General features: G+C 42.2%; 2 protein-coding genes and 1 long non-coding RNA gene across 4 annotated transcripts; 2 read left to right on the top strand and 1 right to left on the bottom strand.

Annotated features, from left to right (window-relative positions):
- Nucleotides 1–12,340: 12,340 nt before the first annotated feature.
- Nucleotides 12,341–25,949, top strand: LOC118380048 (glutathione S-transferase P-like). Its single transcript, XM_035767054.2, has 7 exons — nucleotides 12,341–12,465; nucleotides 15,018–15,053; nucleotides 20,185–20,291; nucleotides 20,582–20,669; nucleotides 20,871–20,974; nucleotides 24,903–25,004; nucleotides 25,214–25,949. Coding segments are annotated over exons 1-7 (627 nt in total). The 5' UTR covers nucleotides 12,341–12,464; the 3' UTR covers nucleotides 25,403–25,949.
- Nucleotides 20,918–21,435, bottom strand: LOC127926472 (uncharacterized). The gene is made up of 2 exons (XR_008124215.1): nucleotides 21,285–21,435; nucleotides 20,918–21,183 (listed from the first exon to the last, which is right to left on the bottom strand). It is a non-coding gene; the product is annotated as an uncharacterized LOC127926472 (long non-coding RNA).
- A 2,270-nt stretch (nucleotides 25,950–28,219) lies between the features above and the next one.
- Nucleotides 28,220–45,173, top strand: LOC118380032 (protein farnesyltransferase/geranylgeranyltransferase type-1 subunit alpha-like). Of its 2 annotated transcripts, XM_035767046.2 has the most exons (10): nucleotides 28,220–28,379; nucleotides 29,060–29,147; nucleotides 29,605–29,690; nucleotides 29,896–30,010; nucleotides 30,161–30,265; nucleotides 30,592–30,718; nucleotides 31,978–32,126; nucleotides 34,570–34,632; nucleotides 35,581–35,752; nucleotides 44,406–45,173. In XM_035767046.2, exons 2-10 carry the CDS (start codon nucleotides 29,137–29,139, stop codon nucleotides 44,583–44,585), a joined length of 1,008 nt encoding a protein of 335 aa, XP_035622939.1. In that variant the 5' UTR covers nucleotides 28,220–28,379; nucleotides 29,060–29,136; the 3' UTR covers nucleotides 44,586–45,173. The 2 variants fall into 2 exon arrangements, with proteins under 2 accessions (XP_035622939.1, XP_035622930.1); XM_035767037.2 differs by lacking the exon at nucleotides 28,220–28,379 and having other exon boundaries at nucleotides 28,503–29,147.
- The last annotated feature ends 6,590 nt before the right edge of the window (nucleotides 45,174–51,763 follow it).

Below are 51,763 nucleotides of genomic sequence, written 5' to 3'. Positions count from 1 at the left end.
GCAGTAGTTTATGTGTCGGGGGGCTAGGGTCAGTTTGTTATATCTGGAGTACTTCTCCTGTCCTATTCGGTGTCCTGTGTGAATCTAAGTGTGCGTTCTCTAATTCACTCCTTCTCTCTTTCTTTCTCTCTCTCGGAGGACCTGAGCCCTAGGACCATGCCCCAGGACTACCTGACATGATGACTCCTTGCTGTCCCCAGTCCACCTGGCCATGCTGCAGCTCCAGTTTCAACTGGCCTGGGCCCTAGGACCATGTCCCAGGACTACCTGACATGATGACTCTTTGCTGTCCCCAGTCCACCTGGCCATGCTGCTGCTCCAGTTTCAACTGTTCTGCCTTACTATTATTCAACCATGCTGGTCATTTATGAACATTTGAACATCTTGGTCATGTTCTGTTATAATCTCTACCCGGCACAGCCAGAAGAGGACTGGCCACCCCACATAGCCCGGTTCCTCTCTAGGTTTCTTCCTAGGTTTTGGCCTTTCTAGGGAGTTTTTCCTAGCCACCGTGCTTTTACACCTGCATTGTTTGCTGTTTGGGGTTTTAGGCTGGGTTTCTGTACAGCACTTTGAGATATCAGCTGATGTACGAAGGGCTATATAAATAAATTTGATTTGATTTGATTGAATTGTGGCCTAACACTCGCTTATTGTACGTAATTGACATAATTGCTCAACCAATGTATTACCGTGTCACGCCCTGACCTTAGAGATCCTTTTTATGTCTCTATTTTGGTTTGGTCAGGGCGTGAGTTGGGGTGGGCATTCTATGTTTTTGTGTTCTAAGTCAGGATTCAGACCTAAGCCAACTCCCCGTGCTTACCGTAAGGACCCAAGGATGGAACTGAAGCCAGTCGGGGTGAAATTGGAGGTGAGCGAAGGGAGCGAAGCAGAGACAGTGAAGGAGTTGATGGGGAGATTGGAGGAGAGAGTAATGAGAGAGTTGCTGTGTTGGTGCATGAGGCACGACATCTGCCCGACGGAGCGTGTCCTCGATTTGATGTCACCTGAGTCAGCTCTCCATACTCATCCTGAGGTGCGTGCAAGCCATCTGGTGAAGACTGTGCCAGCCCCACGCACCAGGCCTCCTGTGTGCCTCCCTCGCCCTGCACGTCTTGTGCCAGCTTGGCGCTCCAGACCTCCAGTGCGCCTCCACAGCCCGGTGAGTCCTGCGCCGGCTCTAGGCACGGTTTCCCCAGTTCGCCAGGAGGACCCAGTGCAGCCTGTTCCAGCGCCCCGCTAGAGTGGGCATTCAGCCTGGAAGAGTGGTGCCAAGGCTACGCACCAGATCTCCAGTGCTCCCCCACAGCCCGGTCTACCCTGTGCCTCCTCCACGGACCAGGCCTCCAGTAGGTCTCCCCAGCCTGGTGAGTCTTGTGTCTGTGTCCTGTCCGGAGCTGCCAGAGTCGCCCTCCTCTCCGGAGCTGCCATAGTCGCCCTCCTGTCCGGAGCTGCCAGAGTCGCCCTCCTGTCCGGAGCTGCCAGAGTCGCCCTCCTGTCGGGGGGCCGCTGCGAGGGTCCCCAGTCTGGGGTTGGCGGCGAGGGTCCCCGCTCCAGAGGCGCCACCTAAGTGGGCCAAGCCTAAGGTGAAGTGGGGTCCACGTCCCGCACCAAAGCCGCCACCGCGGATAGATGCCCACCCAGACCCTCCCATATAGGGTTAGGTTTTGCGTCCGGAGTCCATTCCTTTGGGGGGGTACTGTCACGCCCTGACCTTAGAGTTCCTTTTTATGTCTCTATTTTGGTTTGGTCAGGGCGTGAGTTGGGGTGGGCATTCTATGTTTTTGTATTCTATGTTTTCTATTTCTGTGTGTTTGGCCGGGTGTGGTTCTCAATCAGAGGCAGCTGTCTATCGTTGTCTCTGATTGAGAACCATACTTATGTAACCTTTTCCCACCTGTGTTTTGTGGGTAGTTGTTTTCTGTTTTTGTGTCTGCACCAGAAAGAACTGTTTCGTTCGTTCTATTTGTTGTTTTTGTTATTCAGTGTTCAGTTCAAATAAGAAAGATGAACACGTACTACGCTGCGCTTTGGTCCACACCTTCTTCATACGACGACCTTTCACCAAAGTATTACTGACCTTTCACCAAAGTAATTGAAAAAGCTGTATGTCAGTAAATGTCACTTGCATTCCAGAATATCATCAGATACCTGTACATACAGTACCAGTCAAAAGTTTAGACACACCTAACAAAAACATGACTTGTCCTTGCATTGGATGCACGTGATGTTGAACTGGATCCTCTGACCTACGCCTGCCATAAAGCAACTGCAGTTATAGTCGTCAACTGTATTACTATTTTGGCTGAGTCATTCACAGGTCGGCTAGGGATATCTTGTATCTGATGATATACAGTACGAGTCAAAAGTTTGGACACACCTACTCATTCAAGGGTTTTTCTTTATTTTTACTATTTTCTACATTGTAGAATAATAGTGAAGACATAAACTGTGAAACAACACATTATATGGAATCATGAAGTAAGCAAAAAAAGTGTTAAACAAATCTAAATGTATTTTATATTTGAGATTCTTTAAAGAATCTGTGGAAAGAACTGAAAACTGCTGTTCACAAATGCTCTCCATCCAACCTCACTGAGCTCGAGCTGTTTTGCAAGGAGGAATGGGAAAAAATGTCAGTCTCTCGATGTACAAAACTGATAGAGACATACCCCAAGCGACTTACAGCTGTAATCGCAGCAAAAGGTGGCGCTACAAAGTATTAACTTAAGGGGGCTGAATAATTTTGCACGCCCAATTTTTCAGTTTTTGATTTGTTAAAAAAGTTTGAAATATCCAAGAAATGTCGTTCCACTTCATAATTGTGTCCCACTTGTTGTTGATTCTTCACAAAAAAATACAGTTTTATATCTTTATGTTTGAAGCCTGAAATGTGGCAAAAGGTCGAAAAGTTCAAGGGGGCCGAATACTTTCGCAAGGCACTGTATTTGTGCTGTAAAGACAATGCCTATGGTCCTTGTCAATCCAGTTTGGCAAGACAGCACAAACATATCTGGCACTAAGCAAAGCACTCTATGAAGTGAAGCGAACATAGCACTGTACAAAATGACACCGTCTATTTTAATACATAACCAACTCTCCAGGATTTTCACAATCTGAACGTGCATGTCAAAATAACAAACCAACAAGTTAAAAAATCTCGCCCTAACTATACAGAGAGTAAGTGAATGCGCAGAAACACTTAATCTACTGGTCTTGCCACTTTAGTTATAGATTATTGTTGATTTGTATATAAAGGGTAAAATACATACACATTCCATAGATTTCTGCAATTGCTGCTGGATATGCTGTAGGCAACTGACAATAAAGAAAATAGACTTTGTACTGTGGACCACTATATGTAGTGTGAAGAGACTTTAAAAAATATATATATTCCTCATAATTACTGGGGGGGTTTGTTTTCTTTTTAGTGTCTTTCACGCTCACATATCTTCCGGTTCGAGGTATGTTGACCTGATCAATGTTCCACTATAATTTAATGAACTTTTAAGTTATGAAAATGGACAGCTATTGAAGTCAAAAATACTGTAGTCAAGCTTTAACCTGGTTGCCAGTCTGTTTCTGCTCTCTTGCCAACTCCTTATGGAAGTGTCATGTCAAACTTTTTAACCTTTTCTTTGAAACAACACAGAAACAATTATTGATGTGCCTAAGCAGAACATAAACAGAACCTTTTATTTTGCCCTAAACTCTATTTGTAACCTTGTTGTAAGAACTAGACATCCTGGTGTCACCAGGAACGTTGTCACCATGGAGATGTGAATGGAGGGCACTCTCAAAGCCAGCTGTGTGAGTCTCTGACTACTACCAAGGTAACCAGTGTACCCTAGTCAAGTCATGTTATTGCATTTCACCTCACTTTTACAGTACATGCAAACAAAAATGTCTTCATTAATGCAGTTTTATCTGGGAAGGGAGTAACCTTCGAAAAAGATGAACCTTCAAGCATTTTATAAATGTGTATCCTGATGATGTGTGCTCTTAATATCAATCAATTGAAATTAATGCTGCTGTTTTACACAAGGTCTCTAGGACCAGCTTATAATAAAAACATTTTTTATTGGAAAACAGTCATTTTGACAGTGAGTTTTATTAGCACTATGGGTTCACTACTCACTGTAAAAATTCTGCAAAGCTACTTGCGAAAATGCTGCAACACCTCCGAGGGCTTGTTCAACTTGCCCTGATCCGGGCATTGGCTGAATGTTTACTGAAACATCCTTGACAATGTCCTCCTAACAAGGCAGTTTAGATAGCAACTTAGCAAACATGACACTGGCATCCCAGGCTTCTAAGCAACAACACCCATGTGGGCCTTACTGAGACAAAGAGAGCCCTTAACAAGCTCCATAGGGGGAAGAAGATGGATGCAAGATCAGCCAGACGGATCCTGACAAACATATCAATACAAAATACAGCAACAACAAATACTGTCTCATAGCTCATGCACATAAGGCATTGTGAATGCTCTTATGTATTCATAGAAGGTGTTCTCAGAATCATGAATTTGAACTTTTAGATGCTAGGTGATTGAGGAAGTGACTTATCACAATTTAGATTTTTGAATTGGGATTAGAAGTGAAGTGCCCAATGCAGTCGTTTTTTCATATATCAATATCAAATCATTTCTGGGTAACATTTTTAAAGTACCTTACTGTAATAATTTTCCATCAATAGCTTTTTTATTAAAAAACTATTTCTCAAGTGAGAATTTTGCTGAGACTGTCTAGGTCTTGTCTGTGTGGGGAGGGGAAAACTTAAAACTATCTGTTATTGGCAGAGGTTTGGAACTCTCTTTGTTATTAGTCTATTAACCAATTTACCACCTGGTGTTGTCACCAGGCAAACTGAAACTCCCGCCCATGCAAACAGGCTGATTAGAAAGTCCTTTGTAGATTGCATTTTCAACCAGCATCAATCAGGAAATAACCCAATAAAAAATGATCACACTTTAAGTGTTAGTTTCATCAGCTGTTGTATAATATGATACAGAACACAGGAAAACATCATTTTGGCTGCACTGGGACTTCAGTTCTTTGGTCAGCTCCCTAAATTTGAAGACTGTGGCCTCACTCTGTACCAGATCAATGTGGTAAGTAGACATCTCGCACAGAAACTTGCTCGGTGGAGGAATAACATAAAAGCCTGCTTGCAACATAATGAGATTCCTATTGACTCACCCATTATGTGTAATATGTCTTGCTCAATATCTGTTTCATAGTATAGTGAATTAAAGTAATAGTACAGAAGTAGTAGAGTAGGACTAAAGTATTGACTATAGGAAACATAGCTACTTACCTACTGTAACCACAATGCAGATTTGATTGAATTGAGCCCTAAATTGATGAAAAATGATATTTGGTTCCCTAGGACTCCGGTAAAGAGGGGTACCTTAAGGCACTGCCAACAGATCTCATGCCCTTTGAGAAAACCCTGTCCAGAAATAAAAGAAGCTTTCTGGTTGACAACAAAATACATGTATTTCTGTTATCAAATTACCATCAAAGACGTCAACTGGCATAGACTTCTGATAGACTGTACATGGTGGTAGGAGGTAGGGAGGGACTAGGGGTTGTTTCATAGACTTCTGATAGACTGTACATGGTGGTAGTGGGTAGGGAGGGACTAGGGGTTGTTTCATAGACTTCTGATAGACTGTACATGGTGGTAGTGGGTAGGGAGGGACTAGGGGTTGTTTTATAGACTTCTGATAGACTGCACATGGTGGTAGTGGGTAGGGAGCGACTAGGGGTTGTTTCATAGACTTCTGATAGACTGTACATGGTGGTAGTGGGTATGGAGGGACGAGGGGTTGTTTCATAGACTTCTGATAGACTGTACATGGTGGTAGTGAGTAGGGAGGGACTAGGGGTTGTTTCATAGACTTCTGATAGACTGTACATGGTGGTAGTGGGTAGGGAGGGACTAGGGGTTGTTTTATAGACTTATGATAGACTGTACATGGTGGTAGTGGGTAGGGAGGGACTAGGGGTTGTTTTGGACTGGGACTTCTCATGTTCTCATGGTCTCTTCCTCTTTCTTGAAGATGTCCTTAGCCGACTAAGCCCTCATGCTCCTGCTGATCCACCACCAAGTCCTCAGCCCCCCCTGCTTTGATGCCTTCCCCTCCTTCCAGAAGTACACGAGGAGGTTGTGTGCCCGACCCAATCTGCATGCTTACCTCGAAAGTGAGGACTTCAAGAACAGACCCATCATTCCTGGGAAGAGAGCCTAAAGTGGATTAGTTGGTTGGATTAGTTAACGTGTGACGACTGTTGCTCATCGAATGATTAAAGGTTTCCAATTGCGTGATAAACTGAATCAAGCAATTATTAACTCATTAACCTGGGGCACCATGGGAAAATTAGTTTTATTGAGTTTCTATTTCCCAAATTAACTCAAAGAATATCAGAATATCGATTTTACAACAGCAACTAATTAACCAGTTACCTCTACAGTCTCATTCTGAACGTCGCATAATCCGGGGATCTGCACGGACCCGGGTCTCACCAATGAGTTCGTACCACACCAATCCTAGTTGAGTATTTATTTACTAGAAAGCTAAAATGATGATAAAAGATATACATACACAAGATATACAAACACCTTCTAGGCTATTGATTAGAACTTAGTATAACGGGCCAACACACTATGGCGCGTGTTACCCAAAATGGGGATTTAAAAGAGAGAGAAAAAGAGAAAGTACATGAGAGAAATATACATTTGGATGAATGTGTCAGCTATGCTTATTCTAACCCTAGCCTTGCCACAAACTGCCGCTCTTATGGGTCAGAATATAATGATGTAATTACGTGGGGAAGGTCTCCGTGAGTTCTCCGCGTGGACTGTTCAGGCTGCTCAATGACGCACTTCTCCAGTGCAACTCTTTGGTTGTCCTCACAATGTCAGTGTCCTTTTGGCTTAGGAGTCTGTTCCCTCGCCCTTGCTCAGGAAGGGCTCTTATGAGGACAGACAGCTCTGTAGCCTCCTGTTTGGCCCTGTCCGGGGGTGTCCTCAGATGGGGCCACAGTGTCTCCTGACCCCTCCTGTCTCAGCCTCCAGTATTTATGCTGCAGTAGTTTACGTGTCGGGGGGCTAGGGTCAGTTTGTTATATCTGGAGTACCTCTCCTGTCCTATTCAGTGTCCTGTGTGAATCTAAGTGTGCGTTCTCTAATTCTCTCCTTCTCTCTTTCCTTCTCTCTCTCGGAGGACCTGAGCCCTAGGGCCATGCTCCAGGACTACCTGACATGATGACTCCTTGCTGTCCCCAGTCCACCTGGCCATGCTGCTTCTCCAGTTTCAACTGTTCTGCCTTACTATTATTCGACCATGCTGGTCATTTATGACCATTTGAACATCTTGGCCATGTTCTGTTATAATCTCCACCCGGCACAGCCAGAAGAGGACTGGCCACCCCACATATGCTCTCTCTAATTCTCTCTTTCTTTCTCTCTCTCGGAGGACCTGAGCCCTAGGACCGTGCCCCAGGACTACCTGACATGATGACTCCTTGCTGTCCCCAGTCCACCTGACTGTGCTGCTGCTCCAGTTTCAACTGTTCTGCCTTATTATTATTCGACCATGCTGGTCATTTATGACCATTTGAACATCTTGGCCATGTTCTGTTATAATCTCCACCCGGCACAGCCAGAAGAGGACTGGCCACCCCACATATGCTCTCTCTAATTCTCTCTTTCTTTCGCTCTGAGGAGGACCTGAGCCCTAGGACCGTGCCCCAGGACTACCTGACATGATGACTCCTTGCTGTCCCCAGTCCACCTGACTGTGCTGCTGCTCCAGTTTCAACTGTTCTGCCTTATTATTATTCGACCATGCTGGTCATTTATGACCATTTGAACATCTTGGCCATGTTCTGTTATAATCTCCACCCGGCACAGCCAGAAGAGGACTGGCCACCCCACATATGCTCTCTCTAATTCTCTCTTTCTTTCTCTCTCTCGGAGGACCTGAGCCCTAGGACCGTGCCCCAGGACTACCTGACATGATGACTCCTTGCTGTCCCCAGTCCACCTGACTGTGCCGCTGCTCCAGTTTCAACTGTTCTGCCTTATTATTATTCGACCATGCTGGTTATTTATGAACATTTGAACATCTTGGCCATGTTCTGTTATAATCTCCACCCGGCAGTTCGACTTGAATTTATCCGCTTAGACACAGCCATTCATCCGTAGCTTGGGTAGAAAAAGATTTATTTGTCTTCAAACTTGTGTTGCGTTTTGGGTTCGTTGACTTTTTTAGACCTCGGCTGCAGCTTGGGTCACGTAGTCTTATCTGTAAATTCTTCACTCACAGGTTTTATACCCTCGGGTCAGAGGTGGGCGCAACCGCCTTTAGGGCAATTCTCTGGGAGTACCAAGTTAGAAGGCAAGGTCTAGATTTGACTCAAATCCAATTTTAGACAACTAACTTCACCTTTCATCTTTACCAAAGCATTCTCTTTGATTTGAACATTTTCCACACAACGTACAATGTATAAACATCAAACTAGGTAAACTGTTGACGTTACAATGTTTTCGTAATAACGTCATCTATTAACCTTTAATAACAAAACAAAAATGACATACATTTTCATATTCCATCTATCGTCATGACCACCATTGTGGCTGAAGGAAACCATTGTTCCAAAGTCCCTTTATTTCATGTTTAATGTTCTGAGGCTGGTTCTCCATAGTAACAGGACAAAAGGAATTTGTCTGTGGCCTAAGATTTACCAGGGGTGTGAGGGGTCATAAAAAACCCACATCTTCAGACCCCTAAATCTCTCCTCCTCTGTTGGGGTTGAGAGATAATCTGTAGGGTTGTGGTCTCCTGTAACCTGACCTGATCAGGACAGTCATGACAAAGTGATGCTGAAACCTATTGGCACTTGTAGAGAAAATTGACTGAAACGTTGTCTCAAGTATTGCATTACAAACACCAGCTCAACTTACATACTGTAAGAGCCAGTTATGGTTGTTGTCAAGTGTCAAATGAAAAAAGAGCGTGAGAGATTGTACACGGAGGAGGATCAGGTGTGGTATTTGCAGTCCTATATGGTGAGCATTTACTTTACTACAATATGAATATACAGTTGAAGTCGGAAGTTTACATACACTTAGGTTGGAGTCATTAAAACTCATTTTTCAACCATTCCACAAATTTCTTGTTAACAAACTATAGTTTGGCAAGTCGGTTAGGACATCTACTTTGTGTGTGACACAAGTAATTTTTCCAACAATTGTTTACACACAGATTATTTCACTTATAATTCACGGTATCACAATTCAAATGGGTCAGATATTTACATACACTAAATTTACTGTGCCTTCAAACAGCTTGGAAAATTCCATAAAAATGTCATGGTTTTAGAGGCTTTTGATGCTTCTGAGGCTAATTGACATCATTTGAGTCAATTGGAGGTTTACCTGTGGATGTATTTCAAGGCCAACCTTCAAACTCACTGCTTCTTTGCTTGACATCATGGGAAAATCCAAAGAAATCAGCCAAGACCTCAGAAGAAAAATTATAGACCTCCACAAGTCTGGTTCGTCCTTGGGAGCAATTTCCAAATGCCTGAAGGTACCACGTTCATATGTACAAGAAACAGTATGCAAGTATAAAAACCATGGGACCACACATCCGTCATACCGCTCAGGAAGGAGACGCGTTCTGTCTCCTAGAGATGAATGTACTTTGGTGCGAAAAGTGCAAATCAATCGCAGAACAACAGCAAAGGACATTATGAAGATGCTGGAGGAAACAGGTACAAAAGTATCTATATTCACAGTAAAACGAGTATTATATCGACATAACCTGAAAGGCCGCTCAGCAAGGAAGAAGCCACAGCTCCAAAACCGCCATAAAAAAGCTAGACTACGGTTTGCATCTGCACATGGGGACAAACATTGTACTTTTTGGAGAATTGTCCTCTGGTCTGATGAAACAAAAATAGAACTCTTTGGCCATAATGACCATTGTTATATTTGGAGGAAAAAGGGGGATGCTTGTGTAACTGTATAGACTTTACGTCCATCCCCTCGCCCCGACCTGGGCGCGAACCAGGGACGTTCTGCACACGTCAACAGTCACCCTCAAAGCATCGTTACCCATCGCTCCACAAAAGCTGCGACTCTTGCAGAGCAAGGGGAACCACTACTTCAAGGTCTCAAAGCGAGTGATGTCACCGATTGAAACGCTATTGGCGTGCACCACCGCTAACATGCTAGCCATTTCACATCAGTTACACTCACCCCCCTTTTGACCTCATCCTTTTCCGCAGCAACCAGTGATCCGGGTCACGGCACCAATGTAACAGTATAGACTTTACGTCCATCAGCTCGCCCCGACCTGGGCGTGAACCAGGGACGCTCTGCACACGTCAATAGTCACCCTCGAAGCATCGTTACCCATCGCTCCACAAAAGCCACGGCTCTTGCAGAGCAAGGGGAACCACTACTTCAAGGTCTCAAAGCGAGTGATGTCACCGATTGAAACACTATTAGCGCACACCACCACTAACTAGCTAGCCATTTCACACCGGTTACACTTGCAAGCCGAAGAATACCATCCCAACCGTGAAGCACGGGAGTGGCAGCACCATGTTGTGTGGGTGCTTTGCTGCAGGAGGGACTGGTGCACGTCACAAAATAGATGGCATCATGAGACAGGAAAATTATGTGGATATATTGAAGCAACATCTCAAGACATCAGTGAGGAAGTTAAAGCTTGGTCGTAAATGGACAATGACGCCAAGCATACTTACAAAGTTGTGGCAAAATGGCTTAAGGACGACAAAGTCAAGGTATTGGAGTGGCCATCACAAAGCCCTGACCTCATGTAACAGTATAATTTTAAACTCCCCTCTGGGCGCACAGGGACCTTCTGACAACAGTCACCCTCGAAGCATCGTTACCCATCGCTCCACAAAGCCGCGGCCCTTGCAGAGCAAGGGGAATTACTACTTCAAGGTCTCAGAGCAAGTGACGTAACCGATTGAAACGCTATTTAGCGCACACCGCTAACTAAGCTAGCCGTTTCACATCCGTTACACTCACCCCCTTTTGACCTTCCTCCTTTTTCCGCAGCAACCAGTAATCCGGGTCAACAGCATCAATGTAACAGTATACTTTTAAACCGTCCCCTCACCCATACCCAGGCGTGAACCAGGGACCCTCTGCACACATCAACAACAGTCATCCACGAAGCATAGTTACCCATCGCTCCACAAGAGCCGCGGCTCTTGAGCAAGGGGAACTAGTACTTCAAGGTCTCAGAGCAAGTGACGTAACCGATTGAAACGCTATTTAGCGCACACCGCTAACTAAGCTAGCCGTTTCACATCCGTTACACTCAATCCTATAGAAAATTTGTGAGCAGAACTGAAAAAGTGTGCGCAAGCAAGGAGGCCTACAACCTGACTCAGTTACACCAGCTCTGTCAGGAGGAATAGGCCAAAATTCACCCAACTTATTGTGGGAAGCTTGCGGGAGGCGACCCAAAACATTTGACCCAAGTTAAACAATTTAAAGGCAATGCTACCAAATACTAATTTCACATTCTTAAAATAAAGTGGTGATCCTAACTGACCTATGACAGGGAATTTTTTTCTCGGATTAAATGTCAGGAAATGTGAAAAACTGAGTTTAAATGTAGTTGGCTAAGGTGTATGTAAACTTCCGAATTCAACTGTAGGTCCAATCTTTTGGATATAGACTCAATGCCTTGACGGAAGGTGTGTGTTTTTTTGTTTATGTCTCTGGAAGGTTATTTGTGCAAATACTGTATGGGGTACATTTGAACAGTAGAGGTCTACTGCAGACAACTCATTAAAGGAGACACATTGGGCCTAGGAAATGGCAACTTTATGAAGCTCAATGTGTTGGCCTAATGTCAGCATGCATGGAATGTAAGGACAGTTGAACTGAAACATGGTTCTCATGGACTAGGCCTCGGGGAAAGATATTTCTTGGATGCTCACATAAGAATATGATATGATATGACTTCAAGATACAGTACGGAAGAGCAGTGCAGGATGACTCTGGCTGGCTACAAAAGCCTTTAATCCAGACTTTAATTAGAATTGACCAAAACCTAGAAACTAGTCTGACCATTGCAATTTCAACTATTTTGAAAATAAGCATAGCCTTGTATAGTATTAGGACATTGGGACTTCTTTGGACTTGAAAGCAACCCTTGAGACTGCACGAAATTCGTTTTGCTTTTGTATCAGGTTATCATTATTGATTTAGGCTATAGCACATTGGAATCCTTCAATTCAAGGCAACAACGTAACTAACTTGTAAGTCAGTATGACTTTGCAGAAAGTGACAGATGTGGGCGTGTAGTTGGGAGTTTAGAAAGGGACAACCCCCCATTCCATTTTCAAACGTGTTCATTTCACTGGTTACTGTCAGAGCCACTGCACCACTTGCATCACAAAAGTAAGTACCTCGCTTTAGACCACAATTGCAAAATATAGTTCCGTTATAATAAATAAAGCGATGTGCAATAGATGGCTAGGACTTTAGGATTTATACTGCGCACAGTCAGATGTTTGTCCTATAGTCGGTCGTGCACGCGGGCGAGCTTTTGCCTTTGAATTAGGTTAACTTTAACTAGCCTACCTTGCCATTAAATTAATTTTGCAACTAAAACTGATCCTCGACGGTATACGAAAAATAAGACCAATAGCTAGCTAGTTGGAAGTTATGTTCTTGTCTAAACCTGGGTTATGTAGCTAGTTCGCTAACTGAACAACAGATTGTCCTCCCACCCAGTTATGCATGGGGATTCAAGTTTTAAGTTCGAGCATATCTATGCTTGAGTTGGTTGAAGTGCTGTCAGACTGACTGGGTGAATTTGAGCTTCCTGGGTAGCTAAACTAGGGGTGTATTCATTAGTATGATTCCGTTGCAAACGTAACGTTTTGCAACGAAAATGAGTTGATATTGGCCAAACTCGGGTATATCCCTCCCCGTTTAGTGACATTTACTCTGGTTGCTTCCGTTTGTTTCCTAGAGTAAACGTTTTGCAACGGAATCTGACGAATGAATACACCCCTGACATAACCCGGATGCGAGATATTCAAAAATGTCACATACGCCAGATTGACCACACTGCAAGATTGTTTTTGTTAGCAAACAAATCGTTTATTCAAATGGGCGCATGGGATTTTCACATGCAAATAGCACTTACAACTTGGCCTCAAGCAATAAGGCATCTCGGGGGTTTGTGGTATATGGCAAATATACCAGGGCTAATGGCTGTTCTTACGCGCGGCTCAACGCAGAGTGCCTGGATACAGCCCTTAGCCGTGATAAATTGGCAATATACCACAAACCCCTGAGGTGCCTTATTGCTATTATAAACTGGTTACCAACGGAATTAGAGCAGTAAACATGCATGTTTGGTTATACCCGTGGTATACCATCTGATATTAAAAATGAAAAAGAAATGCTTTTTTAAATTCCTGTTCTGAGCATCTGAGATTTACTATGCAATCTGACACACGTCAAATCAGTTTCCTTGATCTTCTGATCTTGTGTGAAGATAATGTTCTATACACTGATGTAGATCCTTCAAACACCCCCAAACAGGGAAACGGATCCCAATCATAGGTGTTATCACGTGCTCTACTAAGGAAGTTATTTATCTTTTAACTTGTCCTTGTGGTAAAAAAAAAGCGCAAATTCAAAGTACGAACCTCAGAGCATCGTAGCACCATTAGGTGCAAAAACTTGACTTACCCAGTTGCGGCCCAATTTTTGGAAGCAAACCACTCTGTCGTCCCTACGTTCTATTGGCATCAAACATGTCACCCTCTCTAGGAGGATAATTTATTGTTAAAATGAGAGGCTGCCTGGATCTTTAATTTTAAAGACCCTTGCTCCCTTCGGTGTCAATTGAGACTTTGATCTGAAGCCATTCTTGTGATTATTGTGATTTTGCTATTGTAAATGTTTGTAGGCTTATGTAGCCAAATTGTATCTTTGATCATATGCTATCCATTTGTTTTTTTGTAACTATTTTAATTGTTATTTTATATATGATAATTAACCAATGATATCAGGCTGCACCCGGCCATGGTTACAGACACGTGTGTGTCTTTTGACACTATTTAAACTCGTCACCCCGCAGTGTTTGTCATTATTCCCTGATGAAGACAGCTTGTCTTTCAAAACATTGCACGTTAGGTTATTACATTTTTGCATATGAGCTCCTAGAGTGTGCGGCTCTCCTTTAAATTTTTAAGTGTTCTACTCCGCTAGCCAGCACCTCGCCTAAATAGGTGTCCAGTTCTTTCGCCTGTATACCATCTAATATACCATGGCTGTTAGTCAATCAGCATTCGGGGCTCGAGCCTCCCAAGTTTATATTATAAATCACAGGTATGACAACATTTGTATTTTTTTTTGCTCTAGTTCCGTCTTGCCTAAGAACAGCCCTTAGCCGTGGTATATTGGCCATATTGGGCTCCCGAGTGACGCAGCGGTCTAAGGCACTGCATCTCAGTGAAAGAGGCATCACTACAGTTCCTGGTTCGAATCCAGCCTGTATCGCATCCGGTTGTGATTGGGTGTCCCATAGGGCAGTGGTCAATTGGCCCAGCGTTGTCCGGGTTTCGCTGGGGTAGACAGTCATTGTAAATAAGAATTTGTTCTTAACTGACTTGCCAAGTTAAGTTGAGGTCAAATAAAAAATATATAAACCTAAATTCCACACCCCCACGGGCCTTATTGTTTAAATATACTATATTTGTAGTATTTAATACTAAAGTCTATTTTTTGCTTTTAAAAAGTTTAACAGTACTCTCATTAGTATTTTCTTCCAAAGGCAGCTATTTCATTTAGTTGCAATAGCAATGGGGCACAAAACAGATCTGTTTGTCTGAATCCATGGTATAAAAGTCAGAATAATTTTTGTCTGAAATATTTTCATCAAAGTGTATTTTCTTGTAATGAATTGACACATGTTTTGTATCTCCTCTCTCCAGTGGGTCCCTACACAATCACCTACTTTGGAGTCCGAGGTATGTGGAGCCAGTTAATCCTATTCAACATCACATGACAGAGCCTGGTTATTGTTTTGAAGTAATAATAGTCTACCATTGGAGAATGCATGGTTGTTTATGCATTTCCTGTTATAATACGCTTTTTATATTGATATAGCTAACTATAACCAAAATTATTCCTGCAATTGTACTGTCTCTTTAAAAAATGGTGTAAGACAAAAGCCTTGCTCACATTCATGAAATGTGAACTTATTTAGTGTCATTAATTACCCAGTAGCCTGCTGCAGCAGCTTGACTCAATACTCAATATTGTGTTTCTATTGGTTTAATAACATAATCTGGAGGTGAAGTCATTCCAGGTCATCTTAACACTGTGATCTTTCACACAGATTTTATGACCTGGATTTCACCCACAATGACTGTTCACTTTGCAGCCTCACCCATCCCTTTTGATTGTTATCACAGAAAATACTTGGACTACTAGGTTGGCTCAGCTGGCCCCCATGGTCACAGTTCATACACTTAACAGTCTGTGTTCCTTCTGTGTCTGCTGCTTACATTATTCATGGTGCTTTATCACTGAGAAGGGCTGGCTTTCAGTCAGGAGGAGCATGTGACCCAGGTTAATGTGGGGTGAACAATCATGTCATGGGACTAGGGTTGCACATTTTGGGGAATATTCAGAGGTGGGAATTAACAGGAATCTATGGGAATTAACAGAAATATATGCAAATTAATATTAATACCATTTACATTTTTTGAATTGGATATATATACCATATCATATGGAGACAGAAACATAAACATTTTACCTTATCATAAGTAGACATAATTGCAAATGATTAAATCCTTCCAATAGAAATAAAATAAAAACTATCGAGTTTAAAATTGAACTTCAATTAAATGAGTTGACTCTTCACATGGGATAATTTCACTGAGCAACAAAAGGGAATATTGAATGATCCCAAATGATACGTTGCATCACCCAAAAAACATTTTCAACGTGAGTCTAGAAACTAAAGCTTTGGTTGTCTTCCTCTCAGGCTTTCATGTCTTCTTCCTGGACCTCCTCAATGTCCACCTCTTGAACATCTGACTGAGGCCTCATCTTCACTGTCACTTTCCAACCTTGTTGAGGATGGCTCGTTATCAGGCTCAAAAAGCATCATATTTGCCCGGAAGGCCACCAAATTTTCAACCGTTGTATTGGTCAGCCTGTTGGGTGCTTTGGTATGTGTGTTCCCAAACAAGGACTAGTTGCGCACTGAGGTGGCTGATGTTGGTTGGAGTTGGAGGATTATGGAGGCAACAGGGGAAAGAGCCTCAGATCCACAAAGTCCCTTCCACCAGGTGGCTGATGAGATATGTTGGCACGACTGCCATATTGCTTCTCCATCCCAAAGCCCTTGCTTGGTAGTGTACTTCGCTAGACTGCCATGACCCTTGCCCTCAGCCATGCCAAGGTGGCGAGACACGGTAGTGATGACACTATAGGCCTTGTTGATCTCTGCACCAGACAGGATGCTCTTGCCAACATACTTGGGGTCTTACCTGTACGCTGCGGCGTGTATGGGCTTCAGGCAGAAGTCTTCATGCTTTTTGATGTATTTCAGAAATGTAGTTTCCTCTGCTTGGAGTAACAGTGAATAGCTTTCAGGATGCTTACCACTCTCTCCTAAAATACATAATCCAGGAAGATCCTCTTGATGGGCCTGTCCATATTGACAGACTGTGATATGGCCATTTCTAGGAGAGACTCCTCCCCTCCAGGAGACTATCAGACATGATGACAACACCACCCCAACGGGTGTTGCTGGGCAGCTTCAGTGTGGTGCTCGTGTTCTTCTCATTTTGCCCGGTGAGGTAGATTGCTGCTATAACTTGATGACCCTTCACATACCTAACCATTTCCTTGGTTCTCTTGTAGAATGTATCCATTGTTTTCAGTGTCATGTTGTCCTTGAGGAGCAGATTCAATGCATGAGCAGCACAGCCAATGGGTGTGATGTGAGGGTAGGACCCCTCCACTTTAGACCAAGCAGCCTTCATGAGCACAGCATTTTGTCACCAGTGCAAATACCTTCTGTGATCCAAGGTCATCCATGACTGCCTCCAGCTCATCTGCAATGTAGAGACCGGTGTGTCTTTTTATTTTATTTTTATTTCACCTTTATTTAACCAGGTAGGCTAGTTGAGAACAGGTTCTCATTTGCAACTGCGACCTGGCCAAGATAAAGCATAGCAGTGTGAACAGACAACACAGAGTTACACATGGAGTAAACAATTAACAAGTCAATAACACAGTAGAAAAAAAGGGGGAGTCTATATACAATGTGTGCAAAAGGCATGAGGAGGTAGGCAAATAATTACAATTTTGCAGATTAACACTGGAGTGATAAATGATCAGATGGTCATGTACAGGTAGAGATATTGGTGTGCAAAAGAGCAGAAAAGTAAATAAATAAAAACAGTATAAAAACAGTATGGGAATGAGGTAGGTGAAAATGGGTGGGCTATTTACCAATAGACTATGTACAGCTGCAGCGATCGGTTAGCTGCTCAGATAGCTGATGTTTGAAGTTGGTGAGGGAGATAAAAGTCTCCAACTTCAGCGATTTTTGCAGTTCGTTCCAGTCACAGGCAGCAGAGTACTGGAACGAAAGGCGGCCAAATGAGGTGTTGGCTTTAGGGATGATCAGTGAGATACACCTGCTGGAGCGCGTGCTACGGATGGGTGTTGCCATCGTGACCAGTGAACTGAGATAAGGCGGAGCTTTACCTAGCATGGACTTGTAGATGACCTGGAGCCAGTGGGTCTGGCGACAAATATGTAGCGAGGGCCAGCCGACTAGAGCATACAAGTCGCAGTGGTGGGTGGTATAAGGTGCTTTAGTGATGAAACAATGGATGGCACCAGTTTGTGAGTAGACTTTGCATCCAGTTTGGTAGGATAGTCAGTATTCAAGGAGGCTTTGTTGCGAAAGCATTTGATTTTCCTGGAAGGAGAGTTTGCAGTCTAGCCAGACACCTAGGTACTTATAGATGTCCACATATTCAAGGTCGGGGGTGGTGATGCATGGGCATGGGGTGCAGGCAGCGATCGGTTGAAAAGCATGCATTTGGTTTTACTAGCGTTTAAGAGCAGTTGGAGGCCACGGAAGGAGTGCTGTATGGCATTGAAGCTCGTTTGGAGGTTAGAAAGCACAGTGTCCAATGACGGGCCGAAAGTATATAGAATGGTGTCGTCTACGTAGAGGTGGATCAGGGAATCGCCCGCAGCAAGAGCAACATCATTGATATATACAGAGAAAAGAGTCGGCCCGAGAATTGAACCCTGTGGCACCCCCAGAGACTGCCAGAGGACCGGACAGCATGCCCTCCGATTTGACACACTGAAGCTACTGAGTCTGCCGATAAGAATATGGTGATTGTCAGAGTCGAAAGCCTTGGCAAGGTCGATGAAGACTGCTGCACAGTACTGTCTTTTATCGATGGCGGTTATGATATCGTGTCTGTTGTCCCTTGTGCCTGTGCTCTTGTAGGATACTGGTTGAGGGGTGGAGACTATGTAGTTAATTAATTATTCCTTGCCCACGAACGTTTGACCACCCATCAGAGATGATTTCAATACAGTCTGCTTTCTCTATGATTGCTTGACCTTCACTTGAACTCTGTTGAACTCTGCATCCAGCAAATGAGTAGATAAAGCATGTCTAGTTGGAGGGGTGTATGCTGGGCGAAGAACATTTAGCTATCTCTTCCAATACACATTGCCTGTGAGTATCAGAGGTGAACAAGTTGCATACACTTCTTGAGCAAGACATTCATCAGCATTTATCTGACTACGTTCCTCCATTGAGTCCAAAAAAACCTTCTGATTCCAGGAGGACCATGAGCTGTTGATATCGATAAGATGTCTGATTCATCATTTTCACCTTGAATAGAAGTAGATTAACTTTTGTCCGAGGTTGCTTGTTATGAGTGCTGAGGGAACTTTATGCACTTGGCCAGATGATTCTGCATCTTTGTTGGAATTCTTCACATATGATTTGGCACAATATTTGCAAATGTACACCGCTTTTCCTTCTACATTAGCTGCAGTAACATGTCTCCTCCACACATCAGATGGGGCCCGTGGCATTTTCCTGTAAAGAAATGAAAAAATGAGTTAAAAAAAACAACAAATCCAATTCGATGTACAGATAAATAGTTAAGCAGTTGGATTAAACAACTCCTTTGTAAGATACATGTTTTAAAATTAAACATGTATGGAAACAGTTTAATGAACACTTAGTTAGCAGGCTCAAGCAAGCTAAAACCCACATGGTAGCAAAAACTAACTAACAGAAATTGTTAACAAGTTAGAAATGATGTAAACACACTTTGCCGTAGGCTGCTATTTACAAGTTAACAAAAAATCATGCATGTCATAAAATATATTCACTCCACCCCGTATTGTAATCAAAACTCACCAGAAAGCATGTAGTCCTTTGCTCAGACAGCATAGTAGTGTGGGCTCAATGGCATCTCATTAGTGTGCAAGATCTTGAGAATCAGCTGTACATGTGATGGAAGAATGCACTGTGCATGCAGAGGATTGCAATTCCATTGAATTAGGGCTAGTTTAACCAAAATATGCCACAAGACCTAGAATTGCCTTGTGTGTATCCTACAATAAAAGGTTCACTGTTATAAACTAACTTTTTTGATGAATTTAAGCAAAATTCCTGGGCTTAACTCCCCATTTAAAAATTGTATTACATTTATAGGTAAGTTTCCAACCCTTTGTAACCCTACATGGGACTAAAGGTTCATTGACTTGAATCCATTTTTTTTTGTACTTGAATAATCAAGAAGGTCATATAAATAATCACAGAGATAAAATAGCATTTTTATTTCTGGATATAAGCTGCCTTTTTATGGACCTACTACTGTACATCAACAAGAAAGCAAACTTTGCACCCCTTCATATTTTACTTCGGCTTACAGTCTTACCTGTTTATTTTTTGTCTGGAATGCATATAATTACACAACACTAGTGCTATTTATAACGCGTTAGATCTGTGCCAAAGCGTCTAATGATGCCAGAGTGTCTTATGATTGAGAGCTGCTTTGTTTTTGTTGACCTGTTCTGTCTCGTGTACCACAGGGCGCTGTGGCGCTATGAGGATCATGATGGCCGACCAGGGCCAGGAGTGGAAGGAGATCCTGATGGACTTTGCTGACTGGACGAAAGGAGATCTGAAAGCCTCTTGTGTGAGTGGGGAATGGATCATTATTTTGTTACCATCTTTCATTTGTCAACCTGTTCAGTTGAACCAGGGATGATGGTCTGTTAATAACAGCTGGGATTTGTTTATAATGTTTGTTTCAACAATCTCTGTCTGTACATTCCATTATTCATATTGAAGTAAAGAGATTTTACCTCATTAACTCAGTTGCTATCAATGTAGAGTTTATTCAGCTACAATATATATGTAAACCCCATGTCCCAATTAGTTGTTACAATCTATAATAAATAACACAAATTATTTTTCTGGTTTTAGGTATTTGGTCAGTTGCCCAAGTTTGAAGATGGAGGATTGGTCCTGTACCAATCCAATGCCATTCTGAGGCACTTGGGCCGCAATCATGGTAATTGATCTCAATTGTAATGTCATATACACAGAGATAACAAAACATTAAGAACACCTGCTCTTTCCATGGTATAGGCTGACCAGGTGAAAGCTATGTTTGATATTTACATTGTTTTCCTCACTCCATTTATCCTTTATAATCTCTCAAATGTTAGACTGAAATGTTATTTCTACTTTCACCTAACTCGAACACACACAGATGCCTATGGGAAAGATGGAAAGGAGGCTGCCCGCATTGACATGATGTGTGATGGCGTTGAGGACCTTCGTCTTAAATATGGAAAAATGATTTACCAGGAATACGTAAGTATTCACCAAGGCTGAAATTCTGACGAAGTTCATACAGTTCATACAAAATGTTCCTTTACTAATGCAGTGCAGTAAAAAAACATTTGGTTCAATGTGTGGCGCCTGACAACGTGATCGGGAAAATCAAAAAACATTTGGTTCAATGTGTGGCACCTGACAACGTGATCGGGAAAATAAAAAACATTTGGTTCAATGTGTGGCACCTGACAACGTGATCGGGAAAATCAAAAAACATTTGGTTCAATGTGTGGCACCTGACAACGTGATCGGGAAAATCAAAAACATTTGGTTCAATGTGTGGCACCTGACAACGTGATCGGGAAAATCAAAAACATTTGGTTCAATGTGTGGCACCTGACAACGTGATCGGGAAAATAAAAAACATTTGGTTCAATGTGTGGCACCTGACAACGTGATCGGGGAAAATAAAAAAACATTTGATTTCTGAAATATACAATACACCTGCAGTGAAGCCGCTCAACAACTACATCATACCAGTCATCCAACAGACTCCCATTCAGAGCGACACACATGGTCAATGCCTTGCTCAAGGGCACGTTGACAGCTCTCCCACCAGGCCAAGAAACGTGGACCCGAACCCTCCAAGACCCACAGTTCCCCAATAGCTGTCCCTCAACCATTCGAGACCCTGCCCACAGTCCCACCTCCCCAAGAAGAAAAAGAAAAAATACAATTAATTCCATTCCCCACCCACAAGAACCCCCCCAATTCACCAACAACTAAGAGAATGAACTAAAGAGAAAAAAGGAAATGACAGAAGAAAACAGCAAACAACAATGCAAAGTAAAATAAAAACTAAACTAAAATCATAACAGCAATGCCAACTGTAATAGTGCCAGACATGCACACAAACATATACATGTATGTGTGTCTTCTAGTATGTATTCTTTTGAATGAGAGTCTGTATATGCATGTGTACAAACACCTGCACGGCATCAGCCTCAGGCAAACCGACATTAGTTGTAAAAACACTGCCCCTCAGTGTCATTCAAACATACTTTTGTTATGTTATTATTTTGACGATTTAAAAAAAAACGTATCTTTGACCATCATGCTATCTACCTCACAGCAATTCCACTTGTCTCCAATTCCACATCCCAACCCTCAGCTTCCCTCAGCCCATCCCTTCTATCTCTGCTGTCCACCCACTTCGGGTTTCTACCCGACACATCTTACAACTGTGCTGTGATGTTTAACGTACCATCTCAATCTATCTAATCAAATAAAATCCAGAGATTGCAAGTTCAAGAGAAATATTTTTACTAAGAGTTTTAATATATAAGTATTTGACTGACCCGGTCTCTCCAGATCTCCTAACAGTACTATTTCTAGGGTCATGTTTAGCTCAATGCTATGCATTTTCAGCCATTCCTGAACCTAAAATCAGAAACGGGCTACCCGAGGGCAATACCAAAATAAATGGTCTATTGATTCTGTATCCTCACAACAAAATCTGCAGCGTCAATGATTTTATGCCCCAATTATTCAACATTTTGTTGGTGGCAAGAATTCTATATAATAATTTTAGCTGAAAAGCACAAAGTCTTGAATCTTAAGTTTGAAATATTTACTCATCATGGAATTGGTACATCAAAAATCTCTTCCCAACTATTTTACAATGCGTATGGCACAGTTGTCAACATCCTGGTCCTCAAATTAAACTTAGATACTTTCCTATATGCTATTTTTATTCCTGCGCAAGTGTTGAGCCTTTATATTGGACAGACAGACCAGTTCCCTACCTCCTCCCGCTGCTACCTGCCTCCTCCATTTTTGGGGTAATGCTGTAATCAATTGGTTGTATTCTTGGATTGAGTAGACCTTCCCGTACAATTCTGATAACTCCATGAATGACAACTCTACCATTCCAATTTACAATATAATTTAAGAACAAAATACAATTTTCAAACATCTTTCCCATAATACAGATATTTTATCAACCAGCACATTTGAGTTCAGCCATAATATTTGTTGTAACATTTGTTCTATCTTTTCAGGGGGATGAAATTGAAATTGTAGCCAGCTCTGCAATGCTTGTTTGAAAAGGAGAGAGACTCTAAAAAAACAACAATATTCAATTAATCGTAAATGAGACAAGGCAATCTGCAAAAAGGACATTTTTAAACAAAGGATGAGTTTTTCTTAGTAATCTACTTGAGAACCATTTAACTTTTGAATAAGTGAAGCTTTTAGAGGTTTAGTGCTTTTATATTTAATAATCTCAACCCACCCTATTCATAATATGGATGGGCACGTTTTATTTTGTCTGGTTTAGCATCCCAGATGAAGCTAAATATTTTTGCTCATATGATTTGAAAAATGAATCATCAGGAGTAGGCAGCGCCATAAGTAAGTGAGACAGGGAAGATTTTAATTTACCTGCCATTTGAGAAATTTTTCAGACCCATATGCATTGGCTGCATAATCCAGTAGGGCGTCCACCCATGGTGCTCAGAATGACAGGAATCACATTTAAATTATGGTAATGCATCTTAACAGAACATGCAACTCATGTAATGAAGCAGCAATGTCATTTTCAAACATTTGCCAAAATACAATTTGGGGGAAAAAAGTGCACCTGAGAAATACCATTCTAAACAGTGCACCTGATAGCGGTTCCATATGTGACAGAGATGAAAATCTGTTATCTAAAGATAACAATGAGGATGGGTTGCTAATATGACTATGATTGTGCATTTGGCTGCGTTAGGGTTTAAACTTTTTGATTTTTTAAAATCATTTTTTGGCGTGAATAAATTGGGTGAATTTTGGACCATTCCAGCTGGTGTAACTGAGTCAGGTCTATAGGCCTCCTTGCTCGCACATGTTTTTCTGTAATGCCCACAAATTTTCTGTAGGATTGATGTCAGGGCTTTGTGATGGCCTCTCCAATACCTTGACTTTGTTGTCCTTAAGCCATTTTGCCACAACTTTGGAAGTATGCTTGGGATCATTGTCCATTTGGAATAGCCATTTGCGACCGAGGTTTAACTTCCTGACTGATGTCTTGAGATGTTGCTTCAATATATCCATGTAATTTCCCCTCCTCATGATGCCATCTATTTTGTGCACCAGTCCCTCCTGTAACAAAGCACCCCCACAACATGGTGCTGCCACCCCTGTGCGTCACGGTTGGGCTGATGTTCTTCAGCTTGCAAGCCTCTCCCTTTTCCCTCCAAATATAACAATGGTCATTATGGCCAAACAGTTCCATTTTTGTTTCATCAGACCAGAGGATATTTCTCCAAAACCTAGACTCAAATGATGTCAATTAGATCTTTGTCCCCATGTTTAAAGCAGTCAATTTTGCAAACCGTTGTGAAGAAATAATCTGTCTGGAACCAATTGTTGCTTGTCTGAAACACATGCATTTTGAAACTGCCCCCATGAGTGACAGAACACTCCAATCCCGACAACTAGAGAACAAAAAAGAGACCGTATTTTGTATGCAGTTTTATTACTCAATCATTATTGTTTTTACCTTGTTTGCAAACTGATATTTGACATGTATTAATGCCAAAATAACATGCAAATAAATAGCTAAACAGATGGGTCTGAAAACAGTCTCTGCCCTACCTGGTCTGAGTGATGGGTTACCACTGAATAAGATCCATGATGACTAACAAATACACACAGGCCAATTTTTTGAATTCCCCCAAAGGTATGCAAATGAATCTATAGACCGATAAGCATTATGTTGAAATGTATTTCCATCGACTGGTATTTCCATCAATTAATAAAAAGCGTTATTTTGCAACGTTTTCTTTTTTTTCTCCCGGTCATTTTGGCAGGCAACAGTTGTATTTATTGGCTTTTAATTTGCCAGCTAACGGAAACCCTTGTAGCTTAATGTGTAAACATTAATGAAGTGTCATTATTAAACACTTTCTCTTTTTCATAGGATACTGGTAAAGACCAATACATCAAAGACCTTCCTAACCACCTCGACAAGTTTGAAGCTGTGATGGTCAAAAACAAGACTGGTTTTCTCGTTGGTGACAAGGTAACCAATCCTGCAATGCACAAACAAAAAGAGGGCTATTTAATTATGGAGTAAGTTAATGAATACATTTTGGTAAATGGTTTGGTTCTCTTGTAATCTCAGTACTGTCTGTTACCTATCACAGAACTAGAATGAGTAGAACATGCATCGCCATTCAAGTTATATGCCATCATGAGAGAGTCTATTTCTCTGTTCCCTATCCTACATAGCCTTCGTTTGCTGACTACAGTCTGTTTGAAGTGCTGCTCAACCACCTGGTGCTCTGCTCCAGTTGCCTGGATACCTCCCCCTCCCTGAAGAGCTTTGTTGAGAAGATGTCAGCCCGTCCCAAAATCAAGGCCTTCCTGGGCTCTGACGCCTACAAGAAACTGCCCATTAATGGCAATGGCAAACAGTGATATTCCTGAACAATGAAGGCTAGATTCCATCCATTTACCTTCGCTGTAACCTGAACGGTTTTGGATAATAGCAATTTTTTACAAGTCCATCTTACACATTAGCCCACAATAAACGTGTTAACTATATGTACAATTGTTAGCTACTGAGTTGATTAATTGTAGTTTTCATATGTAATAATAATAATAAATAAAAAAAATTGAGAGAAGTATCCAGGTCTTGTTGAAAAAAGCACGTTTGAACGTTACTGAAATTATTTGTATACACATCACTTTTATTCTCTGCAATTCTGTGAATATTATGATAACCAGCCATGTAGCAGAATGGTACATACAGTATGAGGATTCCTGGTCAGTTGCACAAATGACTGCATTCAACCGAAATGTGTCTTCCGCATTTAACCCAACCCCACAGAATCAGCGAGGTGCCTTAAGCAACGTCATGGCCGAGTAGTTGTTGGGGTAGAACGGCTGATTTATACCTAAATCCGCTTCTGATTTGTATTAGTCTATAAATAAATCTCTTTGCCAAAATTTGGCATCTCTCCAATGTCTTATTCGACTAGTATTTTTGAAAGTGTAAGGATAATAATTCAGCCATAGTTGTTCTGAAATGTTTGTTTACCAAGAGGAAGGTGTTCTGTCAGGGGGGAAATTTTCGGCACAACACCGGCTCTGGTATTTGAAATGGCAACCTTTCAGTTACTGGCCCAACTCTCTGAACCACTAGGCTACTGTACATGTCGCCCCGTTCCTGTGCCGGGGGAATTCTCTCCTCTGGGAAAATCCTGTCTTCGGTTACATTCAGTAGATAAGGAGTACTCCTCTCCTTGGTTACATTCAGTAGGAGGAAATTCATGACTATGGGTGATTTTCCACTATCTAGACTGTTCTCCCAGAAGTAGTAAGAAGAATCAACATAAGGTGAATTAATATGTGCAAGCAGAATAAAGGCTGAGCTCAGGAGAATGAACAGAGCTGGGTCAACATGTAAAAGCAGAATGTAAGCAGAAAATGTATGCCTGTGCTGTTATAGGCCTGAGGGAAATCATTACCTGGTCCTGTGACTAGCATTGAGACATGCAATTGCATTATGTATGTATGCCTGTGCTGTTGTAGGCCTGAGGGAAGTCATTGCCTGGTCCTGTGACTGCCTTTAGGGCATGTAGTTGTATTGTATGTCTGTGCCATTATAAGCTTGGGGAGACCCATTGTGTAGTCCTATGAGTATCATTGGACAGACACCTGCATTATGTGTGTGTCTTATTTTTTTGTATCATTGCCATGGTTATGCCACCAACAGAATCTGTAAACAAGCAAGAATTGAGACTGAAAGATAATTGTGGTGAGAGGCCAAGGGGTGTTAATCATCTACATAGAGGGGAGTGACCATGTGTGTTATCTGAAAGTGGAAACCTATAAAGCCTGAGGTCTGTGACGAGAAGGCAGTTCTTCCATGAAATTGCTCGGCTTTGTTACTTTTTGTAATAAGGTCTATTTGAATTCACATGCTCTGGTATCTGAGAAATATTTGATTCAATATTTCCACGACAATGGTCAGTAAGAGGCACTCCTCTTGATTGGCTTTGGGCAGTTATGGATAAATGGATGGGTGGCAGTGATGGGATAAATTCTTGCTAAAAGGTGTCATCATTTTGATGAAAAGTCTAAACAATGTCCAATCTCACTTGTCTTTTCAGATCCAAAACAATGGTTGCATTCCCGTGCTCAGATGTTGCATGCATCAACCAACGGTTGCGTGCCATGTCATTGACTGACAGATTTCTATAACAAATTGTGGTTATCCAGGCATTGTAAGAAATGGCATGTGTCAGCTTCGCCTGGGCAGAGGAATGCGTCCACTTTGTCCAGTCCACATTAATCCAGTGCAGGGAATCAAATACATTTAGTGCCCAATGTATACTGAATAAAAATATAAACATAACATGCAACAATTAACGATGTTGATTAGTTACAGTTCATATGGAAATCAGTCAATTTAAATTCATTAGGCCCTATTCTATGGATTTCACATGACTGTGCAGGGGCGCAGCCATGGGTGGGCATAGGTCGACCAATTTTGGAGGCAAGCAAAGCAAATCTGAATCGAGTTTTTCCGCACAAAAAAGGTTTTATTACAGATATATATACTCCGCAGTTTCATCAGGTGGCTGGTCTCGGACGATCCCGCAGGTGAAGAAGCAGGATGTGGAGGTTCTGGGCTGGCGTGGTTACATAATGCTATATTCTCTAAAACAATGTTGGAGGCAGCTTATGGTGGATAAATTAACATTCAATTATCTGGCAACAGCTCTGGTGGACAGTCCTGCAGTCAGCATGCCAATTGCAAGCTCCCTCAACTTGAGACATTTATGGCATTGTTCACATTTTTGAGTGGCATTTTATTGTCCCGAGCACAAGGTGCATATGTTTAATGATGATGCTGTTTAATCAGCTTCTTGATATGCCACGCCAGTCAGGTGAATGAATTCTCTTGGCAAAGGAGAAATACCCACTAACAGGGATGTAAACAAATTGAGCACAAATTTGGAGCACAAAATTTCGGGGATCTTGTATTTCAGCTCATGAAACGTTGGACGAAAACTTTACACGTTGCATTTATGTGTTCAGTATAACAAGGTCCATGTTCGAAATGATCAAAATCGTAATGTATCATGGGTAAATTGTGACTGACTGACTGGTCTAAAAATAATGAGTCGTTTATGATGCAATGTTCTTTGTTGATCAGTCAGTCCGCAGTCGCCTGTCTTTGGTAAACCTGTGTGAGTATGCCACATTCAAAACAACTGGGAACTCCGACTTCAGTGCGTTCGAGACAATAGGGATCTGAAAAAAGCGAGCTCCAGACTGAGAAAAATCTGTTCGAACGGCCATCCAACTCGGAATTCCATGTCGGGAACTCGGGCCTCTTCCTAGAGCTCTGACTTTCCGATCTGAAGATCATTGACGTCCACAGGAGGTTTGTGGCACCCTAATGTGGAATTGTATCAAACACATAGTTTCCAGGTGTTTGATATTATTTAATTTGCTCCGTTACAGCCATTATTATCAGCCCTTCTCCGCTCAGCCGCCTCCTTTGCTGACGTCATGATTTGACCTCGTTTTCTTCCGATTTCCCATGCCGCGTTTAAAGCGACTGGGAACTCGTAAATCTCCGACCTTAGTGCGTTCAAATCAACTCGGAATTCCAGCTCCGGCCTTTTTCTAAATCTCCGACTTTCGGACCTGAAGATCACTGACGACATATTCCCAGTTTTGAACGCGGTAGCAGTTGTATTGAAAGTACCAATACTTACAAAACAACCCATTTTGAAAACCATTTATTTGATAATGAGCTAATTTATAGCGGACAAACACTCAACGTTTTAAAACTTTCCTCATTGATATTTCTTCCTCTCATTATTTTTCTTATTAATATTAATCAACTATTGCTATCGACCCCGACGCGGATCATACATGCTCCAGTACACTGTACCTTGTAAAACGGTTATCCGAGTTGCACAAAACAGGAAATTACATAAATGAGTGCAACACAGAGGTCCGACGTTGCAAATAAGGCAGCACTTGTTCAGCCTGCAACCGAAAGACCAGCTTATGACAGAATGTCAGGCATTGAAGAAACTTCACATGTATCCTCAGAATTGCAGGATGAGAGGAGGAGCGAGGAAGGGGTCGAAGAGGAGCCCGAAATTGACTATGAAAACCCGTTCCGTTATATGTTTTACAGGTAAGCTAATTAGCTAGTTAGGCTAAGTAGCTAGCTAACGGTAGCTAGAAAGTGATTGCATGTGGTTAGTGATGCCAAATTTAGCCATGCATTCATCATAAGTCGGAGCTGCATAAAGACTGGTTCACATTGCTATCAGAGTGTAACGTTAATTAGCTGGTCAGAGATTGTTCTATGTGGAGCAATTTGGCTATTTTTCCCAACTCCCTGAGTCGGTTTGAATTTGCTGGCTAGCTACGTTAGCTTGCTCGCCGTGAAAGGGAGATCCGATTGATCTGTAATTGACAGTACTCTTACAATTATAGCTAGGTATTAGTGTTTTTATATTTTGCATTGATTTAAAAGGGATACCTGAAAATTTGTCGTAGCCGCATTGGCGGAGAGAACAGTTGCCCCATTCACTAATGTCCCTCTAGCTTTACCCTCTCTCTCTCCCTCCCGCCTCTGCTCATATAAGAGACAGAAAAGAATGGGCTGATTTAGAACCTGTTCCACAAGATGATGGTCCCAATCCTGTTGTGAAGATTGCCTACTCTGACAAGTGTAAGATATTAAACTTGGCATATAATTTAGAACCATACATCCATATTGTTGTATGCATATAATCTCATGCATTTAGCCTACCAAATGACTCCGAAGTCCCTTTGAGTAGTTACGATTCATGTCAAAATTATTTCACTTTGCATCAGAAACTTTTCATTTCACACGTACCCCATGCAACCAAACATGTCACTTTTGTCTCCAATAGTCACAGACGTGTATGACTATTTCCGAGCGTTATTGAAGAATGACGAAAAAAGCGATAGGGCATTCACGCTGACGGGTGAAGCTATTGAACTGAATGCTGCAAATTACACTGTATGGTAAGCCAATGTTATTATGATTTATGAAAACAACAACAGTAGAATATCAATAGTTTTACTTGGTATAACCCTCTCTTTGAAAATGACAAGTGCAAGACCCTAAAAGAAAGGGTGTACTTTTTCTCTTTCTGTGTGTCTGTGTGTGTGAAGGCACTACCGGCGAGTGTTACTGCAGGCCCTGGAGAAGGACCTGAGAGAGGAGATGAGGTACATTACAGCCATCATTGAGGACCAGCCCAAAAACTACCAAGTCTGGTGAGCTCTTCCAATCTAAATTTGTGTCACTATCCCAGTATCACGATCTAACAATGCTCAATTGTACATGGCAAAAAGCAAACATGAGCAGACTGACACTATAATCCTTTAAGAACCTACTTTATGTAAAATGTTGTGTGCTGTATTTTGGAAAATTAACATGTGATTGGATGACATCATCAATCTGTTTGTCTCCAACATTTGCTTTGGAGCATATATACATTTTACTTCTCAACAAGTTGAACAATAAACTTGTTCTTCTGTTACACAAAGACTTGTGTAGAACCATAGAATGTGTGTCAACAACCGTCTTCTCCTTATCCTAGGCACCATAGACGTATGGTGGTGGAGTGGCTGAACGACCCCTCGGAAGAACTGGAGTTCATTGCAGAGATCCTAAGTCAGGATGCTAAGAACTACCACGCCTGGCAGCACAGACAGTGGGTCCTCAAGGTAGGAGCCTCAACAACCAGGTTGTGTTTCTAACTCATGGTGAATTGTTAGCTGTGTGCTAGTAGCGGCCATGGTGCAAGTGACATCTCCTGCCTTGACACAGAATTACTGTTGTCCTGGACCAAGTGACATCTCCTCACCCTCACCTTGGCTTTTATGGGTCAGTGGTATTGATGGTGCTTTTTGAGTAGGAAATGTTCCTGTGCAGTGTGTCTCTGGATAAGCCCAGTTTGGGACAGGGACGAGAACTACTCTGTTACACATTAACAATCACCATGTATCTTCTTATGAAATGGAGGGTATATGGCTGCCTATGGAGAATGCAAATATTCTATTGCTGTCAGAAAGGGTCAAATGACTATGTTGCTAGTAGAAAGGGTAAAATAATCTATTGCTAGTAGAAAGGGTCAAATCTATTGCTATCAGAAAGGGTCAAATGACTATGTTGCTAGTAGAAAGGGTAAAATAATCTATTGCTAGTAGAAAGGGTCAAATCTTTTGCTATCAGAACGGGTCAAATAACAATGTATAGCCATCAGAAATGGTCAAATAACAATCTATTGCTAGTAGAACGGGTGGTGCCAAAGATTTCCTCTCTGTGTCTCTGATTGGAATGATAAGCTGACACTTCTGCTAGACGAGCAAAGCGATGAACCCAGTTTCGGTTGTCCCTTTCCTTTCATTCTCTCACTCCACTTATTACAGTAGTGTTGCATGATTTGCGGTCAAACTGCAAAAGTATTGTGAATGTAGCCTACCTAAGACTCAATGGCCCAATTTTGAAAATGTTATCAGCTCCAGATTTGTGTTAATGAAACCAAATGGCCTTGATTTGCATAATTTATTTTCACATGTCTATGCAAATAAAGTGACATTTGCATTCTGCCTCTGAACAGACCTCCTGTGGCTCTCTGAAATGCGCTGCATTGATCATGACTGTGCAGTTTTGTTGTCCTTGTTATGTGTGATTGAATCACTGTATAGTCTTGGAAAGTATCTAGTAGCGGATGGATCAGATGTGTCTCTAGGATATCAGCATGAAGGGAGATTTCTGAACCAGAAAATCATTTATCTGTGGTGCATATTAATCACTAATCAGTGGTCACATGCCATTGGAATACTGTATTGCAATGACAATGGTGTGTTTGTCTCTGTCATTACTAAATATGGGTATGGAGTGTGTCTGGTCTAAATACTGTAAGTGTGTCGACTAAAGTGTATGGCGTGTCAGTACTAAATAGGTGTGTATTGTTCTCCAGGAGTACAAGCTGTGGGACAGTGAGCTGGAGTATGTGGAGCAGTTGTTGGAGGAGGATGTGAGGAACAACTCTGCATGGAACCAGAGGCACTACGTCATCTCCCACACAACAGGCTACTCGGACCCATCCATACTCAACAGAGAAGTACAGTATGTACCTGCTCTCCCTACATACCATATCTCATGTCGGCCCCACACCTTACTGCTCTTGAGTAGAAACTGAAAATGGGAATGAAACAACCTCCTACCCACCAGACACTTCATCCTCCTAGCCCCTACCCACCAGACACTTCATCCTCCTAGCCCCTACCCACCAGACACTTCATCCTCCTAGCCCCTACCCACCAGACACTTCATCCTCCTAGCCCCTACCCACCAGACACTTCATCCTCCTAGCCCCTACCCACCAGACACTTCATCCTCCTAGCCCCTCCTCCTACCCACCACCAGACACTTCATCCTCCTAGCCCCTACCCACCAGACACTTCATCCTCCTAGCCCCTACCCACCAGACACTTCATCCTCCTAGCCCCTACCCACCAGACACTTCATCCTCCTAGCCCCTACCCACCAGACACTTCATCCTCCTAGCCCCTACCCACCAGACACTTCATCCTCCTAGCCCCTACCCACCAGACACTTCATCCTCCTAGCCCCTACCCACCAGACACTTCATCCTCCTAGCCCCTACCCACCAGACACTTCATCCTCCTAGCCCCTACCCACCAGACACTTCATCCTCCTAGCCCCTACCCACCAGACACTTCATCCTCCTAGCCCCTACCCACCAGACACTTCATCCTCCTAGCCCCTACCCACCAGACACTTCATCCTCCTAGCCCCTACCCACCAGACACTTCATCCTCCTAGCCCCTACCCACCAGACACTTCATCCTCCTAGCCCCTACCCACCAGACACTTCATCCTCCTAGCCCCTACCCACCAGACACTTCATCCTCCTAGCCCCTACCCACCAGACACTTCATCCTCCTAGCCCCTACCCACCAGACACTTCATCAGACACTTCATAAACTCAGCAAAAAAAGGAATGTCCTCTCACTGTCAACTGCGTTTATTTTCAGCAACTTAACACGTGTAAATAATTGTATGAGCATAACATGATTCAATAACTGAGACATAAACTGAACAAGCTCCACGGACATGTGACTAACAGAAATGGAATAATGTGTCCCTGAACAAAGGGGGGGTCAAAATCAAAAGTAACAGTCAGTATCGGGTGTGGCCACCAGCCACTTTAAGTGCTGCAATGCATCTCCTCCTCATGAACTGAACCAGATTTGCCCGTTCTTGCTGTGAGATGTTACCCCTTTGTTACCTCTTCCACCAAGGCACCTGCAAGTTCACAGACATTTCTGGGGGGGAATGGCCCTAGCCCTCACCCTCCGATCCAACAGTTCCCTTCCCTTTCCTGCAGGATGAGCCTGCAGGAAAGGTACCAGATGTCTTCCCTGTAACGCACAGCGTTGAGATTGCCTGCAATGACGACAAGCTCAGTCCGGTGATGCTGTGACACACCGCCCCAGACCATGATAGACCCTCCACCTCCAAATCGATCCTGCTCCAGAGTACAGGCCTCGGCGTAATACTCATTCCTTCAATGATAAACACGAATCCGACCATCACCCCTGGTGAGACAAATCCGTGACTCGTCAGTGAAGAGCACTTCTTGCCAGTCCTGTCTGGTCCAGCGACGGTGGGTTTGTGCCCATAGGTGACATTGTTGCCGGTGATGTAAGGTAGGGCCTCACCAGACAACAGGCCTACAAGTCCTCAGTCCAGTCTCTCTCAGCCTATTGCAGACAGTTCGAACACTGCACTGATTGTGCAACTTGGGCAGTTGTTGTTGCCATCCTGTACTTGTCCCGCAGGTGTGATGTACCGATCCTGTGCAGGTGTTGTTACACGTGGTCTGCCACTGCGAGGACGATCCGCTGTCTGTCCTGTCTCGCCATCTTGGGCGTCTCACAGTACGGACATTGCAATTTATTTCCCTGGCCACATCTGCAGTCCTCATGCTTCCTTGCAGCATGCCTAAGGCACGTTCACGCAGATGAGCAGGGACACTGGGCATCTTTCTTCTGGTGTTTTTCAGTCAGTAGAAGGGCCTCTTTAGTGTCCTAAGTTTTCATAACTGTGACCTTAATTGTCTACCGTCTGTAAGCTGTTAGTGTCATAACGACCGTTCCACAGGAGCATGTTCATTAATTGTTTATGATTCATTGAACAAGCATGGGAAACCGTGTTTAAACCCTTTACAATGAAGATCTGTAAAGTTTTTGGGATTTTTACGAATTCTTTGAAAGACAGGGTCCTGAAAAAAGGACATTTTCTTTTTTTGCTGAGTTCATATCTGAAAGAATGTGATCCGTATGCATAATAGTAGCTCCACCTTGCCCTCTGATAGGCTAGATGGGTCTTCCAGCATTACACCTATCAAATTGTTTTGGATCTCCTTGGGTACGGATTATTATTTTTTTAATGGGGGTAGGGCTCTTTTCTGGACTGGACAGAGATTTCCAGTGTGCTACATCAGACACATCTGATAAATGTGTTTTCCTTTGTCTTCTTTAAGGTACAGTCTCAAACAGATCAAGAAGGCTCCCCACAATGAAAGTGTGTGGAACTATTTGAAAGGGTAGGTGTCATACAGGATTCATTCAGTAGGGAATTAAATAATACTTAAAGGGATACATAGGGATTTAGGACATTTGTATGTCTGCATCAAGTATGGAGGTAGTTTTGTCAGCCAATGCTAACTAGTGTTAGCACAATGACGAAGTCTATGGCATCTACTAGCATGCTAGCAGTTACCATGGACTTCCAGTCACTGCGCTAACGCTAGTTAGCAACTTCCTTCAAACTGCACACATGGACATAAATGGTACCCAGGAGTTCATCTACACTTTGAAGTACTGTAGATAAAGTGCCTCATTGCCAAAATTCTTAAGTATTCATATTTAAACTCCAATGCAGCTGTTTTTATCTCAATATCAAATCATTTCTGAGTAACGATTTAAGTACCTTACTGTGATCGTTTTTCCATTAAAATGGTCAAAAAGAAACAAATAAATTACTCTTTGATAAGAATATTTCAAGCAAGAATTTTGGTAGGACTGGTCTGAGTGGATAGGGGAAAACTGAAAACGAGCTGTTATTGGCAGAGCGGTTTGGAACTCTTTCTTATTGGTCTATTAATTAATTTACCGCCTGGTGATGTAACTAGGCAGGACAAAACTTCATCCCACCAAAACAGGCTGACATTTCCGGCAGTCTTTTTAAACCACTCTTACACTAACAAGGACATTATCATAATTTTCACAATTTCACAGTATTATTTCAACCTCATAGTGTGGAAATATGTATAAAACTCTGTTAAATGAAGTTTTTTACGGCACTGGGTCTTTAATTTGTGAGTCGACAACATGATGGCTAATAATAATAATTAACTTATCTTGCAGTTTCTATCCTCCGCCAGCAGATGTCAGAAGTCACAATGTTTAGTGTAGGAGCTCTGAATTGGGATACTGCTTCTGTAGAGTTGCCTGAAGCTTTTCACACCCCTCTCCTCCTCCTTTTCCCCTAGGATTCTGCAGGACCGGGGCCTGTCGTCCCACCCGGGTCTCCTGGAGCAGATCCTGGCGCTCAAGGAGACCCACTGCTCGCCCTACCTGCTGGGCTTCCTGGTGGACATCTACGAGGACTCCCTGGAGAACACCTCAGGAGACCAGGTGGAGGTCCTTGGCAAGGCCCTGGAGGTGAGCAGCACTGGGACCTATCGGACTTAAAGGGATAGTTCAGCCCAAATGTATGGGAAATAGGCATAATCTAATTTCAAATTTGGGATTACTTTATAGTAGTGATATGCATATAAAATCAAATACAATTGTATTTGCCAAATACAACCGTGAAATGCTTATGTACAAGCCCCTAACCACCAATGCCGTTTTAAGACAAATAAGAGTTAAGAAAAGATTGACTAAATAAACTAAAGTTAAATATATATATATTAAAAATTAATTACACAAAATAATAATGAGGCTATATATACAGGGGGTACCGAGTCCATGTGCGGGGGTACAGGTACAGTTGAAGTCAGACGTTTACATACACATAGGTTGGAGTCATTAACTAGGTTTTCAACCACTCCACAAATTTCTTGTTAACAAACTATAGTTTTGGCAAGTCGGTTAGGACATCTACTTTGTGCATGATACAAGTAATTTTTCCAACAATTGTTTACAGACAGATTATTTCACTTATAATTCGCTGTATCACAATTCCAGTGGGTCAGAAGTTTACATACACTAAATTGACTGTGCCTTTAAACAGCTTGGAAAATTCCAGAAAAGGTCATGGCTTTAGAAGATTCTGATAGGCTAATTGACATCATTTGAGTCAATTGGAAATGTACCTATGGATGTATTTCAAGGCCTACCTTCAAACTCAGTGCTTCTTTGCTTGACATCATGGGAAAATCAAAAGAAATCAGAAAAACCACCAGAAAAAAGCTAGACTACGGTTTGCAACTGCACCTGGGGACAAAGATCATACTTTTCGGAGAAATGTCCTCTGGTCTGATGAACCAAAATAGAACGGTTTGGCCATAATGACCATTGTTATATTTGGAGGGAAAAGGGGGAGGCTTGCAAGCCGAAGAACACCATCCCAACCGTGAAGTGCGGGGGTGGCAGCATCATGTTGTGGGAGTGCTTTGCTGCAGGAGGGACTGGTGCACTTCACAAAATAGTTGGCATCATGAGGCAGGGAAATTATGTGGATATATTGAAGCAACATCTCAAGACATCAGGAAGTTAAAGCTTGGTCGCAAATGGGTCTTCCAAATGGACAATGACCCCAAACGTACTTCCAAAGTTGTGGCAAAATGGCTTAAGGACAACAAAGTCAAGGTATTGGAGTGGCCATCACAAAGCCCTGACCTCCAACCTATAGAAAATGTGTGGGCAGAACAGAAAAAGCGAGGAGGCCTGCAAACCTGACTCTGTTACACCTGCTCTGTCAGGTGGAATGGTCCAAAATTCACCCAATTTATTATGGAAGGCTATTTGAAACGTTTGACCCAAGTTAAACAATTTAAAGGCAATGCTACCAAATACTAATTGAATGTTTGTAAACCTCTGACCCACTGGGAATGTGATGAAAGAAATAAAAGCTGAAAGAAATCATTCTCTCTACTATTATTCTGACATTTCACATTCTTAAAATAAAGTGGTGACTAACTGACCTAAGACAGGGAATTTTTACTAGGATTAAATGTCAGGAATTGTGAAACACCTTAGCCAAATACATTTAAACTCAGTTTATGTAAACTTCTGACTTAAACTGTATAAACAACTATAAACTAATTTAGAGACAGATGGTGGCAGAAGTAGGATTTAGTTGTGCCCTCAGATGAAAGGAGTCTTTTGATCACTTTCTCAATCCATTTCCTGGAGGACCCGAAAGGAGTGCACATTTTTATTCTAGCCCAGCAGTAGCACACTTGATTCAACTAAACACCAAGCTTTGATTAGTTGAAATGTGCTAGTGCTCTGCCCGAAAATAAATTGTGAAACTGGTGTAGATGCTGAAGAACTTGGCAACAATGTGCAGAGAATGAAAATAGTGTTCTACCATAGCTGGGACGTCTCCTTTCTTAGTACATTTCCAGTATAAAACATTGACTCCGAGTCAATCAGTATATAACCGCCTTCGCACCAACAGTTCAAGGCTGAGGAAAAAGGGTAAATCAGTAGGAATTATTCAACGAGTCCGCGTGTCGGATTTGAAAACTCTTTCGCCTATCGCGGCGGATGTCTTGCGTGCTTTTCCAAGCCTCCAATGTCTACCTGGCAGTTTGAATGACAGCTGGTATGCTGCCTCTGTATTGGGGAACTCAATGCTCGGGTGTGTGTCGGAGTTAATTAGGTTTCTTGGGAGTTTTTCTTTTCTTTTTTTCTGCTGTTTTCAATAGGCATTGGCTCATTCAGAAAGTCACTGCAGGAGCTCTTATACTTATTTTAGTTCCGTCTACTCGGAAATGCATGCAGCAGGATGGGATTGCTTTCAGTTGGTTGTTGAGAATATGATTTGAATTTTTCCTCTATTTACGTTTTTTTTTAAATGTATGTTTCTCGACGCTAGTGCCACCTCGATGTCAATGTACAGGTAACTGCTAAAATAATGGAACCGCTTGAGTAAATGAGGGATACAAAGTATATTGAAAGCAGGTGCCTCTACACGGATGTGGTTTCTTTACCATCCCATCATGACCTTAAGCATGTATAAAAATGCTGGGCAGGCCATTATTTTTGACATAGAGGATGACAGTGCTCCCATCCACAGGGCACGAGTGGTCACCTGAATGGTTTGATGAGCATGAAAATGAAATGCCATGGCCATCTCAGTCACCAGATCTCAACCCAATTGAACACTTATGGGAAATTCTGGAGCGGTGTCTGAGACCATTTGTCACCACCACCAACAAAACACCAAATTATGGAATTTCTCGTGGAGGAATGGTGTTGCATCCCTCCAGATTCCCAGACGCTTGTAGAATCTATGCCACGGTGCATTGAAGCTGTTCTGGATTGTGGGGGCCCAGCACCCTATTAAGAGACGTTATGTTGGTGTTTCCTTAGTTTTGGCAGTTACGTGTATGTTGAGTAGCCATTAGCCAACTAATTCACTACCAGTACTCCTGCCGTGGCTGTGTTAGCTGTGGTAATGGATATAATATAAATAATGACCAGGTAATTTGATTTGCACATAATCAAACAAGCAAGTTTTTTTTTTTAAAGGGGGGGGGGGTTTATAGGGGGTAGATCAGCTTTAATGTTGCAGATACTGTAGATTGTAGCTTCTATCAATGTAATTGTCTGCATCATTTAAAATCCCCATATTTTTTTTTTGTAGATACATAGTGCATTCGGAACGTGTTCAGACCCCTTGACTTTTTCCACATTTTGATACGTTACAGCCTTAATCTAAAATTGATTAAGTCGTTTTTCCTCATCAATCTGCACACAATACCACATAATGACGAAGCAAAAACTGGTTTCTTTTTTTTCTTAAAAAAAAAATCAGTTACATAAGTATTCAGACTCTTTACTTAGTACTTTGTTGAAGCACCTTTAGCAGCAATTACAGCCTTGAGTCTTCTTGGGTATGACGTTAGAAGTTTGGCACACCTGTATTTGGGGAGTTTCTCCCATTCTTTTCTGCAGAGCCTCTCAAGCTCTGACAGGTTGGATGGGCGCGTCGCTGCACAGCTATTTTCAGGTCTCTCCAGAGATGTTCAATCTGGTTCAAGTACAGGCTCAGGCTGGGCAACTCAAGGACATTCAGAGACTTTTCCCGAAGCCATGCCTGCATTGTCTTGGCTGTGTGCTTAGGGTCGTTGTCCTGTGGGAACGTGAACCTTCGCCCCAGTCTGATGTCCTGAGTGCTCTGGAGCAGGTTTTCATCAAGGATCTCTGTACTTTGCTCCATTCATCTTTGCCTCAATCCTGCCTAGTCTCCCAGTCCCTGCTGCTGAAAAACATCCCCACAGCATGATGCTGCCACCACCATGCTTCACCGTGGAGATGGTGGTAGGTTTCCTCCAGACTTGACACTTGGCATTCAGGCGAAAGAGTTCAATCTTTGTTGTTTCATCAGACCAGAGAATCTTGTTGTCATGGTCTGAGACTTCTTTAGGTGCCTTTTGGCAATCTCAAAGCGTGCTGTCTTGCCTTTTACTGAGCAGTGGTTTGTCTGCCCACTCTACAATAAAGGCCTGATTGGTGGAGTGCTGCAGAGATTGTTGTCTTTCTGGAAGGTTTCCCCATCTCCACAGAAGGACTTTCAGACCGTTTCAATTTTAATAAATTTTCAAAGATTTAATAAACCTGTTTTTGCTTTGTCATCATGGGGTTTTGTGTTTAGATGGATGATGGGGGGGAAATCTATTCAATACATTTTAGGATAAGTCTGTAATGTAACAAAATGTGGAAAAAGTCAAAAGGGTCTGAATAATTCCCAAATGCACTGTAAAACATTCTATTGCTTGCAATAATTTTTTTAAATTGAAAAATGCTAGATGTTTTTTGAATCCGGCATTGTTTTGTGTATCAGTTTATAAACCATGTACCATGGAATCAGTATATCGTAAATCGCTTCACAGCTATTTTGCAATCTACATGGCACAGCATGCATACATATGTGTATATACACGTGTGTGTGTGTATATTTCTGAGATTATTTTCATTTTCAAATAAGAGTGAGGTTGTAATCAGAATGAATTTCTGCCTTCTGAATTCATATTCATTATATAAATATGCTCCTTTGCATTTTGTCTGGCTTGCCGTTTCAAATAATATAGTTTCTTTGCTAGGTGTAGTTGCTAGGTGTAAATGGATAGGTGTCGGCAAGGCCATAAGCAAATAGGTAAACTGGGACATGACTAGAGTTAATCAAGGGGATTTTATTTTTTTGCTAACTTTCTATTCAAATGTATTTTAGTGAGGATGTATTTCTTTCAGCATATGAATACAGAGTATGTCCACATCAGTCCAGATTATTTTATTGTTACTACACGGAAATATTACATGTTTTTTTTCCCCCGATGCAATACGTACGTAATATAGTACATGTATCATAATTTGGTGGTAATCCAGAGGTTCGAAAAAGTATCTAGATCATCTGAGGCTGTGGAGGGATCCAAATTGTGGATTTAAAAGAACATGAATCAGTGTACAATGACACCTGCTTTTCACAGGGATGCAAACTAGTCAGTGACCTTTTGGCAAAATTGGCTGTTTTAAATCCAAAATATGTGACCTACATGAATCGTGTAGATCCGATGGAAAAAAAGATTGGGGGGGGGGCTTTGGATCACTACTGTCTGTGCGCGTTTGGAGCAATACTGACTGTGTCCAAGGCTCAGCCATTCGTTCACATAACAATAGAATGCAGCATGCGATTGAAGAGATTTGCGAGTTACAGTTTCAGCGAGGGCTCTGGAAAGACAGCAGTAGGGTGCAACGGCAGTTTGTTAGTTACAGATTCAGCGAGGGCTCTGGAAAGACAGCAGTAGGGTGCAACGGCAGTTTGTTAGTTACAGATTCAGCGAGGGCTCTGGAAAGACAGCAGTAGGGTGCAACGGCAGTTTATTAGTTACAGATTCAGCGAGGGCTCTGGAAAGACAGCAGTAGGGTGCAACGGCAGTTTGTTAGTTACAGATTCAGCGAGGGCTCTGGAAAGACAGCAGTAGGGTGCAACGGCAGTTTGTTAGTTACAGATTCAGCGAGGGCTCTGGAAAGACAGCAGTAGGGTGCAACGGCAGTTTATTAGTTACAGATTCAGCGAGGGCTCTGGAAAGACAGCAGTAGGGTGCAACGGCAGTTTGTTAGTTACAGATTCAGCGAGGGCTCTGGAAAGACAGCAGTAGGGTGCAACGGCAGTTTGTTAGTTACAGATTCAGCGAGGGCTCTGGAAAGACAGCAGTAGGGTGCAACGGCAGTTTGTTAGTTACAGATTCAGCGAGGGCTCTGGAAAGACAGCAGTAGGGTGCAACGGCAGTTTGTTAGTTACAGATTCAGCGAGGGCTCTGGAAAGACAGCAGTAGGGTGCAACGGCAGTTTGTTAGTTACAGATTCAGCGAGGGCTCTGGAAAGACAGCAGTAGGGTGCAACGGCAGTTTGTTAGTTACAGATTCAGCGAGGGCTCTGGAAAGACAGCAGTAGGGTGCAACGGCAGTTTGTTAGTTACAGATTCAGCGAGGGCTCTGGAAAGACAGCAGTAGGGTGCAACGGCAGTTTATTAGTTACAGATTCAGCGAGGGCTCTGGAAAGACAGCAGTAGGGTGCAACGGCAGTTTATTAGTTACAGATTCAGCGAGGGCTCTGGAAAGACAGCAGTAGGGTGCAACGGCAGTTTGTTAGTTACAGATTCAGCGAGGGCTCTGGAAAGACAGCAGTAGGGTGCAACGGCAGTTTATTAGTTACAGATTCAGCGAGGGCTCTGGAAAGACAGCAGTAGGGTGCAACGGCAGTTTATTAGTTACAGATTCAGCGAGGGCTCTGGAAAGACAGCAGTAGGGTGCAACGGCAGTTTGTTAGTTACAGATTCAGCGAGGGCTCTGGAAAGACAGCAGTAGGGTGCAACGGCAGTTTGTTAGTTACAGATTCAGCGAGGGCTCTGGAAAGACAGCAGTAGGGTGCAACGGCAGTTTGTTAGTTAAAGATTCAGCGAGGGCTCTGGAAAGACAGCAGTAGGGTGCAACGGCAGTTTATTAGTTACAGATTCAGCAAGGGCTCTGGAAAGACAGCAGTAGGGTGCAACGGCAGTTTGTTAGTTACAGATTCAGCGAGGGCTCTGGAAAGACAGCAGTAGGGTGCAACGGCAGTTTGTTAGTTACAGATTCAGCGAGGGCTCTGGAAAGACAGCAGTAGGGTGCAACGGCAGTTTGTTAGTTACAGATTCAGCGAGGGCTCTGGAAAGACAGCAGTAGGGTGCAACGGCAGTTTATTAGTTACAGATTCAGCGAGGGCTCTGGAAAGACAGCAGTAGGGTGCAACGGCAGTTTGTTAGTTACAGATTCAGCGAGGGCTCTGGAAAGACAGCAGTAGGGTGCAACGGCAGTTTATTAGTTACAGCAGCGCGTCCCTGAATGATAACGGAAGAGGTAGATGAGAAAGAAGCCTGACCACGAACGGGGGTACGAATGTGATGGTGCGTACAGTCAAAACTGTAACTGAAAAACAACTGGCATTTGTAAAGTTTGAGGTGAGGGAGAAAGTGTTGTTAGCGTTAAGTATCTTGCTATAGTAGCTGGATCTAATTCCCCATTAGCTAGCCAGATAAATGTTGAGCAACATTAGCCAATTTAGCTGATCAAATTATTTAGTTTGTGTGAAAATTAGCTGGCTAATGAAGTCAGACAGCTAGCTTGCGAACGTTACAACATCGGATGAGCTAACCAATTCGCTATAGTATTAACTGGTATACGGTTCTTACCGTTTCTCATGTTTTAACGCGTTAGTTAACCCTGGCAATCTGTGTGAAATGTGAACTAGCTAAGGAATTCTATCTGTGAACTAATGTTTTCCCTGTACTGTATGTGGTTAATTTTCAGAATGAGAGAATTAGGTGAAAATTAGGCGTTGCTTGTTAAACAAGTGGATTCAGGGATCAAGTGTAGCTGGAGCTGGGCCTGACTTATGCTGTAGGCCAATAGAGGTGAAAGAAACAAAGGCCACACACTTTCCCTCTTTCAATAAAGTGAATTAAAAGGTGTACTCTGTCTCTGAAAGAGATCAATTATGCCAATTGAACCGATGTCCACAGGCAAAAAGTGAACAATGTAGCCCAAAGATATTGTTTTTGTTGTGTTGCATGTGACAGTAACACTTTTGTGTGAGGTGAGGGGTAATTATTAAATGTTTTACTCGGTGAACGTTATTTTTGCACACATGTAGCCTTGTGCACTAGATCGATGTCTACTATAGTGACCACTATAATAGCAAAAATAGAATGCCTGTTTGTTTCGTTCTATTTCTACTTTAAAATGTCCCCCAAGTGCAATATTTAGGTGTGTGTGGTCACAAGCATTCTATTATAAAGGCTGTCATGGCTAACTGCAATATTAGTATTGTTTTTTTTCCCCCCTCAAGACTTGAGTGTCATTTGCAGTAAAGTCTAGGCAATGAATAACATTGGATTGCTTTCCTTATATTTTTTTAGCTTTGAGTTAGGTTCACATTAACTTTATTTTACACACAGACTGATCATGTAGATCATATTCTTTGTTGTTTTTAATTAGTTAGCCAGCGTTCCCCCCTAGCAGGGATTTGTTTCGGTGAGAGGAAAAGAATGTCACCAGTTTGCATCCCTGTTTTAAGCCCTGGATTTCTAACCTCTTGATATTATTGTTCGATCTGATTTTAATAGCTAACATTTCGATGGCCATAATAAATAGATATGCCGATAGTAGACAGTTTAATACTTTCTGAGAAGCAGCCATTATTTAATATTTTACACCTGGGGTTACTATACATAACTTTAAACCATTGTATTAAAAAAATATATATATTCCAGGTATTTATAAATACATTTCAGTTGTACTTTATCAAAAAGATTTAACAAGCAAGTATTAGCAATTCAGCACAAAGTTCAAAACACATGGGTTGCAAGAGAGTGCAACCCCCCCAGAGAATTGGCGTTATTGAGCAACAAAGTGAACATTCTGGTTACACTTGACACAGCATTATCTTACCACATCAGTTCTTTCTGCTGTGTTGTGTAAATGGATATCTTGTCCACTCGGTCCGTCTCTCGTGTTTTGCCCCTTCAACCCTTTTAATCCTGCTATAACTCTAACCCTCTCCATCTCTCTCCATCCCCCTCCCTCTCCTCCTGTTCTCCCACAAGCTCTGTGAGCTCCTGGCCCAGGAGAAGGACACCATCCGGAGGGAGTACTGGAGCTACGTAGGCCGCTCCCTGCAGACAAAATACTGCTCTGGTGACCCTTCTACCACCAGCAGCGCCCCAGAAACTGACCGAGGATCCGCCTCAGTCTCCATTCACCAGGAGACCACCTGCAATAGCTAAAAGAAGACATAGAACCCAATGGGAGTCGAGGGAGCAACCGCTTTTATTCAATCTGCGTTTGTTTGGCGATAGCGGCAATAGCACAGCATTACCACATTGGTTAAATAAAATACAAAGAGAAATAACAACAAATACTGTAAGCTTACTGTAAAAGAGAACTCACTGCAAGCTTACTGTAAAAGAGAACTCACTGCAGATAAGTATTATGACTTAGGATAGAAGATATGAATGCCTGCTGTCCTTGTCATGTATTAAGGTTTATAGCCATAGGTGAGCTAGTTTGGATGTTGATGACTTGAGTGTGTGCTAACCAAGAGTCTTATTGCTGTGAATGTTGGCTTTCAGATCATACTGTATCTAGAGTAATTATGCTTGTTTTGGATTTCTTCTGCTGCGCAGTACACAGGGATATTTGTATGTGACACTGTAGCTAAGATGTTGCTTCTTGCCTAAAAGCCCTTAACATCTCTGTGTAGATAGATATGTATTGCTGTCGTTGCCAAAACACTATAACCAAACTCGGCATTGCTGTAGGCTACAGAGTCTTTTGTACGCTATAACTAATTATATGGTTATTCTAAACTGGAAGTTCTGCCCTTGTTTGTTTTCTCTCGATTACGTTCCTCTCATTCTAACATGTACCCACCTTTCACCCCCCCTACTGAGCCATTTTTGCAGGCACTACTGGGCATAATGGGCCTGTGTGTTTGAGTTCATACAGTAATTGTCTCATCTGGATTCGGTCCCACTAACGAGCGAGCGAAATGAATATAACACATCTGCTCATTGAACAAGCATTTCACCCTATTAGCTGCTGAGCTAAACTACATTTACCAGGGATTTTTGGCGGGTCATGTAGAAATTATACTTAGAAAGCACGACCCAATCCCAATGGCTTTCCCCTTATGTTGAAACTAGAAAATCTTGACTAATTTATATCTGAGGTTATGAGGGGAAAAGGCATATCTTAAATCACGGGACTAAAAGAGTAATTACAATGAAAAGGAGCAGCATGAAAGTCCCATACTAGGAATGAAACCATAACGATGTGTGCAACATTAACTTTCCAGTATACCTGCATTGCAAATTAGTATGCATTTTAATGCAGACATTTCTCAAGACTGAAACAAGCTGTTTTTTAGTCAGGATCATGTGTGACATGTCTTTCAGAACAATACATTATATTCATAATAATGCATTACACCAGTTGGCTTCAAAATACAACCCACATCAGTTGTCAATTCTCTGTAATTCCTCCCAGTCACATCAGTATTTAAGGGCATTAATAAATTGGGCAGAATGTAATCAGACCTCATAGATGCTGGACTGTCCAGAGAGAGGCCAGCCAGACGGCCTAGAGTCCTTTAGCACACACCACGCTCATTAGCAGCATTATAGGCCTAGCGTCAGTCAGCACACTGCCACGCTCATGAGCAGGATTATAGGCCTAGTGTGTTAGCACAAACCGTGCTCATTAGAGGGATTATAGGACTAGCGTCCGTGAGCACACGCCACGCTCATTAGCAGGATTATAGGCTATGTGTGATTACTGCACCGATCGCTCCCACAAGCGCCCTGATTACATCATCATAATCACAATGTAATGGCTGCCTGCCAGGGGGCATTGGTAGGCTGGGCACGCAGGCGGGGGGAGGTGGAAATGAAATCTGTGTGTGTGTTTAAGGGCCCGATTCCGACCAAAGTTAAGCGAGCGTATATTGAATATAATTCCCTTTTCTCTCTTCGTATTTTGACATTTAAACATGAGAATAGCATGCTATTTGTTCGTGTGGACTCCTAAGAAATGAAGGTGCGGCAGAGATGTCTACAGATAAGACGTGTCCTTTTTATAACTTTTTTTTTTTACCCCTTTTTCTCCCCAATTTTGCGATATCCAATTGGTAGTTACAGTCTTGTCCACTCGCTACAACTCCCTTACGGCCTCGGGAGAGTACGGCCTCGGGAGAGGCGAAGGTTGAGAGTCATGTGTCCTCTGAAACACGACCCTGCCAAGCCGCACTGCTTCTTGATACACTGCTCGCTTAACCCATAAGCCAGCTGCACCAATGTGTTGGAGAAAACACCATACAACTGCGACCAAAGTCAGCTTGCAGGAGATAAGTGGTGTTCTAACCTTGACTTAATTCCCTTATAATTCCACCACCTTTATGTGTGAGGAAACCTGGAATAAGGTCTAGCGAACCTACCGATTCCAAATGGAAAAAGCAAATACTGCATTTTTTCATATAAAAATAACACCCTTCTCCATGCACTGTAATTTACAACTTGATACGAGCTATTAATAATAGCTAGGTAAATTACTAATCTGTTTGGATAAGGGAATTGTAAATATAAGTGACACCAGTTTTGGATCTATTTTACCTTGTAATCACTGGAGACAAATGTGAAACCAGTCATATGGCAGTGATATGAAGCATATCAACATTCCACCAGTAAAATTAATGCTGTGCCATTATGCAGAATTTTTATTGTGTAGTCTTTTAACTAACCGTCTGTAGCTCAGACCGTGAAGCAAGGATATGCATATTCTTGATTCCACTTGAAAGGAAACGTTTTTGGAAATATGAAATTAATGTAGGAGAATATAACACATTCAATCTGGTAAAAGATAATACAAAGAAAAAAACATGCATCTTTGAAATGCAAGACAAAGGTCCAAATGTATTATTCCAGATTTGGCGCAAGTTCGATTTTGACCCCTAGATGGCAGCAGTGTATGTGCAAAGTTTTAGACTGATCCAATGAACCGTTGCATTTATGTTCAAAATGTTGTATCAAGTCTGGCCAAATGTGCCTAATTGGTTTATTGATACATTTTCAAGTTCATAACTGTGCACTCGCCTCAAACAATAGCATGGTATTATTTCACTGTAATAGCTACTGTAAATTGGACATTGCAGTTAGATTAACAAGAATTTAAGCTTTCTGCCCATATCAGATATGTCTATGTCTTGTTACTTACAACCTCCTACTAAACACATTAGCCTATGTTAGCTCAGCCGTCCCAGGAGGCTGCTGAGCAAACTCATGTTCAACAGTTTTCCGTGTGTATCACATGGACCAGCATCACTGTGGAACGGTTTTGACACCTTGTAGAGTCCATGCCCGACAAATTGAGTCTGTTCTGAGGGGAAAAGCTGGTGCAACTCAATATTAGGAAGGTGTTCCTAATGTTTAGTTCACTCAGAGTATTTAGATAGCTTTCTTTGATCCCTAATATTCTGAACCCATTCTTTCAATATATTCTAGTGAGTCTGGACAGAATTCTAACCAGAAGGTACAGCATATTTAAAGGGATGGCTTAAAATAAATGTAGTGAAATCCCTATTGAATGAAAACTCCACCAAACTATCTGTTGGCCAATAAGTGGGACGATTTCCAGTGGTTGAATGAAATGTATTCAGAGCGTGTAAAGAAGCCACACCTGCAGAGCGTATTACACGACTGAATAAGGTAAGACTAAATACTGAGAAGTGCGTAGGAAAGACATGTGAAGGAAAGGGGTGGGGGGGACTCACCAGTGGGGAGTAAACATGTCATCAATCAATGCTTCTATCTATCGGTGGGGCCAGTGCCACATGCCTAATGGCTGAACCGGAGGATTGGAGTCAACATACTTAAAAATCCAATTTGTTTTTGCATTTAGTCGGTCGCATGGGGTGAAAGCTATTTTAGAACTGGTCTCTCTTTGTGAATGGAGATAGTTAGGGTTGTGTTTGTGTTAATGTCGGAGAGGACATTTGAACTGAGACACGTGGAATCATCCAAATACATAAAGCGAACATTGCCATTGGCTGCACGGAGTGACATTGACATAAATCCCATGCAGCCTTGTTTACAAGTTTGAACACTAGAATGTGAGATGTAATCTACACCTTGATAAGGCTGATAGAAATCCAAATGATTTCATTTACAGTGCCTTGCGAAAGTATTCAGCCCCCTTGAACTTTGCGACCTTTTGCCACATTTTGGGCTTCAAACATAAAGATATAAAACTGTATTTTTTTGTGAAAAATCAACAACAAGTGGGACACAATCATGAAGTGGAACAACATTTATTGGATATTCCAAACTTTTTTAACAAATCAAAAACTGAAAAATTGGGCGTGCAAAATTATTCAGCCCCCTTAAGTTAATACTTTGTATCGCCACCTTTTGCTGCGATTACAGCTGTAAGTCGCTTGGGGTATGTCGCTATCAGTTTTGCACATCGAGAGACTGAAATTTTTTCCCATTCCTCCTTGCAAAACAGCTCGAGCTCAGTGAGGTTGGATGGAGAGCATTTGTGAACAGCAGTTTTCAGTTCTTTCCACAGATTCTCGATTGGATTCAGGTCTGGACTTTGACTTGGCCATTCTAACACCTGGATATGTTTATTTTTGAACCATTCCATTGTAGATTTTGCTTTATGTTTTGGATCATTGTCTTGTTGGAAGACAAATCTCCATCCCAGTCTCAGGTCTTTTGCAGACTCCATCAGGTTTTCTTCCAGAATGGTCCTGTATTTGGCTCCATCCATCTTCCCATCAATTTTAACCATCTTCCCTGTCCCTGCTGAAGAAAAGCAGGCCCAAACCATGATGCTGCCACCACCATGTTTGACAGTGGGGATGGTGTGTTTAGGGTGATGAGCTGTGTTGCTTTTACGCCAAACATAACGTTTTGCATTGTTGCCAAAAAGTTCAATTTTGGTTTTATCTGACCAGAGCACCTTCTTCCACATGTTTGGTGTGTCTTCCAGGTGGCTTGTGGCAAACTTTAAACGACACTTTTTATGGATATCTTTAAGAAATGGCTTTCTTCTTGCCACTCTTCCATAAAGGCCAGATTTGTGCAATATATGACTGATTGTTGTCCTATGGACAGAGTGTCCCACCTCAGCTATAGATCTCTGCAGTTCATCCAGAGTGATCACGGGCCTCTTGGCTGCATCTCTGATCAGTCTTCTCCTTGTATGAGCTGAAAGTTTAGAGGGACGGCCAGGTCTTGGTAGATTTGCAGTGGTCTGATACTCCTTCCATTTCAATATTATTGCTTGCACAGTGCTCCTTGGAATGTTTAAAGCTTGGGAAATCTTTTTGTATCCAAATCCGGCTTTAAACTTCTTCACAACAGTATCTCGGACCTGCCTGGTGTGTTCCTTGTTCTTCATGATGCTCTCTGCGCTTTTAACGGACCTCTGAGACTATCACAGTGCAGGTGCATTTATACGGAGACTTGATTACACACAGGTGGATTGTATTTATCATCATTAGTCGTTTAGGTCAACATTGCATCATTCAGAGATCCTCACTGAACTTCTGGAGAGAGTTTGCTGCACTGAAAGTAAAGGGGCTGAATAATTTTGCACGCCCAATTTTTCAGTTTTTGATTTGTTAAAAAAGTTTGAAATATCCAATAAATGTCGTTCCACTTCATGATTGTGTCCCACTTGTTGTTGATTCTTCACAAAAAAAATACAGTTTTATATAGTTATGTTTGAAGCCTGAAATGTGGCAAAAGGTCGCAAAGTTCAAGGGGGCAGAATACTTTCGCAAGGCACTGTATATATTTTCAATTTGAGCATCATTATTTCTATATAGCCTATACCAGGGGTACTCAACTACTATTTGAGAAAGTCCAATGACACAAATTTCCTAGGTGGCAAAGGTCCAGATGGATATCGTCCTTGATAGGCGCTGTGGCACAGTGTAGTAACAAACATAGTCGTCTACGATTTAGGAAATATGTTGTTATATAAAATGTACATTAAATACATTAAATGAGACTAAGAACTTTGTAATTAATTAATGTCTTTCGAATGTAAACATGTGCAACATTGCTGAAGAACAAAAGTGGTTGCATAATTGTCTATGCAAAAAGTGCACAATGAACCAATATTGATTTTTTTTTTAATAAAGTGCTTGTTTTCTGGAGAACAAAGGAGAGTTGAATAAAAATAATAATCTGAATGCACAGAAGGGCCATGCAATATTAATGTATAAGTCACTCTGGGTCTTGCTCTTTTTTTTTTTTTTTTTTTTTTTTTCACCTTTATTTAACCAGGTAGGCAAGTTGAGAACAAGTTCTCATTTACAATTGCGACCTGGCCAAGATAAAGCAAAGCAGTTCGACAGATACAACGACACAGAGTTACACATGTAGTAAAACAAACATACAGTCAATAATACAGTATAAACAAGTCTATATACAATGTGAGCAAATTAGGTGAGAAGGGAGGTAAAGGCAAAAAAGTCCATGGTGGCAAAGTAAATACAATATAGCAAGTAAAACACTGGAATGGTAGTTTTGCAATGGAAGAATGTGCAAAGTAGAAATAAAAATAATGGGGTGCAAAGGAGCAAAAAATAAATAAATTAAATACAGTTGGGAGAGGTAGTTGTTTGGGCTAAATTATAGGTGGGCTATGTACAGGTGCAGTAATCTGTAAGATGCTCTGACAGTTGGTGCTTAAAGCTAGTGAGGGAGATAAGTGTTTCCAGTTTCAGAGATTTTTGTAGTTCGTTCCAGTCATTGGCAGCAGAGAACTGGAAGGAGAGGCGGCCAAAGAAAGAATTGGTTTTGGGGGTGACTAGAGAGATATACCTGCTGGAGCGTGTGCTACAGGTGGGAGATGCTATGGTGACCAGCGAGCTGAGATAAGGGGGGACGTTACCTAGCAGGGTCTTGTAGATGACATGGAGTCAGTGGGTTTGGCGACGAGTATGAAGCGAGGGCCAGCCAACGAGAGCGTACAGGTCGCAATGGTGGGTAGTATATGGGGCTTTGGTGACAAAACGGATTGCACTGTGATGGACTGCATCCAATTTGTTGAGTAGGGTATTGGAGGTTATTTTGTAAATGACATCGCCAAAGTCGAGGATTGGTAGGATGGTCAGTTTTACAAGGGTATGTTTGGCAGCATGAGTGAAGGATGCTTTGTTGCGAAATAGGAAGCCAATTCTAGATTTAACTTTGGATTGGAGATGTTTGATATGGGTCTGGAAGGAGAGTTTACAGTCTAACCAGACACCTAAGTATTTGTAGTTGTCCACGTATTCTAAGTCAGAGCCGTCCAGAGTAGTGATGTTGGACAGGCGGGTAGGTGCAGGTAGCGAACGGTTGAAGAGCATGCATTTAGTTTTACTTGTATTTAAGAGCAATTGGAGGCCACGGAA

Source organism: Oncorhynchus keta, chromosome 4 (assembly GCF_023373465.1).
Source record: "Oncorhynchus keta strain PuntledgeMale-10-30-2019 chromosome 4, Oket_V2, whole genome shotgun sequence".
NCBI classification, from domain to species: domain Eukaryota; kingdom Metazoa; phylum Chordata; class Actinopteri; order Salmoniformes; family Salmonidae; genus Oncorhynchus; species Oncorhynchus keta.
The sequence above is the reverse complement of the archived record's forward strand: the minus strand, read 5'-3'. Positions and strand labels throughout refer to the sequence as shown.

Excerpts from the sequence above, each read along its gene's own strand:
- LOC118380032 (XM_035767037.2), top strand. The coding sequence starts at position 28,942 with ATGAGTGCAACACAGAGGTCCGACGTTGCAAATAAGGCAGCACTTGTT. Across the intron at positions 34,633-35,580 it reads GTGTGGAACTATTTGAAAGG|GATTCTGCAGGACCGGGGCC; the intron begins GTAGGTGTCATA and ends CTTTTCCCCTAG. Across the intron at positions 35,753-44,405 it reads TCCTTGGCAAGGCCCTGGAG|CTCTGTGAGCTCCTGGCCCA; the intron begins GTGAGCAGCACT and ends TTCTCCCACAAG.
- LOC118380048 (XM_035767054.2), top strand. Across the intron at positions 20,975-24,902 it reads AAATGATTTACCAGGAATAC|GATACTGGTAAAGACCAATA; the intron begins GTAAGTATTCAC and ends TCTTTTTCATAG. Across the intron at positions 25,005-25,213 it reads GTTTTCTCGTTGGTGACAAG|CCTTCGTTTGCTGACTACAG; the intron begins GTAACCAATCCT and ends TATCCTACATAG.